Source organism: Schistocerca piceifrons, chromosome 7 (assembly GCF_021461385.2).
Source record: "Schistocerca piceifrons isolate TAMUIC-IGC-003096 chromosome 7, iqSchPice1.1, whole genome shotgun sequence".
NCBI classification, from domain to species: Eukaryota; Metazoa; Arthropoda; class Insecta; order Orthoptera; family Acrididae; genus Schistocerca; species Schistocerca piceifrons.
The window spans coordinates 61,359,908-61,431,996 of record NC_060144.1 but is presented as its reverse complement, the minus strand read 5'-3'; the positions used below and the strand labels follow the sequence as shown (position 1 = coordinate 61,431,996).

Below are 72,089 nucleotides of genomic sequence, written 5' to 3'. Positions count from 1 at the left end.
CTGACCATCTTTTATACAGACGGGTCTGCCTCCCTAGACTCTGCTGATCAATTCCGCATTACATAATGGTATCCGGATACTTGTGATCTGATGATTTATATATTGCATTAGTTAGCGAGTAGTTGGTTGCAAGAGATACGCAATGAAAAAATAAATACGTATTGTTTCTTTATTCCACAAAACTGATTCCGCTATGTGAATTCATGGGAAACAAACGTAGCGCTTAACGTCCACCAAGTTTGGTAGATCTGCTCCTGCTGGATATGATTGTCAGTGCGTGGATGGCTTCAGCTGAATGTGGGATGCCTGAGAGAATTGGAGAGACTCTGGAAGCTGTGTCACACGGTGTTGGCATGACGTCTTCTAGGGTGGCTAACTTTTCTCCAGAATGCTTACGTGTACACTGAGGTGGCGAAAGTTACGGGATACCTCATAACATCGTGGCACACCTCCTTTTGGCCGGTGTGCCGTTTTTCGGCACGATTGTGTTCCGGCCGCGAGTGTTAAGGTCGATATTGCCCTCGCCAGGGATACTGGAGCGCCGAGTTGGCGGCGAAGGGCCCTCTGGCGACGAGGAGTGGAGGGTTAGAGAGTACCGAGCGAGGAAGACAGAGCGGCAGAGTGTTGGGGTCCCGATGGTCCGAATGGTGCATTAATAATTTTGGCACTTGTGGTAATGAACTGTGGTGAAACCGACACGCTTGGGAATTCAGCGCTGCTGCGGAACGATAAGCCGAGGGCTCTGCAGTTGTATGGACGCAAGTTACGGCAAGCTGTGGCCGATGTCGTTTGTGGGTGTTTTGCCACGGCAGGTAAACAAGACAGCGAGGGCCCAACCTGAACACGCTGTGTTGTAGCATGTTCGCCCACAATAATGATGTCATGATATTGGAGAAGAAAGCAGTCGAATACGGTACATGTATTAACCTTCAGTGACTTCTGCGGTCTTAGTTTACTTAACTGTGTGGAGATTGAGCACTAACTGTCACCTTTCTACGGAATTTACGACTGTGTAAAAGTGTGGCCAATGACAGATGGGCGTTATCATAAAGTTATTATGTTTCTTATTTGTGAACATAATTTTCTGTTATCAGGATTACTTATTGGACAGATTTGAAATTGTCAGTTCTGCGCTGTGCTTCAGCGGGTTATGAATACTGGAATTTGACAAATATGCTAACAGTGAGTTTTGGATATGTTTTTATATCTGCGTGTTCAATGAAAGAGAATTTTGAGGTTTGTAAGGTAACTTTCTACCATTACGATTATGTAAGTTTTTATTTGAAAGTGATGTTGTCTGCTACTGTTATTAGTTGAGAATTTATTACCCGATTAATGAAATGAACAGTTCTTTAACCAGCCTTTCTATGAAGTGTTTTAAGACTTGTTTTTCAGTGAACTATTAGTAATAAATCACATAAATCAGTAATGTTGTGTAAGCAGTTATTGAAGGCACCCATCTCCATTAACCAATCAACCATGACCAGCTGGGAACGGGCACTGATGTAACATTAGAGGACTAGAGGCTATTTGTTAAGTTGAGGCAACGCTAATCCTGTTCTTTCTTGTTCTTGTTGAAGCGTCTAGTCGCCCCTAAATTAAATACTGATTCCGCACACCGGCGTAGTGAAGCTACTACTCAGCATAAACTCAACAAGTCATTGGAAGTCCCCTGCAGAAATTCCTATAGTTGTCCATAGTCGTGAAAGGGTTGCCGGTAGAGGATTTTGTGTACGAATTGACCTCGCGATTATGTTCCATAAATGTTCGATGGGATTCATGTCGTGCGATCTCTGTAGCCACATCGTTCACTCGAATTGTGCAAAACGTTCTTCAGACCAATCGCGAACAACTGTGGCCAAGTACCAGGCGGATTGTCATCCATAAAAATTTCATCGTTGTTTAGGAACATGTAGTCCATGAATGGGTGAAAATGGTCTCCAAGTAGCCGAATATAACCATTTACAGCAAGTGATCGATTCAAATGGAGTGGAGGACCCAGTCTATTCCGTGTAAACACAGCCCACGCAGTTATGAAGCTACAACCAGCTTTAACAGTGCCTTATTGAGAACCTGGTTGCATGGTTTCCTGGGGTCTGCGGCATACTCGAACTCTGCCATCGGCTCATACCAACTGAAATCGGGGCTCTTCTGACCAGGCTAAGGGTTTTCAGTCCACCTGCGTGCAACCGATATGGTTACAAGCCCAAGAGAGACGCGGAAGGCGATTTCGTGTTGTTAGCAAACGCACTCACTCGATTGTCTACTGCCATAGCCCACTAAAGCCAAATTTCGCCGCACTGTCCTAACGAATACGTACGTTGTACATCATCATTAATTTCTACGGTTATTTCACGTAGTGTTGACTGTCTGTTAGCACTGACAACTCTGTGCAAACGTTGCTGCTCTTCGTCGTTAAATGAAGGCCGTCCGTCACTGTGTTGTGAGAGAGGTAATGCCTGGAATCTCGACACGCTCTTCACGCTGTGGATCTCGCAATATTGAATTCTCTAAAGATTTCCGAAATGGAATGTCCCATGCCTCTAGCTCCAAGCACCGCGTTCAAAATCAGGTGTTTTCCGTCGTGTGACCTTAACGACGACGGGAGCCTTTTGACATGAATCGCCTGAATACGAATGTCAGCTTCGCCAATGCACTGTCCTTTTATTCCTCGTGGAATTGAAACTGCCGCCTTGCCGGGCGGTCTGGGGCGCTGCAGTCATGGACTGTGCGGCTGGTCCCGGCGGAGGTTCGAGTCCTCCCTCGGGCATGGATGTGTTAGTTTGTCCTTAGGATAATTTAGGTTAAGTAGTGCGTAAGCTTAGGGACTAATGACCTTAGCAGTTAAGTCCCATACGATTTCACACACATTTGAACATTTTTGAAACTGCCACTATATATGTGCATACCCCTCCCCCATACCACTGTGTAGATCATCTGGCCCATTAGCGTTTCTTCTCCGTGGGATACGTTTTGGAAACGTAGGTGAGAAGAATGATCTAACTGTCTCGATTATAATCGATACCTCAATTCCAGTACGTATTAACAGCAAAGTGATTGTGTAGAATGAAAAAGATTAGAAATAGACAACTGCTACAGGGATAGTTAATTAGAATTAGATGCCCCACACAGCTATTCCTGCGATAAATTTTACGGAGTGATTATCACCACGGTGTCTTTCATTACAGCAACATTTCGAAGGAGCATTACTCACCACGTGTTATCAGCTGAGCCAGATGTAATGCGGTCCTCAGAGAACTCCCGTCGGTGAGAAATTCGGATGGTTCACTGTCCATTATCATTTCACGCTGCAGCATCTGTAACATAGATCGTGACACTGCCGTTGCACTGCTTTCTTATTCTTTACGTCTCAGAGAAAAGAGCGTCCGAACCGGGAATGGGCGTTCAACAGCGCCTACGTACCCATAAGAATCATGTTGTGTATACTGATGCTTCTAGTATGTCCCGTGATCTCTAGTCCTGCTAGTTTGAAAAATGTCACATTACCGTCTAGAACTGCTGGTAAAATATTTTATTTACATTACCAGTTTCAGTCGACTGATCATCATGAGGTTCTTAAAAGTATTCACAGCATCATGTTAGGCTAAATATAAAATTGTTATCGTCGGGCGGCAGAACCGTGAATTATGTACTGTTATCATATCGTAATATAAATTGCATCATCGTGCTAGGTAATATACACATTCATGTTAAAACTGTAATCGGTGATAATGCTGCGGACAGGTCCACGCCCAGTTGGCTGTATGTAGTGTGGATCTACTCACAGTGTTAACGCCAATTACAGTTTTAACTACCTACCTAAATCGATGTTCTAATTTATATTACAGTATGATAAGAGTGTATAATTCATGGTTCTACCACCCGACGATAATAATTTTATATTTAGCCTAACATGATGCTGTGAATACTTTCATGAACCTCATGATTAACAGACGACAGAAACTGGTTGTATAAATAAAGTATTTCGCCACAAGTTCCAGTTGGTAATGTGACATTTTTCACACAAGCAGGACTAGAAACTCAGGAAAGAGTGTCCCCTGACGATAATGATTTTATATTTCGCCTGACAGGATGCTATAAATACTTTTATGAACCTGATGACGGTCAGATGACTTAAACAGGTTGTGCAAATAAAGTATTTTACAAGTGGCTCAAGGCAATAATACGGCATTTTTCATATATACACTATGATATCACAAGTATCCGGACACCACCAGAAACAAACGTTTTCATATTAGGTGCATTGTGCTGCCACCTACTGCCAGGTACTCCATATCAGCGACCTCAGTAGTCGTAGGACATCGTGAGAGAGCAGGATGGGGCGCTCCGTGGAACTCACGGACTTGGAAAGTGGTCAGGTGATTGGGTGTCACTTGCGTCATACGTCTGTACGCGAAATTTCCACACTCCTACACATTCATAAGACCACTGTTTCTGATGTGATGGTGAAGTGGAAACGTGAAGGGACACGTACAGCAGAAAAGCGTGCAGGCCGACCTCGTCTGTTGATTGACAGAGACCGCCGACAGTTGAAGAGGGTCGTAATGTGTAATAGGTAGACATCTATCCAGAATCACACAGGAATTTCAAACTGTATGAGGATCCACTACGAGTACTGTAACAGTCTGGCGGGAGGTGAGGAAACTTGGATTTCATGGTCGAGCGGCTACTCATAAGCCACACATCAAGCCGGTAAATGCCAAAAGACGCCTCGTTAGGTGTAAGGAGTTTAAACATTGGACGATTGAACAGTGGGAAAACGTTGTGTGGAGTGAGGAATCACGATACACAATGTGGCGATCAGATGGCAGGGTATGGGTAGGGCAAATGCCCGGTGAACGTCATCTGCCAGCGTGTGTAGTGCCAACAGTAAAATTCGGAGGCGGTGGTGTTATGGTGTGGTTGTGTTTTTCATGGAGGGTGCTTGCACCCCTTGTTGTTTTCCGTGGCACTATCACAGCACAGGCCTACAATGATGTTTCAAGCACTTTCTTGGATCTTACTGTTGAAGAGCAATTCGGCGATAGCGATTGCATCTTTCAACACGATCGAGAAGCTGTTCATAATGCACGGCCTGTGGCGGAGTGCTTACACGACAATAACTTCCCTGTAATGGACTGGCCTTTACAGGGTCCTGACCTAAATCCTATAGAACACCTTTGGAACGCCGACTTCGTGCCAGGCCTCACCGACCGACATCGCTCCCTCTCCTCTGTGCAGCATTCAGTGAAGAATGGTCTGCCATTCCCAAGAAACCTTCCAGCACCTGATAGAACGTATGTCTGTGAGAGTGGAAGCTATCATCAAGGCTAAGGGTGGGCCAACACCATACTGAATTCCAGCATTACCGATGGAGGCCGCCACGAATTTGTAAGTCATTTTCAGCCAGCTGTCCGGATACTTTTGATCACATAGTGTATATAAGAGCTGTAGGGCAGGACCTCCTGAAAATACATCCTGCTAGTTCATTAATTCATTTGAAAAATTTTTCGTTCATCGGGTTACCTCCTATTCAGAAGGCTGTTGCACGAAGCGACTGTTATATTAACTTGTAAATAATAGATTTTATCTATCAGTCATCATTTTTAAACTTTCTTGGCAGATCTAGATTTCAGCTAGAAACTAACTATTCTGAATGAACTATCATTTTTTGATCAATGCATGTAATACCTGTTGGTCGGGCTTCATCCACAGTTCATTGAATTCTCAATGAACTGAGTACTCAATGAACTGAGTACTCAATGAACTGTGGATGAAGCCCGACCAACAGACATTACATGCATTGATCAAAAATGATAGTACATTGAAAATGGCAAGTGTCTAGCTGAAATATAGATCCGCCAGTAAAAAAATTTAAAAAGGGTGACTGATACCTGAAATCTATTATTTACAAATTTTTCCTTGTTTTAGTTTACTGTTTGACGATGTACGAACTAGTTAACATAGGTGACAAGGCTACAATGCTGTCTCACTCCCTTCTCACGTTCTGGCATCCTATCACGTTTTTCCTTTCTCATAGCTGTAAAATCTGCAATTGCCTATGTGGTTTCTGTACTAATAACGACATTTGGTGCCCGGGAACTCCAGAATGTCATACCGTGTATTGCAGTCAATATTGTCAAGTGCTTTTCCTAAACTCGCCGATGCTATGAACGTGGGGCAACGTTTTTTCAATGTGTGTTAAGCCGTAGACTTAGAATTACAGCACCTGTTCGTGCATCTGTCCTTAACCGAACTCCAGATCAGCTCCTGTCAGTCGTTCCATTCTTCAATAGACATATCGTGTTGGTATTGTAGAGGCTGGGGTGAGACGTCTACCGTTGCGAGGTGACGGAGCGTGGGGTGTGGCATTGCAGTCCCATCAGCGCCCAGGGCACTAATGATACAACATTAACAGAACAAGAATTTATCCGTTAAAGTTTACAGCGTTGTATTATTCTCTGTGTCGGCTCCCAGGCCGGCTGCAGTGCAGCACGTGGCCTCTCTGAACTCGTAGATGCTGAGATTCTAGGAGACATTGCCCTCAGCGTCTGGTTGACGCAATCATTGTGTCGGGTGGGTGGGAGGCCTCGAGGGCGAATGGCGGAGCCCGTACGACAGGCGTTGACGGCCAGCACGGAGATTGCGAATTACCAGAGCACTCTCGTTGACACCGAAGGCGGTGTGCTCGGATAATCTCTTAGCAGCTCTGCTTGGTGTGGAGATGGTCTTCAGCGTAGCCCTTGCATCAAGGGAGGCCAGAAATATCGATGACTGCTTACAGGTAACAGTTGGGTGCAGCTGCGATTAGCGCGGCTCCCAAATATTGTGACAAATAGCCACTGCAGTTCAGTAAGCCATTGGTAGAAGTTTCCAAATCTTCTAATGAGTGGTTGTGAGGACGACAGCTCACAGCGACCTAGCGACCGAGTATGGCAGGCCATACAGGTAGTAGTCTCGGAGGCAGAAATAACCTTGATGAATTGTAGCAGCGCATCACAGGTTCAACCTTGCAGCCGGTGTACAGCAACGCAAAGATTCAGACACAGGTTCAGAAGCGGGAATATTTATTACTGCTGGGTAGTGAGGTAGTGACGTTACGTCGGCCCGGCGATGGCCGAATGTGGCATACTTTCCTGATCTGATCAGCGGTCTTCATCACCACTCTGTTTCATAAGAATGGCTTTCACGATTTCAGTTTGTTGCTTTTCGCCATATCAGCAAGCCGATGGACGTTCATATGAAACTTTTAATCTCTCTTCTCATCGCTGAGGTCGCGTTGCTGAGTTTAAGATTCCAGTTTCTCCTGGGAGGTGTGGCAATCTCTTCCAGGTTTGTTCTCCTTTCTGCAATGTCGGCTTTCTGGCTGTGTTCATAACACATTTCTGCCGTGTAAAATTCCTTCGTCTTGAGAAATTCGAAACGAATATTTCTTATTTTGACTCTGAAACAAACTTACAAAATGCATGTTGCATAGGTGAATACGTACTGTACAATTTTCTTTTATTTACTCGTTTGAAAAACTTGTTCAAAATTTTTGTTGGTATGTTCTTAATCCTATATTCTCTTTTGAGTCGTTATTTTTGTGGTGTCACCGCCAGACACCACACTTGCTAGGTGGTAGCCTTTCAATCGGCCGCGGTCCGTTAGTATACGTCGGACCCGCGTGTCGCCACTGTCAGTGATAGCAGATCGAGCGCCACCACACGGCAGGTCTAAAGAGACGTACTAGCACTCGCCCCAGTTGTACAGCCGACATTGCTAGCGATGCTACACTGACGAAATCTCTCTCATTTGCCGAGAAGTTAGTTAGCATAGCCTTCAGCTAAGTCAATTGCTACGACCTAGCAAGGCGCCATCACCAAGTTATATTGAGATGATAATACTATATCAACAAGACCAATGTTCACCAATTGTGGATTAAAGTTAAGTATTCCAGCAGCTACGTACTTTTCTTTATAGCATTCATTACGTATCCTGTTTCAGACCTCACGCCAGCCTGCGTGAGTTTAAGCGCGTGCCTTTCGGCTTCCTCTCATTGTGTCTAGGCTATCTTGTCTAGACACAACAATTTTCTGTTACAACTTTACAATCTTAATCTGTGTTACTCCTTTTTAATCTTTTTGCTACTATTTACTCACTTAACAAGTGTCTGACGGTTTGCCGATTCAGTTGGATGAGTGGTTTTATACCTCAAGCAAAAGTAGAATACATGAACTGTTAGTAGAACCATGGCACAGTTAACGTTTATGGTGGATTTGTTATATTGTTGTTTATTTCTTTAGTTCAGGATGTACTGGAACACTTGTTGTGCCGTAAGTTGGCCGCTTTGTGACGCTATCAGCTCGTTCCGTTCTTCTGTAGACAATCTGTGTTACTATTTCGCATTCATGACACTAAATTTGTGGTTCAATAACACTTCAAACTGCCAGAGCTAACCTTCCTTGGTATTCGGATTATCACAGTCTTCTTAACGTTTGAGGACGTTCCGTCTGTATAACATATCTGCCATACTAGGTGCAATAGTTTTATCGTGGTCGGTTTCCCAAGAATATTAATAATCATGAAGGAATGGTACATGTTCCAAGGGCCTTGTATCGATTTAGAATTACGCTCTGTCAAATTCTTCTGTCACTACCGCATCCTCCATCTCGTCTTCTTTTATTTCCTCTAATTTTTTCATATCCTTGTCTTCAGGTTTCTGTCCTCCATATAATCGTCCTGTATATTCCTTCCACCCGTCGTCTCACACTCTCAGCTCTCAATATTCATAGAACTCAATCTCTCTTTTCTGTTTTTTAATTTACCTATACGGCGTATCTATCTTTCGCATAGCCAAGGGCATTTCCACAACTGTTGGTACCAACTATATACTAGTCGTCTAGACAACCCTATTTTTTATTGTCCACTTTCTGTCTATCGCTAATGCCTCCAGTATTTCATTTCATAAAGCTAACGGTTCGTTTCTATTACAGTTCTTTCGACTGGTTCATGTAGTAGTTACCTGCATCTCTGTTAGGAACTCTGCACGACTTCTAATTGTTTTAGTTTATTCAGGTCCCATAGCCTCAATTACCTACCTGTCTGAAATTCCACAGTTCGTAACCAATACATTGTGGTTAGAGCCTACAGCTACTCCTTAGGATTTTCAGATATTTTTCAAAATATTTACCTTACATTTTTGTAATCAACATTTGAAACGCCAGGTGTCTCCAGATGTCTTCCATGTAAATAACCTTCTTTCATGGTTATTAAATCTAATTTCAGCGATTATTGAATCTTACTGTGTGAATAACGCCATACGGCGGCTTCCATTTCTTTCAGTGCCCCGACTCGTGCCCTTCTAAAATTTTTCCTAGTCCTCTTTTTCCTAATGTTGAATTGCAGGCTATCGTTACAAGTAATTTTGGTCCCTTTTTAACGATATAAAAGATTCTTCTTAAATCATCGAACAGTTCTTTCATTCTCTTACTCTTCTGCTGGGCTAACAGGCATATATACTCATACCAGAATGAAAAATGCTCCTATCAAAGCACAAAAAGGCGAATATATCCTCGACAGAGTTTGAGATGTAAAAGAAGGGAACTAGCTTCTCAACTTACCTGGCAGCTTCAGTGTCTTTTAAATCAGAGCATCTTGACATATTCCCGCTTTTTTACGTGTTAACCGTACTTCTCCAGCTCCGTGAGTTCTCTTAGCTGCAGGGTGTTGGCACACTTGCGCCTTGCAGTTTCTAGGCTGAAGTCCCTGTGCCCAAAATCCATAAGGTTCGCCAGCAGTAGTAAATACGACATGATGGAGTGTGTCATGGTATTTGATATTACATGATGTATCACCGGATACAGGTTCGTGGTTTCGGATTCTTGTAGCTTGCCACTCACGTTTCCACTTTGCGTCCTGGTCGAATCCTGTGGATAGCATTTGGACTCCCATTTCACATGCTGGTGTTCTAGATTTGAGGCGTTTCCTGGGCAGTGACAGCAAATCGTCATGAAGAGGGATCGAGTTGTTTTCAGAAACTTGCTGACAGAGGTTGTAAAGAGCAGAATTCGACGGAGGTCTGGTGGACAGATGTTTGAAAGCACTGGTAGCCAGCAAGTAGGTGTAGAATTAACTACTCTCATAACTGAGTTCAGTTAGAGGTCTACTTTCACTACTTGGACGCTTCGGAGCCATACTACTGCACAGTATTCTGCTACAGAGTATACCAGTGCAAGGGATGCTCCTCGGAGGACTGATCTGGTTGCTCCCCATGTACTGCCTGCCAGCTTTCTCACAAGGTTCACTCTTGTTTGTATCTTCTTGGCCAAGTTGGAAAGGTGTTTTTTGTATGTTAAAGTTCTGTCCAGAGTGACTCCCAGGTATTCTGGGCTTTCGTTGTATCTGACTGTGCCAAGAGGGCTGAACTGTGGACTGATCTTTGCTGATGAAAGGCGATTAGAGAGGTGGAACAGGCTTACCTCGGTTTTAGAAACATTGGTCTCAGTCGTCATGTCTGTTCAAAATGATACTAATTGCTTTGATATTCACTCAGTTAATATCTGCCAGTATTGTTGCGGAGGTCAGAGCAACAGAATTTTAGTAACTGTGGCACTTTGAACATAGTGTAACGTCTCTTTCAACATTAATGTACTGTACAGAGGATTTGCAACGACGGCTCCTGCTAAGCCGCTAGCCACTAATTAAAAGCAGATTGCAGTTACCGTAGGAAGCCTATGCCCGTTTCTCGTGATATTTCAGATAAGAGAGCGTCGTCGCGTTACACGTGGCGACCGTTATTTTTCGAAAGCATATTTTTGAATCCGTGCTGTTACGAGATTACGTTTTGTACGCTTCAGAAGTTTTTTATGTAAATTAATAGTATTGCGTTACAAATAGCAGTAATGAGGTGTCACAACTGAGTGGGTAATTCTTCGATAAGGTATGAAATTTGTTATGATACAGTGGTTTGTACGCTGTAGCGTCCAACTCTCCAGCCACCACCTCCTAAAGGAAGGGAGTGCTGCTCCAGCACACGGTACATGGACAGTAAGTAGCTGTAAGTTTAGTAGTGATAATAAAGAGCGAAGATTTTGTATACTTCGTATGAATGTATCACTCTGTAAAAATGTGTGTTGTTTTCTTATGTTTCATGTTACGAGCATGGATAGTGGCAGTGCCAGAAGACACAACCTTTCTGTCGTCGCTTGCTTACATTGGCGTTGAATCGAATGCCGTTTACCAGAGAAGACATCCTGAAGCAACTTGCTCGTAGATAAAAAAAAAGCTATACTTTGAATCGTAATAATAAACTATGTTTCCGCTCATGGTCAGTTTGGCCCACGTTTAGTTGCTAGCCATCCATTCATTTCATTCATGTTTGAGATGTGGCGATATTATCAGTGTGTGTAAAAGCTGTGTAATAATGATTCAAAAAGTGAGCAAATATATTTTGAAGATTTAATTACAAACTGAAGAACATTTTTATTGATCATTGACTTTACTTGAAAGTTTTTTAAGGTCAAGTGAAGTTGTTTAAGCTGAAGTTCCATTTAAAATACATCTCGCAAGTACTCATACGGAACACAAGTGTTATTGATTTACTGAATTTACGTTACTGTGTTTCAGGTGGGGAGAAATGTTATGTAGGGTTCTTTTCAAAGGCTAAACTGACTGTATTTCAGTTCTGGATTGAAGAAACGTGAATTCAACTGTGAAAGTGCAGTCAAGCGATAGCTCCGAAATAACAATACAGAGATTATCTTTGAAGCGAAGCTTAAACGAGCAACAATATTAAAGCAGCTGGACGCTACAGACTACGACGGATGTGATATTAGTGCTGAGTACCGTCATGCACACGAAAGAACTGTGATAAAATAATATCCTCAAGCTAAAAGCATTTGTTATTTTCGATAGCGCAGGTTTAGTTGGGTTTATATTTCATGAGTTGGTTCTAGACAATTTCAAACTGAATATTGACGGACCAGTGATAGTAAATCGCATCCAGCTCGCACGCAGTGAACACCTGTGAGTTCCTGAAACAACGAATAAACAAGGCGATGATAAGCCAAGCCAAATTTTGAGCATTACGAGTACTATTAATGATCTAAAGCAATTTTAATCGCCAGTAGTGTAGATTGCGCGCCTTTCCCTTTCTGCACACGGTCAGCACACTCACTGATAGTACATGCGCCGTGCATGTGTCTGAGTAGCAATCATTCCTCGCCAGGTGAAGCTGCTAACGCCTGGACGAGTTTATATCGATAGTAGGTCGGGGGTCACAATGTTCTGGCTGATCAGTGTATATTACGTAACGCTACGAGCAACTGGCGCCAGTAAGATACTGCAAGTCTGGAGTTCTGTACTTCTTGTTGGCGCGCTGGCGGTGAGGATCTTCAGCACTACGTGTCGTACCGTACCGGTTGAGGATCAGTGGAGGATTAAAGGCTGCGTTCACACTGCCGGCCGGGCCGGGCCGGGCTGCGCGTACTGGCTCGGCTCGTGCCTAGCCAGCTCAGGCCGACGTGTAGTGCATTCACATTGCGCCCCGCGCCGAGCCGGGACGGCGAAATGGGGGAAAATCCACTTCTCCGATTTTCATGTTTTAAAAATTCTTAGCGGTATATAAGACTTCGTCACTTCGTTTTGTGAACTTATTTTTTCCTTAAAAGCGTTACTTACGTCGTGAAAAAAGAAAAAGTCTACTTTTCGTTTCGCGTGATTTCTTAGTTTCGTAACGCTTCCCAACCGATTTTGAAGAAAGTATGCGGCTAAAGAATCTGATTTTTGTACACGTGGTAGTGCAACATCTTAGCTCCGTATTGAATCATTTATCTTTCCATATTTCTTAACAGTCATTGTGACATGATGCTATTTGTCAACGTTGTGCACTTGATTTACAAATCTTGTAGTGAAAAAGTTATGTAGCGGGTAGCTTACTGTTAGATCCGCTTTAGATCATACATTGTTGGGAATGAAATGTAGCTAAAGGTACCAAAAAGTTTTTCAAATGATAATGATACCACGGAGTTCGCGCGGTTACAGCTTGGTTTAGTGTAGTCATATAATGCAGCACAGAAAAAAACTAATTACTAGTGATCAGCGCAGACCTAGTGCCGGCCCCTCTTATTATTTTAATGGTCTCATTCTCTAGATAAATCCAAATGTATAAGAATTTTTCCCTCGGCTACTGGACAATCATCTGCTATGCTTTTATAATTGGCCACACGTTGCATCACAAAAGACAAACAATTATTTGTCATCAACATCCTACAATTAGTATGATGTACATTTCGTATTTCGAACTAAAAGATAACTGAAGCGCAATTCTGCAGTCTCGTTGTCTACTTTGGCAGAAAAAATAATGGAGAGTTAATGAAACTACGATAGATCGGCACAGATGTGCGTTTCATTGTTCTTCATTGTTTTTTTTTTCTTCCTTGGCGGGCTGCGCTACACTGTCAAGGTAATCCCCACTCTTTGGCTAAATGGCTGGCGGGAGGCCAAATAAATAAATTTAAAAAGATCCCCACCCTTCGACAGCTGAAAAGCAAGTCAGTAGAAAACGCAGCTGCAGTCAACAGTTGCTCGCCTTCAGCTAGTCTGTGCTGTCGTGTAGAACAATGTCTTCACTCTTTTATTGGTATTGTTTTGACTCTGCAGTAACTCGTCGAGTTTTGAAGTAGAGAAGAACTAGGAGGTTATGGATTCATCCTATGAATAGCGACAGACATTTAGGAGAGTTTTTTTCTTTATATGAAGAACTTAAAAACTATCCTGAAAAATTTTATTCAAATTACAGAATGAATCATAATACATTTCAGTATGTGCTGCAGAACATTCAAGACAAAATTTCTAAACAGAACACAAATTTTCGCAAAAGTATAACAGCAGAAGAAAAATTGTGTATAACGATAAGGTAAGATTCGTTAGTACACACTTTTTGGTTTGCAGTAGAACTTTGTACAGCATTCGCTACCTCCAGTTAATTGTAGTCATGCTTTTGTATTTTAAATTTCACAAACGCTAACCTCTGAGGGGAAGAGAGTTTATGGGACTCCTGAGAATCATTAGGAAGTAATTAGCTTCGTCATTTTGAGTAATGTCCTGCTGTGCCTTCAACGAAGAATCGCAGAAATACTCCTTCAGAATTTTCCAACTTTTTTCTTCTTTTTTCTTCATGATGCAGCGCTTGGCAGTGGTGATGGTTCATCATGTGGAGCCACTGATGACCTCACAGAATTCTTTTCATTACCTTGTAAGATAGACAGATTGATAGGCGAAGAGTTTTGAGATAATGCCCTTTGACTCAGTGGTTCTATCTCCACTGATAAGGAACTGCCACAGCATGACTTTACAATGCATTATCATCTGGTAGGGACTCATTTCCGTCCCTCAGTGACACTCATATCTGTCTCCGTTTACAAGTAAATGCGAACTATTCATTGGCGGCAATGCCGCGATCGCTGGCAAGCTATTGTTGTAAATGCATGTTGTTATATTGCTAGAGGCCGAAATGCACGCTATATGCTCACGCAGGATGGCGTGAGGTCTGAAACAGGATACGTAATGAATGCTATAAAGAAAAGTACGTAGCTTCTGGAATACTTAACTTTAATCCATCATTTGTATATCGCTCTTGACGATACAAGTTAGACTCTTTAGATACATGCAATATAATGCTAATGGCGCCTTGCTAGGTCGTAGCCATTGACTTAGCTGAAGGCTATGCTATCTATATTCTCGACAAATGAGAGAGTCTCCGTCCGTGTAATCGCTAGCAAAGTCGTCCGTACAACTGGGGCGAGTGCTAGTAAGTCTCTCTAGACCTGCCGTGTGGCGGCGCTCGGTCTGCAATTACTGACAGTGGCGACACGCGGGTCCGTCGTATACTAATGGCCTGCGGCCGATTTAAAAGCTACCGCCTAGCAAGTGTGGTGTTTGGCGGTGACACCACACATGTAAATACGGTCGATTAAATAAATGAAATAAAAGTAATTTCGCATGTATCATTATAATAAACGTAATTTTTCCTCTGATTGTGCAATGTGAGGTAACATCTTAAAATAAAAGACGTGTGCAGTCACACTTGTGATGAAGGCAGAAGGGAGACGTGTGATGCGTGTACTGCAGAAGCTGTAGTGCTGCTCCACAGGCTCGCGCCTGCGGTCGGCTCGCGCCGGCAATATTAAACACTCGGGATGTCGCCGGCTCGGCTCCGGGATGCTCACGCTGTGTCGGCGCGGCCCGGCCGCCGGTGTGAACACCGCAGTTCAAAACCATGTGTTTGATATCGAAGCGGGCGGCGGCCCGGCCAGGCTCGGCTCGGCCCGGCCGGCAGTGTGAACGCAGCCTTAGGTGGGAGCGGATCGTAAGAGTGGGTGTTGGTACCACACTTTCAAGGTTCAGTACCGTTTCTCGCGAGTTGTCGATTCATTGACTGGTTACACACTGAGGTATTCAGAGAACAGAGTGTAAATGACGAATAGAATTGCTCCTTGGCATTTGATATTCAATTGTGGGTTACAGAAGAATATTGATTCAGTTCCTTTTAGTAGATCTAGAACTATCTTTGTTGTTGTTGAGGACTTCAGACCTAACACTGACTTGTTGCAGCTCTCTATGTTGTTCTATTTTATGCAAGCCTCTTCATTTCTGCATAGCTACTGGGACAAGCTTACATTTTAATTTAGTTACCGTAGTCACAGATGGTTGAGCTGTGCGTGGCTCGTGTTCCCGCCAACATGTATTTTTCACCCTGTTTTTAACGTACTTCCACCTGACTACGTTAATTTGGATTACTACTGTCAATGAGTTGCTGCTTTGCCTGGCCGTGAGCAGCGTTAGCAGCGCGTATCGATGTATCCCCTTTCGTAGTCACTTTGCTCGACTGGTATTACATCCCGGTCGTTGGCTGTTATTAGGGAGTTCGTGTCGGGAGTTCGGGTCGCGAGTTCGGGTTTGCCAGTCAGTTGGAACGCGTCTGGAGCGCAGCCCAGACCTGCCAGTCGGGGAGTTGCTATGCGGCACCAGTGCAGTCGGGTTGGAGCTGCAGTGAGGTCTGCGTCAACATGGCTCGCCCGACCATTGCCACCACGCATCACTTGAGCCGGGCCGCGGTCTTGGTGGATCGTCGGTCGGTCGTCCTACTGGACGACACGTGTTGGCTCGCCGATCGTTCATGAGTCGGCTGTGTGTGTGTGTGCAACGACTCCCGATTTGTCTTCGTGCGTGCTTAGTTACTGTTGTGTATTGTTCAGGCCTTCGTGCAAGTGTTTGTCAGGTTGTGTGTGTAGTTGGCGTTATTTCCAGCGACGACGATTTTAGATGTTGTCGGCGTTCTGAAGTGAGTTGGTCTGTTGTTGCGGACGAGGGAAGTTATCTGCGTGCGGTGCAGTCGGCTGGGTCCGCTGGCAGTCCCAGTGCAGTGTCGGAGCATGTGTGGAGCTGTCCGATCACTGTGAGCTTCATGGTTCAGTGACCCAGGACGTCAAAGTTGAGTAGTGGTTTCAACTACCCAAACCACGTCCATTCGTGTTCTGGTGGTTCGTTTCGGTGGTTCGTTGTTGGGGAGGTTTTCCTGTGAGCAACACCGAGTGTTTGTACTGTTGAAATTTACCCGCCATGCGGTGCAATTAACTACTTCGGTTGACTATAATTTGAGTGCACCAGTGGAATTTTCTGTCGTTAGTGATCCGGTTACCTGCCCTGGCCACTAACGTAATTTCAAGCTTCCTTTCCTCACCTATTGTTGCTGTCCAACATAGTGTGTAATTTTGACAGCTAATACATACTCCATTGTGGATTATCACGTTTGTAACCTTTTCTGTTTGAGTTCTCACGTACTGATTGATGGGAAGCAAGTCGTTGTGTCGGTTGGTCCGTGGCTGTCCCCTGGTTGGGTTCCGACAGATCAAGTGTAGTTGGGCTCACCACCTGTCTCGCCTAAGTGAACAAGGGCAGACCGACCTCCTTGGAGGCTTCTGAGTGCCACCGGTGTTTAATTATATGTTTTCAGCTACTTAAAATTTAAGGCTTATGGTTATTTTCCTTTTTCTTAAAAATTTTGCAAAATTAATTGTTAAATTTATCTTTAGAGCTTAAACATCGCGGCCTTCTGCCTTTAAAAGATTATGGTAATATATTTTAAAATTTTGAAACTTAATTGTGGCCTTCAGCCATTGGTATTGCACCTTGAATATGTTTGTTGTATCTGCTTAGCCTTGAGGCTACCACCTTAGCCGTGATATGTTTTCTTTATTTATTTTATCTGACTCCTTAACTGAATTTTTTATCTTGTTAGCGTTTAAGATTTATTGTTTTTAAACGTTGTGGCCTTGTGTTTTTAAAAGTCTGTCGTAAGATATTCTAAAATTTTGAAACTTAATTGAGGGCTTCAGCCATTTGTATTGCACCTTGCACCTTGGCGGTGATGTTTCTGTTTATTGTTTTTGCTATCTTAATTGGATTTTTATCTTATTGATTTGTTAAGATTTCTTGTTTGGAGGCCTCCAGCCGTGAAAGTGTTGCATTTGGTAAAGGTCCGGCTATGTGCCGCTTTGGTTGTAAAAGTGTTATTAAATTACAACTAGAAGATGAAACTGACCCCAACCTATTTGGCCCTTTCCACAATCCTAATTACCTGTTCTGCCCAGCGGGTTTAGCGGGCGTTTCACTGGTCTGCCTTTACATTTTTTTACCCCCCAGACTTCCCTCCATTACAAAATTGACGATTCCGTGACACCTCAGGACGCCTCTCTTCTCTGGGCTCCTCTTTTGGTAACCTGCCTATAAGGGGCGCAGAATCCACTGAAACTGCTACTGACGTTTTTGAATATAGTCCTTAAAGCATATAATCCTTAAAGTACTTTGTTTCCCTTCTAGCTTATCCTGTACACTTCTGTAAACTCCACCAGATTTCTGTTAGCTAAAAGGTTTTTTCATGCATTGTAAATGAAGTGTTGGCATAAGCGCCAACACCGTGTTGCTTGAGGAGGCGGAAATGCACGCTGTTAAGCTCACGCAAACTGTCGTGAGGTCTGGAACAGTTAAAGGAATTGAGTCTAGTAATTAAAGTACGTAGTTGCTTGAATAGTTAACTTTAATCCACAACTGGTGAACATCTCTCATTACTGTACATGCTTCATTAGATACATAGCAAAGGATAAATGGCGCCTTGCTAGGTCGTAGCAAATGACGTAGCTGAAGGCTATGCTAACTATCGTCTCGGCAAATGAGAGCGTAATTGTCAGTGAACCATTGCTATTAACGTCGGCTGTACAACTGGGGCGAGTCCTAGGAAGTCTCTCTAGACCTGCCGTGTGGCGGCGCTCGGTCTGCACTCTCTGATAGTGGCGACACGCGGTTCCGACGTATACTAGCGGACCGCGGCCGATTTAAAAGGCTACCACCTAGCAAGTGTGGTGTCTAGCGGTGACACCACAGTAAATATAGGCAGTTGTGTGACATCACCTTTAGACACATGTAGCTGATTTTAACAATCAGCGAGAATAGCTTGCGCAGAATGTTCTGATGATAGTGTGTCGTAGTTTGTGAAACGATCATCGTACATGCCATAGTAATATCTTTAGTTGCGCACTCACCCTTTCAAAATCGAAAACTTCGCCCAAGGCCGCCCCTATCTGGAAGTTGAAACTGTCAGTACTCGATCCCTGGGGATCTGGGTATGGAGGGATCTCGCCGTTGGTGAGCCAGTTCAGTGGCTTCTGCGAAAAGAAAAAAAAAAAAGATGGCGTTAAGAAAAGCTGAATTACAGGTGCTTAGTGGACTCCACCGTGTAGGGTGACCAACTTTTCTGAACGAAAATAAGGGAGATTCTTATATCCTTGACAAAAAAATAAGGGAGATTAATAGCACGGCAAAATTTCGCCAAAAATCAAAGCAGTATTTGTAAACGTAGACTATTTTATTTACACAACACAATTACTTATACATATTTTGCAACAGATTTTGCCTCAGTCATTAGTTTTACATCATTTTTAGCAAATTCAAAGAATTCACTACACGAATAAGGAAAATCCATTGCAACTTGTAGTTCAGATTTGATCAAGTTTCTGCTACTTCTGTTCCTTACATGAGTTCACTTATCATTCATGAGAGAAAATACTCTCTCAGTGTGAGCATTACTTCCTGGTATACTCATAACAAAAAAACCAGCTTAACCAAGTTTTCAAAATTAACATTATTTGATTTCAAAGCCTGAGCCTGAAAATACGGGAGCCGGGAGATTATGAAAACATGTCTCTAAATACGGGAGATCCCGGGAAATACGGGAGAGTTGGTCATGGTCACCCTACCACCGTGATGGACACTTGAACAGCACTCTACAAGTGACTACACAGGGTGTCTCTCTTAAGACTCGACAGGCGCATTTTCTCTGGTGTTTCGCAGACATTTGCAATTTCATTTTTGCAACATGTAGCAAAGTACTGCTCGTCATGTCTTTCATGCGGCGTCCAGCGTTTCCTTTTCCTAACGAACAAAATTATTTTTAAAGTGGGACTTTACGTACCCATTCGACAGAGGGGTCCCAAATTAGTCCCAAATTAGTCTAGTGCAATATTCGTTTTATGGACGTGTGTTAACAGGCACACCAAAACACGAAGAATAACCAATACTTCAGTAGCGACCTCATTGCGCTGGCCCACGCTGTCTGCTACCACAATGCAGAAGCGTGTTCAGTCGCTGCTGGGTACTCGTTATTCTTCGTCTCTTACTTTTCCTGTTAAAACATTTCGATAGACCGAACAACGCACTACCCTAATGTAGGATCGCTGTACTGAATGGACACATGAAACTGGGATTTAAAAATCATTTTGTGTGTAATAGGAACCAAACCGATGCTTTTCGTCGACGCTAAGCGTCGTGTGTGGGATGTGATAAGCAGCGTTAGTTTAGGCCGACTCTAGCGACTCATTGCAAAAACGAAATTGCAAATGTCTGCAGAAACATCAGAGAAAATGCGCGTGTCGACCCATAGGAGAGACACCTAGTATATAACCTCAATTCTTGGTATTACTATTATTGTTATTATTTCTTTCTTGTCTCAGACGTTATGTCTGGTTAAAAATGGAAGGTGACGCGGACCTTGATCAAGCGTGACTTCCTTTTAACTGTACGGTATATGTTACATTGCATTTAGGAACTTTCGGGTAATTTAACATGTATCAATAATTACAGATTTCTGTAGTTGTATAAATAAGTTTGGATGTAGCTGTATTGCATTGATGTACTGGTGGATATTGTGTGGTGTGACTCCTGTAGTTGATAGTATAATTGGTATAATGTCAACTTTATCCTGATGCCACAGGTCCTTGACTTCCTCAGCCATTTGGATGTATTTTTCAATTTTTTCTCCTGTTTTCTTTTGTATGTTTGTTGTATTGGGTATGGATATTTCGATTAGTTGCGTTAATTTCTTCTTTTTATTGGTGAGTATGATGTCAGGTTTGTTATGTGGTGGTGTTTTATCTGTTATAATGGTTCTGTTCCAGTCTAATTTGTATTCGTCATTCTCCAGTACATTTTGTGGTGCATACTTGTATGTGGGAACGTGTTGTTTTATAAGTTTATGTTGTAAGGCAAACTGTCGATGTATTATTTATGCTATATTGTCATGTCTTCTGGGGTATTCTGTATTTGCTAGTATTGTACATCCGCTTGTGATCTGATCTACTGTTTCTATTTGTTGTTTGCAAAGTCTGCATTTATCTTTTGTGGTATTGGGATCTTTAATAATATGCTTGCTGTAATATCTGGTGTTTATTGTTTGATCCTGTATTGCAATCATGAATCCTTCCGTCTCACTGTATATATTGCCTTTTCTTAGCCATGTGTTGGACGCGTCTTGATCGATGTGTGGCTGTGTTAGATGATACGGGTGCTTGCCATGTAGTGCCTTCCCCTTCCAATTTACTTTCTTCGTATCTGTTGATGTTATGTGATCTAAAGGGTTGTAGAAGTGGTTATGAAATTGCAGTGGTGTAGCTGATGTATTTATATGAGTGATTGCTTTGTGTAGTACGATCCAAATAAAAAAAATGGTTCAAATGGCTCTGAGCACTATGGGACTTAACATCTTAGGTCATCACTCCCCTAGAACTTCGAACTACTTAAACCTAACTAACCTAAGGACAACACACACACATCCATGCCCGAGGCAGGATTTGAACCTGCGACCGTAGCCGTCGCGTGGTTCCAGACTGCAGCGCCTGGAACCGCACGGCCACCGCGGCCGGCGTCGATCCAAATAAAGTCAATGGTGTTTCATCATGGATTCGTGTAATCCGAAAGCATCATGATCATGCTCATTCAATTCCAAGTTAACGGAAGACATTATTCTGACGTAAAAGTATTTTCCGGTGTACCTCAAGGGGCTGTTACACGACTATTATTCTTCACAATATACATAAATGATCTGGTGGAAACGTCGAAAGTTCCACAAGCTGTTCGTGGATGATGGTGTTGCGAACAGGGAAGTCACAACCTTAAAAAAACTGTAACGAAATGCGGAAAGACATCCAGAGGATCAAAAATCCATGCTAGATGTTTCAATTCTCTATCAGGATAAACTGATGTACCGTACTGGGTATAAACAGACGGAAAGATCCATTATTTCAAAAGTACATGATTACCAAACAGTCACTGAAAGCAGCCACATCCATTTAATAACTGGCAGTATGCTCAGTGAGCGATTTGATATGGATTGGTCATATAAAACCAAGTTTAGAAAGGCAAATACCAGACAGATTTACTTGATTAGTCCTTAGGAAGTGTAGTTTACACATCAAAAAAGTCGCCTACAAAACTTTCGTGTGATGATAATCAAGTATTGGTATCCCATCCGGGACCTTTACTGGTACGGCTGATGCAACATACAATCCAAATAAAGACAATCGTTTTTCATCATGGATTCGTGTAATCTGAATGCATCATGAGCATGCTCATTCTATTCCAATGGCAGAATCTATACAAGAAAGGTGTTCTGCATCGCTATGTGCCTATTAGTGGGACAAAGCTAGCATCACCCCACACTGCATTGTTGCCAAATTTATTCAATCTTACTGGCCATTAAAATTGCTACACCACAAAGATGACGTACTACAGACGCGAAACTCAACTGACAGGAAGAAGATGCTGTGATACACAAATGATTAGTTTTTCAGAGCATTCACATAAGGTTGGCGCCAGTGGCGACACCTACAACGTGCTGACATGAGGAAAGTTTCCAACCGATTTCTCATACGCAAACAGCAGTTAACCGCCGTTACCTGTTGAAACGTTGTTGTGAAGCCTCGTGTAAGGAGGAGAAATGCGTACCATCACGTCTCCGACTTTGATAAAGGTCGGATTCTAGACTATCGCGATTGCGGTTTATCGTATCGCGACATTGCTGCTCGCATTGGTCGAGACCCAATGACTGTTAGCAGAATATGGAATCGGTGGGTTCAGGAGGGCAATACGGAGCGCCGTGCTGGATCCCAACGGCCTCGTATCACTAGCAGTCGAGATGACAGGCATCTTATCCGCATGGCTGAAACGGATCGTGCAGCCACGTCTCGATCCCTGAGTCAACAGTTGCGGACGTTTGCAAGACAACAACCATATGCACGAACAGTTCGACTACGTTTGCAGTAGCATGGACTATCAGCTCGGAGACCATGGCTGCGGTTACCCTTGACGCTGCATCACAGAAGGGAGCGCCTGCGATGGTGTACTCAACGACGAACCTGGGTGCACGAATGGCAAAACGTCATTTTTTTGGATGATTCCAGGTACTGTTTACAGCATCATGATGGTCGCATCCGTGTTTGGCGACATTGTGGTGATCGCACATTGGATGTGTGTATTCGTCATCGCCATACTGGCGTATCACCCTGGGTGATGGTATGGGGTGCCATTGGTTACACGTCTCGGTCACCTCTTGTTCGCACTGACGGCACTTTGAACAGTGGACGTTACATTTCAGATGTGTTACGACCCGTGGCTCTACCCTTCATTCGACCCCTGCGAAACCCTACATTTCAGCAGGATAACGCACAACCGCATGTTGCAGGTCCTGTACGAGCCTTTCTGGTTACAGAAAATGTTCGACTGCTGCCCTGGCCAGAACATTCTCCGGATCTCTCACGAACTGAAAACGTCTGTGCAATGGTGGTCGAGCAACTGGCTCGTCACAATACGCCAGTCACTAAATTGTGGTATCGTGTTGAAGCTGCATGGGCAGCTGTACCTGAACACGCCATCAAAGCTCTGTTTGACTTAATGCCCAGGCGTATCAAGGACATTATTATGGCCAGAGGTGGTTGTTCTGGGTACTGATTTCTCAGGATCTATGCACCCAAATTGCGTGAAAATGTGATCACACTTCAGTTCTAGTATAATATATTTTTCCAATGAATACCCGTTTATCATCTGCAGTTCTTCTTGATGTAGCACTTTTAATGGCCAGTAGTGTAAGATTGCGATCATAGACATGGAAACATTGGAGTGATGTCATAGTGGGAAGTTCAAATTTTGGTGGGAAAGAAACTCAGTTGGGCTACCTGCACTAACCTAACTCCACCCACTGCAACCCTCACTCCTGGACAAGTGGCGGGAAATTCAAATTTATTGGAACGAATATCAAATTTTGTGTACTCACCTTCACATCTGGAGACCAACTGTGCTAGTTCACAACGCCATCACCAGAGAGCGCTGTTGTCCCTCCACCACTTCCCCTCCTATCCACACCTCCTCCTGTGCCGTAATACAAGATGGTGGCCCAGGGAAAATGGTGGGAAATTCACATTTATTGCCGGGAGTATCAAATTTTGAATATTCACTTTCAGGTTAGGAGACCAACTGACCTAGTTCACAACACCTTGACCAGAGGGCGCTGCTGGCCGTCATCCACTCTCCTCTCCCCTCCTCATCTAGAAATCAGTGGGGAAAACGACTCATTTGGAGTTGGGCTGCTGGATATGATGAACGTAACTATTTATTATTTTGTATACAGTGCGGAATATTGTTTATTTAAACAATTTGAGTTGTCATTGATCGATCACTAGACAGTTATTCCATCGAGTTTCGTCAGTAACTGCTAGATATGGAGTGCATATTTTCGGTATTAGTTTAGCACTGGAGAGTTGCAAACAACAAATAGAAACAGTAGATCACATCACAAGCGGATGTACGACACTAGCAAATACAGAATACCCCAGAAGACATGACAATGTAGCATAAATAATACATCAACAGCTTGCGTTACAACATAAACTTATAAAACAACACGTTCCCACATACAAGTATGCACAGTGTATCCAGTAGTCCTATATGGGAAAAAGGTGGTAAAAGGACAGCGAGCTGTCACTGAACTACAGGGCAGTAGCCTCCTGCAAATCTACTAGTGAATACCTGCAGGAAGTGGAGATGATATTTTCGCTATTACCCTAACACTAGAGAGTCGCTCTAGAAAGGATAGCAGTAACTCTATATGGGAAATAATGATACAACAGCAAGCTGTCACTAAAGTACATAGGAATAGTTGCTGCTAGGAGCAACATAAGAATGGGTGATAATAATGTTAGATCAACGACCCACTGCCCTACTGCCCATATACACCGGCCTCCTGTAGCAACATTATTTCAGAATTAAGTCTGTCTGCTTAGCTGCGTGGTAATGTGTTCGTCTCCCATGGAAGCGGGCCCAGGATCGATTGCCGGCCGAGTTGGAGAGTTTCTCCACTCGGGGACTGGGTGTTGTGTTGTCCTCATCATCATTTCATCCTCATCACCCGCGCGCGAGTCGCCTAATGTGGTATCGACTAAGACTTGCACTTGGCGGCCGAACTTCCCCAGATGGGTCTCCCGGCCAACGATGCCATACGCTCATTTAATTTTTTTCATTTCAGAATAAACTCACTTATACCTATTTACGAGTCACAAGATGCATCCTAGGTAGCAGAAATATGGGAAATTTGTCATACGATTTTTTTACAACTGTAGTGTTCATTATCTTACCTGAACACAGTGTCTCAAGATGAAAAAGAAAACTGACCAGCACCTCCAGACACCTCCAGTCTAGTCCAGCCCAACTACCGAATGTATTGTGTATGTGAATGGATGGCCAGTCTGGGAGCTGCCTCCCATCACAGGCCGAGTTACTCCTACGTCAGACCAACACGAGCACTTCCCCCATCAACTGCGGTACACTGCGGCCCGACTCGGGCTAACTACAGCCCCATCCCTGATGTGGACTCCTCAGTTGAAAAACATCCGAAACGGCTATGTTGTTTTGTCAATACACCTCGAATTTCTCTTGTGAAATGTAGCGTATTCCAGTTTATATGAGTTCTTTTCGAACATAGAAGAAATTGGACATACATACGTTTCTCACATCACTTAAGTATCGTTACTTGTGAAAATAGTGTATAACACTATGGCATAGGCTATATTTTCTCTAAGAATTCTCTCATCAGGTAGAAAAGTATCTTTTCTTATCTGTTACATCCTGCATTACAGTACTAGACTGTTAAACTCATTTTTGGCTCCTGACGGTGCGGTAAGAGCCCACAGATATCCTGTGTCGCAAGATACCTCCTAGCTTTGAAACCCTTTCTGAAAGTAACCACATGTCTCGTCACATACAAAATCTCTCAAGGTAACAGCAGAGAGAAATTGAAAATATCAGGTTCATACTACGTATCACTTTATAAATTTGATGGTATAGATGATTTTTTTTACCCGTGATCCTCTCGCCCTGTGTAGGTTCCGTTGAAAGATGTCACCACAGCGAGAAAACGCCTGATTAACTCTCCAACTCTCGAATTCTGTGGTACTCTCGCTCCTGCATCCACCTGCCGGGGACACGTCATTGATATCAAATTGATAGGCTAATTAATTAATTTGATCATGAGAGGCGATTTGCAAGGTGAGTAATTTTTTCCCTGCAACCCGATTACACTCGCCAGGTGTTATAGACGCTTCCGTGATGTGTCTAGAGGCTTCCCACGGGGTAGGTAAACAGTTCCTCTGATTCCAAAACGGTGTGTAAGTGTCGTAAAATAGCTGAAAACATCCAACGCTATTTACATTCTGCCTCTCGGTTGTCTTGTAATGGTAGTGGATGTAGGTCACTTAGAATCCTGGTATAATGCTCCCGAAGTAATCCTGCTCAGACCTGTTGGTCTAAATGGGCAGTACGATGTTTCACTCTCTTCTCCAACCCAGGATTGCATGTGAACAGCTTTCACAGGGGCGCGAAACTCCACCCGCGCCTCAGAGCTGTACTGCTCGCCATGTCCGACAACTGTTAATGATTCCAGACTCGCAAAAGTTGTCCTATCCTTCCCTGAAGTACTTGGCGCTTAAATGTCGCTGGCGTAAATATAAGGATGCTGAACAATATGCTTCCCTTCATAACTCCTGCAAACCGAAATATTCTAAGATGTGTTTTCGGAATGTCCCAGAAACGCTGACATAGTGAGTAGTAATAAAATATCAGTATGCAAACTGCCACATTCCAAACGTGTATGAGGCTGCAGACCTCGGTTCCCCTCAGAATACAGGTCCATAGAAGCGTTCCTATTGTCTCTCACAAAATTAGTGGGCGGATGGTTAGAGAACTCGAATGGGAATCCCTGGAGAGAAGAGGATGTTCTTTTCGAGGAACAGTATTGAAAACTGACACTTGAAGCTGACCGCCAATGTACATGTTGCATAAGAACGAAGATTAGATACACGAAATTTACGCTCATAGGGGTAGCTACAGATAGTCCTTTTCCCTCACTATATTTTTAGTGGAATAGGAAACGGAATGACTAGTTGTGTTATAGGATACCGTCACACACCGTACAATGGCTTGTGAAGTAGGCATATGAATGTAAATTTTGTCTACCTATTCAGATGGCAGTCGATACATTTATAAGCACACCAAACCCACAGGAGAATGTTGACTCTTATTTATTGAGAAAACAAAAGACGGAACTCATGCTGCTGATTGTCTCTTTATAGAAGCCTTCATGTCAGTTCCTAATTATTTCATTGCAGTCACTTTACAGATGTACGTGAGAGGCCGTAATACGTTTGACCACAATACTTAGAAGAAACAGTATAGAGCTCACCTCTCAACTACCTCACTCGTTACAGTATCGCATGCCTGTCGTATTCTCACGAATGTTGCAGTCTTCGATATATAGCATTTGAGTCCACCTGATTTCGATGAGTAAGAGATGTCCCCCCCCCCCCCCCCCCCCCCAGTCAAGTCACAGACTCCCTTCAATTCTCTCGAAATCCTATCACGTTTTTACAGCACTGTTCCACTGGTTGGAAGGTGGACAAGTAGAGAGCTACCACAACGAGAAACACAGCACAGTAACATACAGGTGGAAATTCATAAGCATGCAGAGTACACTTGGACTGCACAAAGAAATTCAGAAGCATAACACCTACAATTCATCGATATCGAATGACTGACAGTAAATATCCCTCCTCTACGTAACCTAATCTCCTTTATCGTATTCCTATGATTACCATGCTACAAATACAACACTGTAATGGTGTTTGAGTCTTCATTGACAGTGTCTCTACTTATTATTTTTCTAAGTGTGGACCCATCTAACTTAGGAGAAGTGTGATCTGCAATGAGTAAATTGAAGAACAACAAGGAGGCAAGAAGAGACGGCATTCCAGCTGAACTTTACAAGGAAGGTCGATATGGATTGAGAAAAAAAATCCTGAAACTGGTCAATCTAATGTGGCAAGAAGAAGAGATACCTGAAACGTGGAAAGAGAGAATTATATGTCCTATATATAAGAAAGGAGACCAGATGGAATGCGGTGACTATAGAGGGGTCACACTGCTTAATCTAGGCTATAAAATCCGCTCCAGCATACTATAAAGCTGACTCCTTCCAATAATACTGAGGGAAACGGGGATGTACCAATGTGAATTTATCCCCAGTAAGTCAACTATCGACCAGATATTTAGAATAAGAGAAATTTAAAAAAAAAAAAAAAACCAGAGGGATATAGGGTCGGAATATATCATCCTTTTATTGATTTTAAAATAGCGTACGATGGTATAGACAGTATCAAGCTGTAGGTGAATTGGGTATTCCAGAAAAACTGATAACGGTAATAAGGATGATGACGAGAGAAACGCAAAGTTTCATAAACGCTGGAGGATGTTTTCCAATTCTTCGGAAATTAAAAATGGAGTACGACAATGTGATGCACTGACATGCCTCTTAGTCAACTCCACCTTAGAAAAAATTATTAGCGAAGCAAATATCTTGAATGGGAAACCGATTTTTTATAAATCTGTGCAGATGCTGGGCTATGCGGTCGACATCGACATAGTAGCAAGGAATCTGACGGCAATGGAAGAGACATTCAATGCACTTGAACAGGACGACAGGAATATAGGACTAAATGTCAATGAGCAGAAAACAAAATACCTGGCTAACATGGGAAAGCGCACAGGGAGAACATACCAGCCAAAATAACGAATTTATACCTTTGAAAAAATCGATCATTTGAAGTACCTAGGCTCGATTGTAACTAGCCTAAATTATCTCGTATGAAATAAAGCAGAGACTAATTGTAGCCAGTAAAGCTTATTTCGCCTTAACAAAGCTTCTGCTTCTTGATTAGAACTGCAAAACTAACGATTTATAAAACACTGATCAGACCGGTGCTTACACATGCCTCTGAAACCTGGGATCTGACAGCAAAGGATGCTGAACAGCTGGATGCATCTCAGACAAGGATACACAGGAGAATCATCAGCCCAGATTGCGAAAGGAGAGAATGGAGGAGGAGTTCCAACCAAGAGCTGTACGCCATCCACAAAGACAAACTTGTTATAAGAATTGTGAAGTCATCTAGGCTGAAGTGGAATAGACAGATGGCGGGGTGAATGATAGAGAAATAAAAAAAAAAAAATTCCAAGGAAAGCCAGATGGACAGAGACGACGTTTTCGATCGAAAATTAGATGGGAGGATAGAATCAAAGAACACCTTAGGGCTTAGGATGATTGCCTATAGGAAGTGGTAAAAGATAGGAAGGTGCCGGGATAAATGGAAGGAGTTGTAGAGCCGCAGAAGAAGAAGATATGCATCCTTATGAGCGCTAATTTCCTGTATCTTATCTTAGTCCTTATGCGAAATGTACGTTGGCGACAGTAGAATCCTTCTGCAGTCAACTCCAAATGCTAGCTCTCAGTAGTGTTCCTCGGAAGACCATCCTCTTCCCTCCATGGATTCCTAACCGAGTTCTCGAATCATCCGCCCACTAATGTGGTGGTAAGCATGGAACGCTTCTATAGGGCTGTACTCTGAGGGAAACCGAGGTCTACACACTCATACACGTTTGGGGGGTGGCAGTCTGTAGTATTTATTTATTACTCACTACGTCAGCGTTTCCGGGATATTTCGAAAACATATCTTAGAATATTTGTTTGCAGGAGGGATCAGGGGAAGCACATTGTTCAACAACCTGATATTTACCCGAGCGAAATTTAAGCACGACGATCGGTACAGCAATGGCACGTGGGCAGAGGTTCGTTCACGTGCAATCCGGGGTTGGAGAAGGAAGTCAAACATCCTCCTGTCCCCATAGACCGTAACGTCTGAGCAGGATTACTTCGGGGCCATTATACCAGAATTCCAAGTGACTTACTTCCATCAGCATGACAAGACAACCGAGAGACAGAACGCAAATAGCGTTGGATGCCTTCAGCTATTTGACGACCGTTGCCCCCAGTTTTGGAATCAAGGGAACTGTTTACTTACCTGTGGGAAGCCTCTAGTCTAGACACATCACGGAAGCGTCTGTAACAGGTACTTGGCGAGTGTAGCCGGGTCGCAGAAAAAAAAAAAAAATACTCACCTTGCAAATGAGCTCTCATGATCCATTAATTAAATAGCCTATCAATTTGATATCAATAACGAGCCGCGGAGCAAGTGGATGCGAGGGTGAGAGTACCAAGGATACGATTCGAGAGTTGGAGCGTCAATCAGGTGTTTTCTCGTTGTGGTGATATCTTTTAACGCAACCTTCACGGGGCCAGAGGATCATCGTAATAAAAATCAGCTATATTATGTAATTTAGAAAGTGATATGTAGTATGAACATGAAATTTACAACTTCTCCCTGTTGTTATCTCGAGAGACTTCATATTTGACGAGATAGTTGGTTACTTTAAGAGAGAGTTCGAAAGTGGAGGCATCCTGTGACACAGGATGTCTGTGTGCTCTTACCGCACCGTCATAATCCAAAAAAGAACTGTATAGTACTGTGATGCAGGATGTAACAGTAAGCGACAGATATTTATCTACCCGATCAGAGAATACTTAGAGGAAATATAGCCTATGCCACAGTGTTGTACACGAGTTTCACAACAAGTAACGATTCTTCAGTGATGTGAGAAACGTGTGTATGGTCCGATTTCTTCTACTCTCGAAAATAACTCGTATAAACGGGAGGAATCTGCATTTCACTTGAGAAATTCGAAGCGTAATGACAAAACAACATCCCCGTTTAGGATTTTTTTAAACTGAGGAGTCCACATCAGGGATGGGGGAAGTGCTCGTGTTGGTCTGACGTAGAGGAGTAATGGGAGGGAGCTCCCAGATTCGCCGACTCTTCACATACATAATACATTCGGTAGCCTGGAGGTGCTGTTCAGTTTTCTTTTTCATCTTAGACAATGTGTTGATGTAATACAGGGTGTTTATAAATGAATATCGGGGTTTTAACGCTTTATAATATTTATTATATTAAACTTACAGTTGTAAATGATACGTCAAATGCAAGCGCAACTCAAACAGCTTTACCAAGAACCTTATAAATGTTCAATGTGAGCACCATTTGTCACACGGCACACATCAAGTCTGTACCTATACGCTGGATAGCTTTGCATGGCCTCCACGTTCGCCCGGCCTAACGCCATGCGATTTTTTCCTATGGGGCTTCATCAAGGATCGTGTGTACGAGCCTCCACTACCAGCAGACCGCCATGAATTAAGAAACCGGATTGAAGCAACTGTTGCTACAATCACTGAAGACACACTTATCAACGTTTGGGAAGAACTCGGCTATAGACTTGATGTGTGCCGTGTGTCAAATGATGCTCACATTGAACATTTATAAGGTTCTTGGTAAAACTGTTTGAGTTGCTCTTTCATTTGTCATATCATTTATAACTGTAAGTTTAATATAATAAATATTATAAAGCGTTAAAACCCTGATATTCATTTATAAACACCCTGTATAATGAACACTGCAATCGTAAAAAGTATCATATGATAAATTTCCCGTGTTTTTGTCGGCTAGGCTGCAACTTGTGACTCTTAAATAGGTATAAGCGTGTTTCACTCTCTAATGATGTTGCTACAAAAGTACATAGGGGAAGTCGGACAGTGGGTCATTGTTCTAATACTTTTATTACCTATCCTTATGTTTTTCCCAGCAGCAGCTATTCCTATGTACTTCAGTGATAGCTTGCTGTCCTATTATTATTTACCATATAGGGCTATCGGCTAGACTGACTGGAGGAACTCTTTAGTGCCAGACTAATGGGGAAAGTATCATCCCCGCCTCCAGCAGGTGTTCACTTGTAGATGTGCAGGAGGCTACTCCCCCATACCTCAGAGATAGATTGCTGTCCTCTTACCACCACAACCCATCCTTCCGATACAGGACTGCTGGATAGCTTGGCTGGAGTACTTCTCCAGTGCTAGACTAATAGCGAAAATATCCACTCCACATATAGCAGTTATTATGGAGCAACTGTCTAGTGATCGATCAATGGCAACTCAAATTGTTTAAATAAACAATGCTGCGCACTGCCCAACACCAAATGAGTCCTTTTACCCACTGATTTCCAGATGGTGAGAGAAGAGGGGAGCGGAGGAGTGGGGGAGGGCCAACTGTGTCTTCTGTTGGTGATGTCGTGAACTAGAGCAGTTGGACTCCGAATCTCAAGGTAAACATGTAAAATTTGATATTTGTAGCAATAAACTTGAATTCCCGCCAATTTTCCTCAGGTAGCTATCTTTGGTTGTATCACAGGTGGTGAGGGAAGGGGAGTGCAGGGGAAGTGTAGGAGGACCAACCTCTGGTGGTGGTGTTGTGAACTAGGTCAGTTGGTCTCCAGCCATTATGTTTGATATTCGTGCCATTTTTCTGGATTTTCCAGCAATTCCACGTGTAGGGGTGGCGGTGGGTGGAGTTGGTTAATGGAGTTAACCCAGCTGAGCTATTTTACCGCCAAAATTTGAACTTCCCGCTATGAAATCAGTGTGACATTGCCACATCTATGGGCACCATCTGGGATCTGCCCTCTTGAATAAATTTGGCAACAATGCAGATGCCCGCTTCGTCCCATTCCTGTGGCTAACTCTTAAAATCTCTAGAGGAGGCATTCATCATCTTGCTTCCTCCTACACGTATTTCGCAAAGAGACCATGACAGTAAAGTAAGAGCATGAAGCGGGTTACCAACAATCGTTCTATCCTGGCACGATTCGGGACTGGTATAAAAACGGGCAGTTGGCAGAAGTATATGAAGTACCATCCCCCACTGCGCCGCCCCGCCCCAAACTACACGCCGTATGATGACTTCCAGAGTGTAAAGTTTGGATGTGGTAGCAACACCCTATAGTCTTCTGACTAAACTGAATGTCGTGAAAGCTGAGCCCCAAAATAAAGCCTCAATGAATCCAGACCTTGACGATATATAGGGAAAGGTATTGAAATAGGTAGGTTAATGTGTACTCGTAGACCAAACAGCAACCACTCTTCTTTGACAAGAATCGTATATATTACAAGTAAACTCAGATGGAGAAGAACCCACACACGGAGCACAACGACTAGCAAGAAACCTCTGATCTCTTGACTAGCAGAGTACAGAGATGTTCCTTCGACAATTTGTAGCCTGAGACAGTATTTCGATTACACATGTTTTGGTGGCATGTGAAGGTAGGTGAAGTGTAGCACAATACATTCTTTCCACAACTCCATTATGTTTGAGATCATTAACTTCAAATAGCGGAATCTCCCGTCTTTGAGTTCAATGTGTATTTTGACGAATTTAATCGTATTCTCTTTAATTTGATATACAGGTGACAGCAATATAAGCTTCGATTTCTTAGTAAATCCTTGTAACACTAATTAAAGTATCATTTTAGTGACGTAGTACAGGCATGATTATGTTGTGTTATCAGAAGTGTAAATGCGAACATGGGACATTTTCGACGACGCAGATAAAGTACATTTCAGGCCACATGAAGATAATCATGAATAATATTTTAATTATGTCCTGTGACTTTGTTTTGTGTAGAACTAGCAACTCTGCCGTTGATTTTCTACTCCGTGCTGACCGGAATTACTGATTAAGAAATTTAACAAAGACATGTATGCTCATATATGGAATTTTATCTTCGGAGTATCATTTCTAATGACCGCGTTGTCGACGCAACGTTAAACTCTGATATTCCTTCCTTCCTTCGTTTTGGACTAAAAGAACAAAATAAAATATTTTCACTAAAGATGGCGCGTTACTAACAAAAATATTGCTAGCTTAAAAAGCGTATGAACTGGGACTATTTCTAGTTACACCGGTATATAGGATTACTTGGCAGACTTGCAATACATTTCTGGCAAATAGAACTTCCGAAACTTGGATTGGTAAAGCTACTACTACTACTATTCGCAAACGGTTGTAATATGGTACACTATCTTATCAGAAGTATCTGGAGACTCGTGTGTAGCTCGGAAATGACCGATAGATGTCATGAGATGCGTTCCCGCCAGTAGAAAAGTGGGCGAGGCGTATTGTGTTGTCGGTGGAGAGCCAGTCGTAGCACAAAGTGTCGGTTCGGAGAGCTCAGTGACTCCTGACTTAAACTAGTAATGAGCGTTAGGCATCACTGGCCGGGAGGGCCCTTGCGGGGCGGGTCCGGCCGCCTTGGTGCAGGTCTTATTACATTCGACGCCACACTGGGCGACCTGCACGCCGGATGGGATGAAATGATGATGAAGACAACACCCAGTCCCTGAGCGGAGAAAATCCTCGACCCAGCCGGGAATCGAACCCGGGCCCGTAGATCGGCAATCCGTCACGCGGACCACTCTTCTATCGGGGCGGACACTTGAACTAGTCATTGGATGCCACCCGAGTAATAAATCCATCAGCGACTTTCTAACCGCTCTGAAGCTGTCCAACTCGACTGTTGGTAATGTGATTGCGAGTGGAACAGCCACAGCAAAACCGGGAGCAGGAAAACCTCGTGTACTGAGGGATGATGATGAAGAAGTCCCATACTTCTTGACAGAGCATAGGGGAACGATGCGGGAGACCTGCACCGCCGTACTAGGCAAGGTCCCAGTGGAGGTGGTTTGCCATTGCCTTCCTCCGACCGTAATGGGGAAGAGTGATGATGAGGAAGACGACACAACAACACCCAGTCATCTCGAGGCAGGTGAAAATCCCTGACCCCACCGGGAATCGAACCCGGGACTCAGTGCTGGGGAAGCGAGAATGCTACCGCGAGACCATGAGCTGAGGCGACCGTTGATCATTGCGCTGGGCGGTAGTAAAAAATCTCGTGAAATAAGAGACAGAAATTACTCGTGATATCGAAAGTGTTACCAACAATGCAGCTGGCACAGTCACAGTGCGTAGGGCGTTAAGAAGAATGTGGTACAGTGATCGAGCAGCTGCACGTATCTGCTGTCAATGCTAAGACATAGTTAAGGTGGTGACGCCGCTGGACAGTGGATGGCTGGAGACGAGCGAATTGGAGGGATGAATGACGCTATACGCTGTAGCAATCTGATGGAAAAGTTTATGACATTGATGTGCTGAGGAAATGGTGTTACGGTATGGGGGTGGTCTTCGTGGTTAGGAACTGGTCCTCCTATTGCGCTTAAAATAACACAACATGCGTAAGGATACGAAGATGTTCTACAGCGTACAGAACAGTTAGGGGACAATGACCTTCTGTATCAGCATTGCAATGCACCGCGTCCTAAGGCTGCATCTGTGAGGCTACTGCCTGAGGTCAGTAACTTCCCTGAAGCGGACTGACCTGCCCAGCATCCCCTCCTAAACGCAGTGGAACACCTCTTGAGATGAGTGAGGACGTCGACTTCATTCCAGCATCACTACATTCTCTGGTTTTGGTCCTCGAGGAAGAATAGTCCGCGCCGGCCGAAGTGGCCGTGCGGTTAAAGGCGCTGCAGTCTGGAACCGCAAGACCGCTACGGTCGCAGGTTCGAATCCTGCCTCGGGCATGGCTGTTTGTGATGTCCTTAGGTTAGTTAGGTTTAACTAGTTCTAAGTTCTCGGGGACTAATGACCTCAGCAGTTGAGTCCCATAGTGCTCAGAGCCATTTGAACCATTTGAACCAAGAATAGTCCGCGATTCTTCCACTGACATTCAGACACTTCGTTAGAAGCCTCTCAAGCAGATTTCAAGTTCGTCAGAATACGAATGGTTGACACACCCCATGTCAACGTCCATTAGCAGGTATCCGGAGATATTTGATCACACTGTGTGTGTTATCACAAGTGGGTTATAAATGTAGGTAACAAGCACTCACCTCGAAGTACGGAGCAGTGTACGCCAGTAACTTTAGTAGGTGACTGGTTGTGTGGCCCATAAAGCAGACAGGTGCGAACGACACCGCCACGTCGACCTTCCTGTTGTACTCTGGTCGCATAGACAGCAGCACGAAGATCAAGGTTCCACCCATGGAGTGTCCCACGTAAGACACCTGGTCCGTCTGGCTGAGTGACAGGATGTAGTCGATTGTCGCTGCAGTGTCGTAAACGGCCATCTCGTGAAAGCTGCGTAAATGAGACGCATTGTCATTTTACAGATCGGCCAAAAGATAACATGAAACTGGATGATTTTCCGACATCGTCTTTACTCACAAACAGAATGCATTAAAGGTAATTCTGCGAACGTCTGTATATACCTAGTTATCGAAACTGTAACTGCGTTAACGTCGAAAACTGTCTGTTGAAGGCCGGCCGGTGTGGCCGTGCGGTTCTATGCGCTTCATTTTGGAACCGCGTGACCGCTACGGTCGCAGGTTCGAATCCTGCCTCGGGCATGGATGTGTGTGATGTCCTTAGGTTAGTTAGGTTTAAGTACTTCTAAGTTCTAGGGGACTGATGACCTCAGAAGTTAAGTCCCATAGTGCTCAGAGCCATTTGAACGATTTGTCTGTTGAACCCAATGAGATCGAAATAGAAATCAGCTGAGAAAGCCAGATACTCGTTCTCCTCTCGATTGAAAAAAAAAAAAAAAAAAAAACTCCGCGGGATTGTTAAAATACTAGGGAACTTAAGGAGGTTAGCACGTCAAACACGACGACTTGGAGCAGGTGAGGCACCACAGGACATTTTAATTTCCGCTGTCTATACTTTTACAAATAAATTCATAAAACTTTGTCAGCATGACCAGGAAGGATTCAAGATTCACGTTCATAGCAGTGGAAGTTCAAAAACACAACAAAATAGACTTTTTGTAGATGTGGAATTTCCTCATTTTTTTCTGTTACTGTTGGCTGAATTTGTTGCTATAGGCACACTTTTCTTCATAAGTAAGAGAGATACTTGATAAATTTTACATAAAAACCACACTTACAGCTGTATGAAACTGCAGAATTTTCCAAATTTATTAAAAACTGTGGTTTTGGGTGGGGTTGTTTGGGGAAGGACACCAGACAGCGTGGTCATCGGTCTCATCGGATTAGGGAAGGACGGGGAAGGAAGTCGGCCGTGCCCTTTGAAAGGAACCATCCCGGAATTTGCCTGGAGCGATTTAGGGAAATCACGGAAAACCTAAATCAGGATGGCTGAACGCGGGATTGAACCGTCGTCCTCCCAAATGCGACTCCAGTGTCTAACCACTGCGCCACCTCGCTCGGTGCAAAAAACTGTGGTAAAAATTAGATAATTAACTATAAAATTTGAGTTTTTTGTATACATGAAGTTTAAAATATAGCAGCTCACTCATTTTTTCATAAATTAAATAAATTCTAGAGTTTCATACTCCTATAAGTATGGATTGTATGCTGTGCAAAATTCATCAAAGAATCTCTCTGACTTATGAATAAAAGTGTACCTACAGCAACAAATGCAACCAATATCAAGTGAAACAATGATGAAACTTCACATGTAAAAGAAAAATTATGTTTTTGAACTTACACTGCTATGAGTGTGAATCCTGAATCCTTCCTGGTAATGCTGACAAAGTTTTATGAATTAGTTTGTAATGTCTTGTGGTGCCTCTCCTGTTCGAAGTCGGCCCGTTTGACGTCGTGCCCCCCCCCCCTCCCCCCTCCCACCTTAAAGAAGTAAGTTACATATATCGTCCTACGTCAACACCATTACACAATATACACTGAGGTCACAAAAGTAGTTATGTAGCGATATGCACATATACAGATGACGGTAGTATCGCGTACACAAGGTATAAATCGGCAGTGCACTTGCGGAGAACTCATTAGTAGTCAGGTGATTCGTGTGAAAAGGTTTCCGACGTGGTTATGGCCGCAGGACGGGAATTAACAGACTTTGAACGCGGAATGGTAGATGGAGCTAGACACACGGGAGAACCAGTTTCGGAAATCCTCAGGGAATTCAATGTTCCGAGACCCACGGTGTCAAGAGTGTGCCATGAATACCAAATTTCACGCATTACCTCTCACCATGGACAATGCAGTGACCAACAGCCTTCACTTAACGGGCGTGAGCAGCGGCGTTTGCTAACAGACAAGCAACATTGCGTGAAATAACCGTTGAAATCTATGTGCGACGTATGACGAACGCATCCATTGGGCAGTGCGGCGAAATATGTAGTTAATGGGCATTGTCAGCAGATGACTGAAGCGAATGCCATTGATAACATCACGACATCTTCAGCAGGGCCTCTCCTGGGCTAATGACCGTATCTATTGGACTCTAGAATCGAAAACGATGGCCTGGTCAGATGAGTCGCGATTTCAGTTGGTAAGATCTGATGCCGGGGTTCGAGTGTGGACCCAAATTGTCAACAAGGCACTGTGCAAGCTGGTGGTGGCTTCATAATGGTGTGGCCTGTGTTTACATAGAATGGACTGTGTGGGTCTTCCTGTCCAACTGAACCGATCATTGACTGGGAATGGTTATGTTCGAGACCGTTTGTAGTCATTCATGGACTTCATTTTCCAAAAACAAGGGTGGGATTTTTATGGATGACACTGCGCCATGTCACCAGGTCACAGTTGTTGGTCATTGGTGTGAAGAACATTCTAGACAGTTCGAGGGAATGATCGGGCTGCCCAGATCGCCCGACATGAGTCCCATCGAACATTTATGGGTCATAATCGAGAGGTCATTTCGTGCACAGAATCCTGCACCGGCTATACTTTCGCAATTATGGGCAGCTATAGGGGCAGCATGGGTGAATAATTCTACAGTGGACTTCCAACGACTTCTTGAATCCATTCAACGTCGCGTTGCTGCACTATGCCGGCAGAAGGAGGTCCGACGCAACACTGAGAGGTCTCCCATGACTTTCGTCACCTCAGTGCAAATAGTGGCAGATTGTCAGAAAAGAGCACATGATCTGCTTTTCCTGCAGTTCTCCTGCGCTACGGATAACAGGTGCATCGCAGTGTGAGAGTGAAATAGCGCGGCAACTGGAACGTATTCCTTAGATGTACGCAGAACACTACGATCCTTGTGGGCAAAACGTCTAAATTTCACACAGTGTAAGGTGTCAGGCAAATCCAACAGCTTCCATGAAAACCCTGACATGATAAGCAAATCCAGTAGTATGTCACATAGCTCCGAATAAATCGTGACATTAAATTAACCAAAGTAATACGAGTAACGAGAGAGCAAATGGAATACCACAGACTAACACAAGAATGCCTAAATGCATGTCATATCTTCCCACCGTGAGACAGACGCAGTTCCAAGGGGAGAAACGAGAACAGAAGCCGAGAGCAGAACCGTGTTAAGCTAGAAGGCCATACGATAAGGCACGGACACCCACGTCGTCAGCTAACCACCAGGACCACCCCCCAGCCCATGTTAAAAGCTAGAGCCCTCCAGAAGAACAGTATAGATCTTACGATAACACTAAAAGGGCCACACCAGCCGCAAGTTTCAGTGTGAGACTTTTTCGCGTCTCTGTTACGTTGCAAACGTTAAAAACATTGCCCCACCACGAAAAGTAACCGCCAGGACCACCCCCTACCCCATGTTAAAAGACAGAGCCCTCCAGAAGAACAGTATAGATCTTACGATAACACTAAAACGGCCACACCAGCTGCAAGTTTTAGCGTGAGACTTTTTCGCGTCTCTGTTACGTTGCAAACTTTAAAAACATTGCCCCACCACGAAAAGTATTACGTTTCTCATTGGATGGACAGAATTTTTGTAGGGGGAACTTAAGGTTAAAATTGAGACCCTGATTGGTCAGATGAAAACACAGCCAAATAGGTTTTTTTTTAAACCAAGTTCGGTAAATTGTAGTAAGGAGAAGTTAGGAGAGAGTTGCTTCCGAGACGGCGAGCTGTATGGAGCTGCGCCGGCTGCTGCCCCCTGACGAACACCGACAAGGTAATGAACGCACGCGATGCCGCATTTTTGAGCGCAAACTGCAGAAGTCTCATCTGTTACATCCCCTTTTTACGTAATACTAGTGTCGATCGTCAATTGAAGCTCATGGTATTCACATTTGCTACGTTAGTTAAAATCTGAAACGCGATGATTTTCTGTTATATAATTATTGAGAAGCCACATCAGCCACTGTAATTTACGACAAGTTAGATAAGTAATTAAAGATAATTGAGGGTCACTGTAGACCATTTTGATAGTTTTCTCTTTTGTGAAACTTAATTTAAACCTAGATTATAATGTGATATGGCATAGGTCATCCTTCGATCCATTGTAGAACTTGGAAACCCACTCAGGGAATATTCGTTCACATTTTTGTTGAACGCAGTTGGTTTTTATCATCCTGTATTAAAATATTTCCTTTTATCAATAGTGCGATTTATAAACAATATTTTGTGAGTAGAGTAAAATTTCCAATGGTAAAATTAACTGCTTTTTCGACGTTATTTTACCAGCTAACTAAAAATAGAGGAGAGCCTTGAACCCCTTCCACTAAATTTAGTTAGTATTAAGATTCTTTTACAGAGAGTGCAGTGGAGCTGACGCTGAAATCATTAAGTACTTGGTTATATCATCGCTAGTCTCACTGAACTCTTCTGAACTCTACATGTCATGTGTGGTCTGGCGTCTCCTTACCAGCAACAGGTCCCAGGTTCAAACTAGTCAATTCCCTAAAAAAACACGCTCAGAGCGTAGTTGCGCGAAAGTGGTAGGGAGACACGACTTAGAACAGACAGACACCACGCAGAATGTTAGAACAGACTAATCTTGAAATTTTTGCGTAATTTGGATCAGTCACTACCAAGCCATATTCTAAGCTGTACATGGTCTCAAAAGTTCACACGCACACCTCATTCATAACTGTAGCCAGTTTATAGTAATCCTTCACCGAAAGTTTTCCAACGGATTGTTTCGTTTAGAATTGCTCGCTCAGATGTACAAATACCTAGTTTAAAACTGGCTACCTTAATGAACAACATGCTGGCGAACAGGTCTTTCAAAGTGAGCATCGGCCACAACACCAGCAGATCGTATAAAACAAAAAATGGCCTTCTTCAAGGATCTGTGTTGGCTCCAACCCTTTTTAATATGTATATTAGCGACTTGCCAAATACAGTCAGCAGGAAATTTTGCTACGCCGATGATTTGGCACTAGTTGTACAAACTAAAACACTTGGGGAAGGAGCGAACGTACTCACAGAAGATCTGGAGTCCTTGAATTACTATTACAAAAAATGGCGACTCTGCCCTAATCCAACCAAGACTGAGGTATGTGCTTTCCACTTGAACAATAAAATGGCCCACCAGGAACTGAATGTGAACTTCTGTGAACAAAGAGTCAAACACTACTTCAACCCCAAATACCTTGGCATAACACTAGACCGCTCCCTGACCTACAAAAGACATCTATAAATCGTAAGCCAAAAGCTAAAGAGTCGTGAGAAAATTGGCTGGCTCGACTTGGGGAGCTCAAGGATCCACCTTACGTGCTGCCTCAATAGCCCTGGTATATCCTGTTGCCGAATATTGCTCTGCTGTCTGGCATTCGAGCACTCATACTAAGAAAATCGATGTCCAGTTGAATGAGTGTATGAGGATAAAAATGGGTACTATTAAATCCACCCCAAATCCCTTGGCTGCATACTCTAAGCAACATCCCACCTCCACAATTGAGAAGGCGAGAAGCAGCAGCAAGAAAGTGCTCAAAAATTCATGACTCAGATTACCCACAGAATCTACCAATCCATGATGTTTTGAACGAAATACCATCGACCCGCTTGAAGTCACGGAAGCCTATATGGGTTAATACACAAGAACATCAACCTGACATCGAGGGGCAATGGCGGCACTTTTGGAATGACTCTGGATTTAATAAACAAGGTATGCAAGATCCTACTCTGAAATTACCGGGCTTTGACCTGAAGAGATGTACCTGGACTAAATTAAACCGTATCAGAACGGGCCATGCAAGATGCAATGTATATAAGTACAAGTGGGGTCTATGCGACTCACCAGCCTGTGACTGTGGAGCACCAGAACAGAACGTCCGCCATATTATTGAGGAATGCCGCTTAAGAAGATACGCCCGACATATCTCTGAGGTTATATATGTGAAACCCTCTGCTTTGGATTGGCTGTGGAATCTAGATATTGAGCTTTAAATATATGAATGAGTTTCTAGTCAGGCTTGCCAAGCTTTTAACATGTAGTTATTTTGTCTTGAGTGTTTGTACTTTATCCTTTTATGCTAATGCTTGTTTTTTACACATGTACTATTTACACATTGTTTTGTTTTATACATTTCGTTTACATATTGTTGTACTTATATAAAATATTGTCGCTGTATTGCCATACGCAAAATAAAAATAAATAAATAAAGATGTTGCAAGTGCCAGTCTCACGGAACAAATTGTTCAAGTTCGCGAGCAAAGAACACGCCACGCTGCAGTTAATCATTTAAACGACACTAAAAGTTCTGAATTTCATACCGTACATTAACTCGAATTTTATTCCACACTTTACGGCACTTCTGAAACATTTTAGTACCGCAATATCACAATATTAATAATTTTCAACGGAGCACATATCAATACGACTGATCCAAGCCCCGACTGAGCTCTCTCTCTCTCTCTCTACACAAAAGAAGTTTCTAGCTGCCAAAATCGCGCGATATGCTAATTTCTGAGTGTCGGAGAAACATCGCAGCCAATCGGAAAACAGCATCAAGCCCGCTCAGTCCAATCAAAACTCGTATTTGAAATAAAAAGTAAATTACCATTATTAAATTTTGAAAACCCACAAATTTAAAATTAATTCCCTCTTAACAAAACTATTTTTCTGAAATCATAATCTTATTTCCTTAGTACCATAAACTGACGAAGTAGTTTACAGTAAATTCCCCGTACAAATGACTTTAAGATACAGGTGATTCTTGAACATTACTCTGGTGACCTGTTCCTCCAATATATACTATAAAAACTTTACATAAAACAGTATTTCTTTCACTGTCATAATAATAGCAATAATTAGTAAAAAATTAGGAAATTAAACGAGTAAAGTCGGAAATAAAATTGACAGTAATTTGACCGCATCTCCAAAAGTGTCCGCCAGCTAGGCACTACGTACAGTCGAGCCATCTGACGCCCTCTGTCCAGCGCGTGGCTCACACTGCACGCCTGTTCGCAGGTCTCCCCTCTCAATAGGGACCACGTACAGGCTCTGCGCCTCACAAGGTCGCCGCCCCTCTGCCCAATTGAGAACCTTTAGAGCATTATGGGCGAGGCCCTTCAGCCACTTTGAGATTTCGACGATGGAGCGCGCCAATTGGTCAGAATGTGGCACGATATCCCTCTGGAGAACATTTAACAACTCTATCTATCAATACCAATCCGAATTACTGCTGCATAAGGGCCAGAGGTGGCCCAATACATAAACGACTTTCTCAGTTTCTGAAGTTCTTTCTCTCGAATAAATCTATCAGTTTTTCTGAAATTGCTATCATTTGCTTGTGTATGTACACTATTGACCATTAAAATTGCTACACCACGAAGATGACGTGCTACAGACGCGAAATTTAGCCGACAGAAAGAAGGCTCTGAGGCTCTGAGCACTATGGGACTTAACATCTATGGTCATCAGTCCCCTAGAACTTAGAACTACTTAAACATAACTACCCTAAGGACATCACACAACACCCAGTCATCACGAGGCAGAGAAAATCCCTGACCCCGCCGGGAATCGAACCCGGGAACCCGGGCGCGGGAAGCGAGAACGCTACCGCACGACCACGAGCTGCGGACGACAGAAAGAAGATGCTGTGATATGCAAGTGATTAGCTTTTCATTCACACAAGGTTGGCGCCGGTGGCGACACCTACAACGTGCTGACATGAGGAAAGTTTCCAACCGATTTCTCATACACAAACAGCAGTTGACCGGCGTTGCCTGGTGAAACGTTGTTGTGATGCCTCGTGTAAGGAGGAGAAATGCGTACCATCACTTTTCCAACTTTGATAAAGATCTGATTGTAGCGTATCGCGATTGCATTTTATCGTATAGTGACATTGCTGCTCGCGTTGGTCGAGATCCAATGACTCTTAGCAGAATATGGAATCGGTGGGTTGAAGAGGGTAATACGGAATGCCGTGCTGGATCCCAACGGCCTCGTATCACTAGCAGTGGAGATGACAGGCATCTTATCCGCATGACTGCAACGGATCGTGCAGCCACGTCTCGATCCCTGAGTCAACAGATGGGAACGTTTGCAAGACAACAACCATCTGCATGAACAGTTCGACGACGTTTGCAGCGGCATGGACTATCAGCTCGGAGACCGCGGCTGCGGTTACCCTTGACGCTGCATCACAGACAGGAGCAGCTGCGATGGTGTACTCAACGACGAACGCCGGCCGGAGTGGACGAGCGGTTCTAGGCGCTACAGTCTGGAACCGCGCGACCGCTGCGGTCGCAGGTTCGAATCCTGCCTCGGGCATGGATGTGTGTGATGTCCTTAGGTTAGTTACGTTTAAGTAGTTCTAAGTTCCAGGGGACTGATGACCTCAGAATTTAAGTCCCATAGTGCTCAGAGCCATTTGAACCATCAACGACGAACCTGGGTGCACGAATGGCAAAACGTCATTTTTTCGGATGAATCCAAGTTCTGTTTCCAGCATCATGGTGATCGCATCCGTGTTTGGCGACATCACGGTGAAGGCACATTGTAAGCGTGTATTCGTCATCGCCATACTGGCGTATCACACGGTGTGATGGTATGGGGTGCCATTGGTTACACACCTCGGTCACCTCTTGTTCGCATTGCCGGCACTTTGAACAATAGACGTTACATTTCAGATGTGTTACGACCCGTGGCTTCAAATGGTTCAAATGGCTCTGAGCACTATGGGACTCAACATCTCAGGTTATAAGTCCTCTAGAACTTAGAACTACTTAAACCTAACTAACCTAAGGACACCACACACCCATGCCCAAGGCAGGATTCGAACCTGCGACCGTAGCAGTCCCGCGGTTCCGGACTGCAGCGCCAGAACCGCACGGCCACCGCGGCCAGCCGACCCGTGGCTCTACCCTTCATTCGATCCCTGGAAAACCCTGCATTTCAGCAGGATAATGCACGACCGCATGTTGCAGGTCCTGTACGGGCCTTTCAGGATACAGAAAATGTTCGACTGCGGCCTTGGACTGCACATTCTCCAGGTCTCTCACCAATTGAAAACGTCTGGTCAATGATGGCCGAGCAACTGGCTCGTCACAATACGCCAGTCATTACTCTTGATGAACTGTGCTATCGTGTTGAAGCTGTATCGGCAGCTGTACCTGTACACGCCATCAAAGCTCTGTTTGACTCAACGCCCAGGCGTATCAAGGCCGTTATTACGGCCAGAGGTTGTTGTTCTTGGTACTGATTTCTCAGGATCTATGCACCCAAATTGCGTGAAAATGTCATCACATGTCAGTTCTAGTATAATATATTTGTCCAATGAATACCCGTTTATCATCTGCATTTCTTCTTGGTTTAGCAATTTTAATGGCCAATAGTGTAGGTATATCAAAAATACTGAGTTCCGTGCTATTCGGACAGTCCCTTTGTAGTGTGCGATTTCTTTTTTCTCTCTTAGTGTATTAGTCGCCCCATTAAAAGCGCACAGTGGTAGCTTCTGAGTGGCATACATGGTGTAAAACAATAACCATATGGTCGGTAATCTTCTACCACTGTCGTAAATGATGGCACTGGGCTGTGAGGATTGTTATTCGAATGTGCAGAATCAACACAGGAAGATGTTTCAACGTGAAGACGTGACAGAACACAAGAAAAGACGCATCGTGTTTAGTGGTGCGGATAAGCTCACTGCAAATTAAATTGTCCGATTTGTTGCGAGGACTGTCCAAAGTGTCTCAGAGGAATGGCGTGCCTCTCGCAGCCACGTAAAGCGGCCTGAGGACAGTGGCCGTAAACTGTTCCTAACCAGCATGGAGGGAGATAATTTGCACGTCCTGTAAATGACATCGGTTTTAAAAGCAGTAGGTATTTCTGCTGTCAGTAAGTGCTGTTCCATTTTAATTAGTTTTCAAGTACTCCGATCCGTGTCCTGCAAGCGACGTAACCGATCACAGAGTAGAAAAGCAACTACAATCGCGTAGTAGTGGAATGCTATCAGGACTAGATGAGATACCTACAGGATTTTACAAAGATTATACAAAACAACTTGCTCCTCTTGTAACGGTAGTTTATCGTAGATCGCTGGGTCAATGAAGGGTTCAAATGGTTCAAATGGCTCTGAGTACTATGGGACTTAACATCTGTGGTCATCAGTCCCCTAGAACTTAGAACTACTTAAACCTAACTAACCTAACGACATCACACACATCCATGCCCGAGGCAGGATTCGAACCTGCGACCGTAGCAGTCCCGCGGTTCCGGACTGAGCGCCTAGAACCGCTAGACCACCGCGGCCGGCAATGAAGGGTTCCTAGTGACCGGAAAAACGCCAAGTTATTCTCCTTTGTAAGCAGGGTCTTAAGACAGAAGTACATAATTATAGGCAGATATCGTTGACGTGAATCTGTTGCACAATTACGGGACACGTTTTACGCTCAAGAATTGTGAGGTTTTTGGAAAACGAAAACTCGTCTATAAAAACCTACATCGGTTCCAGAAGCAGAGATCTTGCGGAACTCAGCTAGCTGTGTTCCTGCGTGAGATCTTTAGCTCTGTAGACGACGGCGGTCGCGTTGATGCCGGAGTCCTTTGACTTCAGGAAGGCATTTATTTGACACCGTCCAGCACTCTCGTTTCCGGAGTACCCCAGGGAAGTGTGACAGGACCGTTATTGTTTACAGTGTACATAAATGATCTAGTAGAAAGTGTCTAAAGCTCTTTGAGACTATGCGTAGCTGACGCGTTTGTCTTTAAGAAAGTAGCAACGCCAAAAGACAGTACTGATTTTCAGAACGACCTGCAGAGGACTAATGAACGGTGCTGGCTCTGGCATTTGACCATGATCGTAAATAGATGTAACACATTGAACATACATAGGAAAAAAATCCACTACTCTATAACTACACTCATCATCATCAGTTATCTGCTATATTAGCAGGTCCTTTGCCGCTCCATTTTCTGCGATCCATTGCTTCCTTCTTAAGGCTGCTGTATGTTGTACCGGCCATCATGTCATCCAGTATCTGGAATCTCTTCCTTCCTCGCTTCCTTTTCCCTTCTACATAACCTTCTAAAACTGTTTTTATCAGTCCGTCATTCTTTCTTAATATATGCCCAATCCAATTTCTTTTTCTTCTTTTTATTACATCTAGTAACTGCCTTTTCTCTCCCACTCTTCTCAGTACCTCTTCATTTTTTACTCTGTCCATTCAACTTATTCTTTCCATCTTCTGCCATGTCCAGATCTCAAATGCCTCCAGCCTTTCTCTGTCTTTTTTCCTCATAGTCCGTGTTTCAGCGCCATATAGAAGAACACTCCATACAAGACATTTTATGAGTCTCTTTCTGAGTTCTCTGTCCATACCGCTGCAGACGATTCTCCTTTTCTTATAAAACGCCTCTTTTGCCATTGCTATCCTTGTTTTAATTTCTGTGGTGCACTTCCAGTCGGTGTCTATCCTGCTTCCAAGATACTTAAAATTTTGCACCCGTTCTAGCGTTTCTCCATTCAGCACAATTTTTATTTCCTTATTTCCTCCTATTGCCAATACTTTTGTTTTATTTGTGTTAATTTTCATTCCATATTTTTTCCGTTAGTTGCAATGGTGTCCACCAAATCCTGTAATTCTTTTTCCCCTGTGGCTAGAAGGACCATGGCATCAGCAAATCTCAAGCACCCTACTCTTCTTCCTCCAATTTCTACTCCTTTGTCATCTAATGAGCATTGGTCAATCATATTTTCCAAGTACAGGTTGAAAAGAGTAGGTGATAAACAGCATCCTTGTCTTACTCCTTTCCCTAGTCTGATCCAGTTTGTACTTTCTCCTCTCACTTTAACTGAAACTTTTTGATTAAGGTACAATGAGTTTATAAGTCTTCTCGTTTTCCAGTCCACTCTCTTTTCCCTCATAATAGTCGCCAGCTTGTCCCAAACCACATTGTCAAATGCCTTTTCTAAATCGATGAAGCACATATATAGGTCTCTTCCTTTTTCAATAAACCTTTCTCCCAAGATTCGTAGGAGCCCTATTGCATCTCTGGTGCCCGTATAACTACACTACTGATGACAAATTGCTGGAAACAGTACCTTCCGTAAAATATCTAGAAGTAAATATCCAGAGCGAACTTAATTTGAATGGCCACTTGAAACAAACAGTTGAAAAATCAGATGCCACACTGGGATTAGTAGGAATGTAATACATCCACGAAAGAAGTGGCTTATAAGGCGCTTGTTCGACCGATTCTTGAATATTGTTCGTCAATACTGGAGCCTTAGCGGGTAGAACTGATAAGAGGAGAAAAAGAAGATCCAACGAAGAGCGGGGCCTTTCATCACGGAATCGTTCAGTCTGCTCGTGAACGTTGCAGAGATGCTCAGCAAATTCCAGTGGCACACGTTACAAAAAAGGCATCGTGCGTTACGCAGAATTTTACTTTTGAAATTTCGAGAGAACAAATTTCTGGGAAGAGTCGGGCAACGAACAGGGTAATTCTAAATGATGGACCCATTTTCAAAAATTCATACGCATTCAAGTACAAATTCAAAACGAACAAGCTTTATACCAATGAAGAGAGGAAGTTTCAGTTTTTGGCCGGCGGCGGATGACGGGCTGTAATGGTTTCAGGAGCAGCCGTTAGAGTTCGCGCTGCAATAGGGCCGTCATTCCGTTTTATTGTCAGTTGTGACTGAGATGACGTCTGTGGGGCAAAAGGTTTTCTGCGTTCTCGAGTTCGCGAAAAGTGAGTCGCAAATTGCAGTGCAGCGGGCATTTCGTACCAAATTCGGTATTCAACCACTAACTCCTACGGGATTAGCCGTTGGTTTAAGCAGTTTAAACAGAAGGAGAATGTGTGCAAAGAAAAAAGCACAGGGCGACCGCGTGTGCCACAGGATGATATCCGACGGATTCAAGAAAGTTTTGTACACAGTCCCAGTAAGTCTACCATTAGAACCAACTGCATGGAAAGTTCTGAGATGGCGTTTGCTGTACAAGCCCTTCCGATTACAACTTGTGCCGGCTCTCAACCCAAATGACAAGGAGAAGCGTCTCGCATTTTCTTCTTAATGCTAGCAAATATGGAGGATGAAGCAATTCTACAGCGATTAATTTTTAGCGATGAAGCGACGTTCCACCTTACTGGAAAAGTCAACAGACACAATGTTCACGTATGGGGTTTGGGAAATCCACATTCACCATTGCAACACGTAAAAGTCTCACCGAAGATCAATATGTTCTGTGTCGTATGTCGTACAAAGGTTTATGGACAATTTTTCTTTCTGGAAAGAACTGTAACAGGAATCATGTACCTGGATACCTGGACATGTTGGAACAGTGGCTGTTCCCTCAAGTTGTGCAAGATTGCCAGGACTTGCTTTTCCAACAGGATGGAGCTCCGCCCCATTGGCACCGTGATGTACGAGGCTTTTTGAATGACTCCCTTGCTCAGTGCTGGATTGGTTGCAGGGCACTTGAGGATCTGACTGTACCCTTCTGACCACCGAGATCTCCTGATCTCACATCCTGCGATTATTTCTTATGAGTTTATATGAAGGAAGCTGCTTATGTCCCGCCTCCACCAACCACTCTGAACGATATGCGGAACTGGATCACTGATGCCATGCACTCAGTAACAGCAGATACGCTTTCACGTTTGTAAGACGACTTTGGCTACCGCATCGATGTTTGCCATGCAGCCAACAGTGGCCACATTGAACATTTATAACATTTATCACATTTCTAATGATTAAAAGCTAATTAATTACAAATTATTAGATTTATTGAACTGATATCAAAAAGCACTCCGTCATCAGGCCACAAGTGGCCCATCGTGACCACCCGACCGCTGTGTCATCCTTAGTTGAGGATGCGGAAGGAGGACCGTGTGGTCAGCACACTGCTCTCCCGGTCGTTATGATGGTTTTCTTTGACCGGAGGCGCTACTACTCGGTCGAGTAGCTCCTCAATTGGCATCACGAGGCTGAGTGCAACCCGAAAAATGGCAACAGCGCATGACACCTGGATAGTCACCCATCGAAGTGCCGGCCACGCCCGACAGCGCTTAACTTCGGTGATCTCACGGGAACCGGTGTATCCACTGCGGCAAGGCCGTTGCCCCTGAACTGCTATCAAACATTATAAAAAAAAAAAACACTTCCTTTTTTTGATTGGTATAAAGCTTGTTCATTTTGGAATTGCACTTGAATAAATACAAAGTTTTGGAAATGGGTCCATCGTTAGAATACCCCTGTATTACTTCCTCCCATGTACATCTCACATAATGACCACGAGGAGAAAATTCGAGAAATTAGAGATAATACAGAGACTCACCAAGAATTATTCTTCCCACATTTCATTCGCGAAAGAAAGAACAAGGTAAAAGTGATCAGTTAATGGTACCAGAATTACTCTCGACCACACACCGATAGGTGGCTTGCGGAGTGTAATACAGATGTAGATGCAGATGCTGGAAGACGCAAGGGGGGAACCACTTAGGTTGGAGAGGGAGCAGGATCCTGGATGCTGGGAACTGGCAGTTGGTAAAATGGCTGCTAGGAGGATGATGCATTCAGACTGTTTCACCTCGTGTATCATTAGAATATTTTACCAACTGTCTGAGGTTAGTGGAAAGACGTCTCTTGTAGCTGCAGCTGTAGGAAATATGCATCGGACCTTAGTAGAAGCCTACGTGAGTTGCAAATTCAAATAAAAAGAAGGTTCTGCTGGTAGTTCTAACGGGTGATGTACGCGTGAACAGTCGCAGGAAGTGTTGAGGAATGACTACCAGACCACCAGCATTGTGAAGACTAATCCAAGTGTGGCTCAGGTGACTGATAACATAGTGCAGTTAGGTAGGAATATTACAGAAGAAAATCGGATAATGATCGAGGGTGGAGCTGGGAATAGTCTTGATAAGGATAGAGAACATGTCACAGGTGGTGACCTGAAAAAGATAGCTTGTCTGACTGTCGACACAAACGTGCACCCCATGTAGCTTTTTCAGTATGATGGTCGGTCTCATCTTAATACAGCTGTTAAGCGTACTAACATGGGGCTTCAGTAGCCACTGGTGACAGAACGTACAGCTCACATTGCAGTGGGGCCAGCTGAGCCTGTCGATAGATCGGTTTCAATAGGCACGACCTGCACCTGAATAGGTATGGCAAGGGGAGGTTGCCAAAGCTTATAGGTGACAGCGTAGTGGGTGGGGGGGGGGGGGGGGGATCACTCATGGAAAAATTTCTGTAGTAGTTGGCGTTAGAGCTGCACTTTTTTTAGACTGAAGTCAGCTGATAGGTGTCGCTGCTTAAGCGAAGTATTTCTGACAAATGAACGAACTTCAAAAAAGATCAGCTATATAAGTAATGACGAAATTAGCATTTATCATCAAAATACAATATAAGAGGTTTTTTGCATCAGTGAACATAAACTACGTTAAAAAATTATTAAATTTGTTGCATATTGTCCATGTTGTATGACGTATAGTTAATCCAGTAACATGATGCAAAGAAGAGAATTCGTGCCCACGCCCCCGCATACGAACCGCTCAGCAGCAGCTCTGCACAGCCAGGCTGTGTCGTGCATTGGGGCAGTGGGTGAGGGTGTGGTGGAGGGGTGGGGATGTGCACATCACTCAGTACGCTTACTGTAACAGCATCACAGGCGAGGGCTGCTTACTTACTCATCATGACAAAACTACTGATGTGCGAGCACACCCGTGCGTAACAGCTAGTGCATAAGAATAAGAAATTGGGCAGTTTTATTGATTACTAATCCTAAAAGTATATGTAATGACATGTACTTCATTGTTATGCTGAACAGAATGCTTTTTCACTTAAAGGAACTTCATAGGCAATCCCGTACAAATTGTCAAGAAGCATTTCGACAGACATCACCTGAACATCCAGAACCGTATGGTTTCCGAGCTGAGAGTCCTGTGGGCCCTGGAGTAGGTGTTGCCTCGTGCGTTGGACAGCCACACGTCGTAACCGTCGGCGGCCAGCAGGCAAGCTGTGCAACACACACACACACACTCTGCTCAGACAGCTGTGAGGCTCATGAGAGGCACCTCCTGTTCTTCCAAGACACATTCAGTACTCAGTGAGGCAGCCACACAAACAAACAATGTAAAAATACATGTAATTAATGTGTATTCACCGCTTGGAAATAATGCAAGCAAAAGCAGTAGCCTTGTTCGCGCAACAGTGAACTTCAGAACACACACAGATGAACTAAATCATTGTGAATGCTGTCCACAGCGTGACTAAGTACCTGTTGGCGTTGCAGGTATGTGACACGCTAAAGAAAATATATAAGTGGAGTACAGACGAGCTCTAACAACAACGTCGTCTGCTAAGGGAGAAGTCCGACGTAAGCTGTGTGCACAAAAGACAGATTACGAGATTTATTTTTCCTACCTCCAATCAGTAGCGAAGTTAAAAATCACAGTGAAAATCCGATTAAGTTCTGTGCAAACATGTTGCGTAGAGTTTCCCGTATGCCCGTGTATCATGTTATTTCGCACTTTTCAGTTCTGGGCGTATAGTGAGCATGTAAAGATGCCTAAAAGAATACTGTTCCCCACCAAGTGTGTAGTGGCTGTTGAGAGGTTTCTCCTGTTTCATGCAGGTCACATAAAACATGCAGAAGATTAGATGGGTAGATCACGTAACTAATGAGAAGGCCCTCAAAACAATTGGGAAGAAGAGGAATTTGTGACACAATTTGACTAGAAGAAGGGATCGGTTGGTAGGATATGTTCTGAATCATAAGGGCATCGCCAATTTAGTGTTGGAGGGAAGCGTGGAGAGTAAAAATCGTAGAGGGAATACACAAAGCAGATTCAGAAGGATGTAGGTTCAGGATAGTGTAGCAGGGAGAGCTGCACCAAACCAGTCTCTACACTGAAGATCACAGTAAGTATGTTTTGTACATTCTGACTAATTACCTCAATAACTAACTAAATTCCGTATTTTATAAGTAACACAACTGATTTTTTCAAAATTCAGTATATTTAATTAACTCAACTGATTTTAGAGCTTTAACTAAATACCTAATTTTACAATAACTCAACTGATTTTAACTAATTATGTCATTATACTCAATAACCAACTGATTTCAAACTTCATTATTTCATTTACATTGTGATTGTAAGTAAATAATTAAAATGAATTAGTTAACAAAGTTTAATTATAAAATTTTACATTCAGAGTGTAAGTAAGTAATTAAAATGTATTAGTTAACAAAAGTAAGTTGTATTAAAAATTTCAAATTGTGAACATAAGTAAATAATTAAAATGTATTAGTTAACAAAGGTAAATTATAAAAATTTTACAACATGATTGTAAGATAGTAAAATGTATTAGTTAACAAAAGTAAATTATTTTAAAAATTTTGCATTGGAATTTAAGTAAATAACTAAAATATATTAGTTAACAAAAGTAACTTATATTAAAAATTTCACATTGTGAATATAAGTAAATAGTTAAAATGTATTAGTTAACAAAAGTAAATTATTTTAAAAATTTTACATTGTGAACTCTATATCATGAAATTCACAATTTCTATCAGTAAGTTTCTTCATTCCTTTATATTTCAATTTCATTTGTCCTTTTTGGATTATTTAAAAATCCCAATTATCAATTAATTTAGAAAATCTGTTTGGTAAAGTAATCTTAAAATCATCATTGAGCTCTAGACAAAGTTTCTCTCCATATCTAGTATTTAAATATTCGCAGTTCGTAATATTATATAAAACATTTATCTCTAGCTCACCTACATTATTAATTTCTTTAGAGACACTTACATTGTTGAGCTTCTTGATTGAAGCAGTTTCCATCTATGAAGAAAATGTTTTATTAATTTTATATATAATTTTTTTATTAATTTCATATAGAAATAATTTTATTAATTTTATACACAAAAAAATTTATTACATTTTTAATAACTTACAATGACCATATGGTAATGAATCTATTTTATTTTCCAAGACAAACCTATTATTGTCAAGTGGACTTAGAGCTTTCATGTTTATTTCAATTTTATAGATTTCATGTTTTTCACTTTAATTAAATTAATTCTTCTGTATTGTTCTATATTGTTAAACAAAAATCTTTGTTATCTTATGAACTTATTTTGTTTTTAACAACACACTTCTTATCCTCCTTTGGAATTTTTTCTATATTGGCACACACTTTATAAGCATACATTTTTGATCTTAAACCACAAAATTCTTCAATTACTTTTCCATTACATTCCTCTTTCATTTTTACAACAACTTTCTTGTTTACTCGTGGTATACCATAAATAATATCTGATGGGTAATCGCTTGTATCAAATTAATCAATCATCAATTTTATATCTTCACAGAAATCTTCAGTTTCAATATTGTAAATATAACTGTCTGTAACTTGATAACGAAGTTCAAATACCTTATATCCTCTACCTACATTAAAAATAGCATTAAATTCTTTTTGAAATTGTATAATTGCATTGGTTATCTTTGCTTCTATTGATGATGACTGAAGCTGTTTGATCATATTTTCAAATTTTTCTAGATTGAATATAGGTGCACTAAGTACTTCAAAGCCAGCTGAAGCAGGCTCAGAACTGTGTTCAGTTTGTTTAGTTAGATGTACCTTATTTCCAAAAGTGTCTATTTATTAAATCTAAAATATCATTAAAGTTTTAGTTCTCATATAACAATTTTTAAACAAATAAACATGAATGACCACGTATTACTTCACCCAAATGTTGTATTCTTCCTGTATTGTAGTATTGTTCATCTTTTCCCAAATCAAAAACAAATTTTTTTCATTATTTTTATAGTAGCGAATCCAATGATTACCAACATTAACAGATGTATCTAAATTAACTAGTCCATATTCATTTTTAATGGTTTATTTGCGCCAGCATCAGCTGATGAAGCCTTAGGACTGCGTCCAGCTGAAACAATCTTAGGACTGCGTCCTGTTAATCCATCAATCATGTATCCACCACGAAAGTGTTTAATTTTTAACTATTTAGTAAGTTTTTCTATATCAAGATTACTTAATGTATTAGGATATCACAATTGCTTGATTATGTCTTTTTTGTGCTTCTAATTCTTTATCATTTTCCTTTTTGTGTAATACTGCATTTGCAATTGCTGCAGATCCTCCAGTTAGTGAACCAATTGTTGCTAAATATGGTAATGCAGCTAATACTAATGGAAGAAATCCACCTTCATGTTGTGTTAGTGCTTTACCATCTCTCTTCTTTGTTAGATATTCAATAATTTGTTTCATAACAGGAATAGCTAATGTAACAGGATGCAGTCTGGAGACTGCTTTAGCTGTCGCTAGTAAATTTCCACCAGATTTCTCTTTCTTGTGTTTTTGTGGTTCAGTCAAGAATGGTTCAATCGCATTTAATTGTTCATTATTTAACTTTAATTTAATTGATTTTGGTTTAGTTTTGCCACTAGGTATCAAAGTATAATCAATTGTAAATTTATTTATTTATATAGTTAAATTTTTATAAAGATTTTTATATAGATTAAAAATTTATAAAGATTTTTTATATAGTTTTAAAATTTATAAAGATTTTCACAATCCCCAACCATTTTCATCAGCATCAACATCAATTCCAGCGTCATCTGAAGCAGGCTTGGCTGTGCCCATATCTAATTATTCCTCTAACAGCTGTAGCTGCAACTTTTTCTCCAAATGAAGCATCACTAGCGTACATTCTTTCTTTTGCAGCTAATTGAAGTTGCTACATCCCTTTTTTCTACATCTTTGTTATCTCTATAAGCAATATCATGTTGTTTACAAGCTACATGGATTAATTCCTTGATCTCCTCTAGCTAATCTTTCTTCTAATTTCGTTCCAGGACCACTAAATCGATAACCTGGAAGATGCATTTCAAATGGTAATTTGTTAATTAAAGTGTTTACTAATCCTTTTTCATGTTTGTTACTTTTACAAAATGTATGAGGAAGATTATTCAAAAATCTAATTAAATATGGAATTTCTTTTGGATTACCATTTATGAAATCACTAAATTTATTTGTTAACATTTGTGCAATACTAATGTTTTCATTATGATTATTTCCAGTTAGTTCTTCATTTTTAATTACTGCTAATCTATGAATTAATTGTCTAACATCATTCATCCAAACCTATTCAACTGCTTTTTCCGTATATTTTTAGCTAAATCTTTTCCCTTTTTCACAGCGACAGCTGAAGCAGTCTCAGATCTGTGATCAGGTGAACTTAGTTCTGAAGAAACTGAATCATGCATAGTTGGTCTTCTGAAGTTTGGAAAATAATCATGAACAATTGGTTTTATCAAATATATATATTTATTACGTCTACTTGATCTTATTTTGCATGGATTGTTATCAGAATACAATGCTCCTGAATTATATGATATATCTGCATAATTTGATAAATCTACACCATTGAACTTTTCATTTATGTCATCTACAGTAATTTGTTTTTCAGTTAAAAGGATCATTAATTCATCTGTTCCTTCATGTGTTTCTTCACCAATTATGAAGTTATCTCCATCTCCAGGTAAATAACCAACATAATTAAACATACCAATAATCTCTAACTATTCTTCAATTTCTAGAATGAAGTCATCAAATACAACAACTGAATTTTCTTTAATTCATCTAATGGAATAATTTCCTCGTTATTTTCAATAAAACTAACAATTTTTTTTATTAATTCTATCTTCAATTTTTTACATCTTTTTATAAATTCTTAATATTTTTGTTGATCTAAACTTTTTGAATAAACATACAAATGATTAATTTTGTTCCAATTCAGCCATTTTGAAGCTAAAATATAATTATCAATCATTAATGTTGTTTTTCCACAACTACTTGGACTAATTATTTCACATCTAATAGAATTTGGTTGAAGTTTACCATGTTTGTTTTTTTACTTATTGTCTGGAATTCCTAATTTTGATTCCCAATCTGTTCTGTTCATTTATTAATAATTTTTTCAGTAGTAAATGAGTCGCCTACTTCAACTTAGTGATAATCATCTGTTTTGAGAAAACGATTAACTGTTCCAATGTGAGATAGTTATACTAATGTCTCACTAGTTGCATTTTTATTTTTCCTAACACCAAATATATTAACAACAAATTATAAACTTTATTGTGATGGAGAAGCAATAGAAGTTCCTGTAGGTCAATATAGTTTAAAAAATTTTAAAAAATTTATACGTTTGAGAAAACACAACATTCACATTAAAACAGATGAAATTGTAAACAGAATTGTTATTGAAAGTGACGTAAAATTGTATATTGATATAGCAGATGGATATTGGAAGTTTACTTGGTTTTAGTAAACAAGTTGTTCAAGCTAAAGGAAAAGCTGTTGCCAAAGATGTTCCTAATAAAATTCCTTTTGAATTAATCAATATAAATTTCAATCTTGCTGATGGAATATATGTAAAGTGTAATGATCATTTTCACAAAGAAACTAATATTATTGCTTCATTCAAACATAATGCAGAGTTTGGTGGACGAATAATTCATGAACAAAATTATCCTGTAAATCTATTTTTGATACAATTCAAGACTGCTATAACAGATGAAAATGATAATTTAATTGACTTTAATATTGCTACTGTAACAGTTGTTTTAGAAATGTTTTAATAATTTTTTTCTTAATAAATCAGCAATAGTTAAAACAATCTTTGTCTTCATCATGAATAAAATTGGAAGTTATCAACTTTGTTCATTCCCTGTTAATGAAAACACTAAAAATAATTTAAATGTTGCTAACAAAGATACAGAAATTGAAATAATTATTGGTGATGGTTGGTTTCAACCAAATCTTGCACAATTGTACATGAATTTTAGTATTACTAGAAATGATGGTACAGATTACCCAACTTATGATGGAAAATCCAATAAACAATTAACAATTAATTGATAATTGTGTAACAAAATTGTTTGATTTTGTAACAATAAGAAAAGGAAATAATATATTATCTAGAATTGAATATCGTTTTATTTCATCAACAGTTTTACTACATCTAACTTCACCTGTTGCTGAAAAAATAAGTTTAGAAGGCCATATGCTTCATACAGGAAAAATAAATAGTAAAAGAAGTGAAGTACTTTATCTATTGTTAATGCTTGGTGGATTCCTTAAAGATTACTAATAAATTATCTTTGAAGGAGATATAACTGTAATTTTTACATGTAGTTCATCTACTGGAGATGCAACTCCACATTGCTCTGAAACAAATGATGCCAGTGTTGAATTAAAGATACACTTCCAAAAGAATCTATGGAAATTCGTGTTCCTGTTGTCAAATTTGAACCAAATTACGAAATTCAACAATGTGAAATTATTCTAAAAAATCTGAATTCTTATTTCTTGTTATGAACTTCAAACAGAAGAAGTTGCTGGATTATCTGGTAAAAACGGTTTTGAACTAGATATTACAAATTACTGAAACTCTACAGAATTTGATATGTCATGTTCTGTTTTTGTTGTATATCAGATAAATCGTAAAAATAATCAATTAGTTGATTCATCATTATTTGATCATGCTAAATTTTAAAATCTATATTTGATAAATGGTAGAAATGAAGTGTTTCCTCAGGAAATGTGGAATATTAATCCACCAAATAACTTTCTAAAAGGGTATGATGCATTTCTCGATTTTAAACGAATTACTTTACGAAATTCAAATATTGATATTAATCCATTTAGTTTCATAACTAATTATCCAATTTATGTAATTATTATGACATTAGAAAGAATGTTGTAGTTACACAGAAAACTACTATGAAACTTTGTGAAACTTTTAATGATAAAATTCCGAATGATAGACTTGCTTTTGTAATTATGTATGGTAAAAAGAATCTTACATATAATGCACAACATAGATTACTTACTGAAAATTTTTAATTACATAAATGATTAAAAAATTAGAAATAGTTATAAATTTGTTAACTTCTTCTTTACATTTGCTTTTGGAGTATTTTCAAAAAGTAAAAAAGTAAAATTTTAAATATAATTTACTTTTGTTAGCTAATACATTATATTATCTCACAATCAGGTTTAAAATTTTTATAATTTACCTTTGTTAACTAATACATTTTAATTATTTACTTACGTTCACAATGTAAAATTTTTAAAATAATTTACTTTTGTTAACTAATACATTTTAATTATTTACTTACATTCACAATGTAAAATTTTTAAAATAATTTACTTCTGTTAACTAATACATTTTATTAGCTTAAATCACATTGTAAAATTTTTATAACTTACCTTTGTTAGCTAATACGAGGGCCGTTCAGAAAGTAACCTCTGGTTGATTTAAAAAAATACACCAAGTTAAATAAAAATATTTTAATATATACATCTTACAACTACATCGTTGCACTATTTTTCTACATAGTCTCCATAGCGATTGAGGCACTTATCGTATCTCTTCACAAGCTTTGAAATTCCTTCTGCATAAAAATCACCCGCTTGTGTCTGGAGCCAGCCTGTGACCGCATCTTTGAGCTCTTCGTCGTCATCAAACCGCTGTGACCCGAGCCATTTCTTCAATTGCATGAAGAGGTGATAATCACTTGGCGCCAGGTCTGGGCTGTAAGGTGGATGGTCGATAACGTCCCACTTGAAGGACTCAGGAAGGGCCGTTGTTCTGCGAGCAGAGTGAGGATGGGTGTTATCGTGCAAAAAAACGATACCGGAAGTCAGCATACCATGGCGTTTGTTCTGTATAGCCCATCGTAACTTTTTTATTGTTTCACAGTACACGTCTTGATTAATGGTCGTACCACGTTCCATGAATTCAACCAACAACACCCCTTTGGCATCCCAAAACACCGTTGCCATCAGTTTTCTGGCAGAAAAATCTTGCGAGGCTTTTCTTGGTTTGGTAGGCGAATTTGAATGTGCCCACATCTTTGATTGTTCTTTTGTCTCAGGGTTCTCGTACTTAATCCAGGTTTCGTCACCGGTCACGATTCTGTTTAACAATGGTTCTCCTTCGTCCTCATAACGTGACAGAAAGTCTAATGCAGAGGCCATTCTTTGAGTTTTGTGGTGGTCGGTAAGAATTTTGGGGACCCATAGTGCACAGAACTTACGGTAACCCAATCTTGCTGTCACTATCTCGTACAAGAGAGTCTTAGAAATCTGTGGAAAACCAGTAGACAACTCCGACATTGAGAAACGTCGATTTTCACGAACTTTTGCATCAACTGTCTGAACGAGTTCGTCAGTCACCAATGATGGTCTACCACTCCTCTCTTCATCATGAACGTTTTCTCGTCCACTTTTAAATAAACGTACCCATTCACGGACAACTCCTTCACTCATAACTCTTGGTCCGTACACGGCACAAAGCTCACGATGAATAGCTGCTGCAGAATATCCTTTGGCTGTAAAAAACCTTATGACAGCACGCACTTCACATTTGGCGGGGTTTTCTATTGCAGCACACATTTCAAACTGCCACAAAAACTAAACTAGCGCAGGTACGACGTTCACTCGACCACAGCTTGATGCCGACTGACCTGTTGAGTGCGTGAACGCACAGATGGCGTCGCTACTCCCCCCACAACCCGCAGTGTGACCAATCGGAGGTTACTTTCTGAACCGCCCTCATACATTTAATTATTTAGTTATGTTCACAATGTGAAAGTTTTATTATAAGTTACTTTTGTTAACTAATATATTTTAATTATTTACTTACACTCTCAATGTAAATTTTTTATAATTTACCTTTGTTAACTAATTCATTTTAATCTTTTACTTTCAATCACATTGTAAATGAAATAATGAAGTTAGAAATCAGTTGGTTATTGAGTGTAATACTGTAATTAGTTAAAATCAGTTGAGTTATTGTGAAATTAAAAGCTCTAAAATCGGTTGAGTTAATTAAATAGCCTGAATTTTAAAAAAAATCATTTGAGTTACTTATAAAATATACAATTTAGTTAGTGATTGAGCTAATGAGTCAGAACATACAAAACATATCTACTGACCACAACAACAATACATAATGTATCTGTCATGTGTATTTATTGGGAAGGGTTTGATCACTCACCATACAGCCCAGACTTCCTACTCTCTGATTTTAATCTCTTCACTCACATGATCCACTGTGTATGAGGGCAGCGTTTGACATAGACAAGCTGCAGACCAGTGTAGAGAATTGGCACAAAGTGCAGATTACTGCCTTCTGTGAAGAGGCTATTGGAAAGCTCGTAAGACACTACGACAGATATTTCAGCGACTGAGTAGAGAAGCAGCTGGGAGGCGCCATATTATACTTTGCTTGGGTCTTCTGCCACATGAGCTAGCCGCGTGGTCTCAGGCGCCTTGCCATGGTTCATGCAGCTCGCCCCATCAGAGGTTTGAGTCCTCTCTCGGACATGAGTGTGTGTGTTGTTCCATAGTGTAACTTAGTTTAAGTTAGATAAAGTAGAGCATAAGCTTAGGGAACCGATGACCACAGTAGTTTGGTTCCATAGGAACTTGCCACAAATTTCGAAAATCTGGGTCTTGTATGGCACCACTGGCTCGTGTTTGCAATCGATTTATTATTTGTTCAGTGAGCGTCTTTGGTCGAAGTCGGCCTAGGAGAAGTTCTGGCTGTGTGGTGTGTCTCTGGCTGGTAAGACAGTTGGTTTGAGACAGCGGAGTTGCACGCTAGAGCAGATTTGTTTGTGACATTGGGTTCCTATGTGAGGGCTGAGTTGGGCTGTTTGAGCCAAGTTGGTCTGCGAAAATTGCATCCGTCTGACATAGGAAATTGGCGTTTCGGTCGGTTGGAGATATCTGCCTCCGTCGGCTAGTGCGGGCCTATGGCTGTGGTAAGGGGCAACTTTGTAGTCGTCCAATCGTTGCTTAATGACAGCGCAATTCATCAGGTTGTACGGACTGCCGCTTCACGTTGCTCGAAGCCTGGTTCCTCTGCTTCACCCTGGAGTGATGTGCTGGATGCGCCACCCAACTGCTTGTTTAAAAATTACCATCGCAAGGCACCTCTTGCATCCATACAGCGCCGACACCTTATACAAGATGAGTATTAAGTGTGGCTTTGTTTGACTTCAGTAGTCTGAAAAGAGTAGCCTTGTAGTCATACTCATCTAAACTCTGGACTTGCAAATTTCACCTGAACTTTTACGTAGCTGGTTGTTATTATTATTTCTAAAAGCATGTTATACTTCTTTTAAAATGTGGACTTAAGACTTAAATTGCATTATTTTACAGACGAATGGAAAAACTGGTAGAAAACGACCTTGGGGAAGATCAGTTTGGATTCCTTAGAAATGTAGGAACACGTGAGGCAATACCGACCCTACGACTTATCTTAGAAAATAGATTAAGGAAAGGCAAACCTACGTTTCTAGCATTTGTAGACATAGAGAAAGTTTTTGACAATGTTGACTGGAATACTCTCTTTCAAATACTGATGGTGGCAGGGGTAATATACAGGGGAGAAAAATAACTGATGATGGTGGAAATAGAGAGGATATAAAATGCAGAGTGGCAATGGTGAGGAAGGCGTTTCTGAAGAAGAGAAATTTATTAACATCGAGTATAGATTTAAGTGTCAGGAAGTCGTCTCTGAAAGTATTTGTATGGAGTGTAGCCTTGTATGGAAGTGAAACGTGGACGATAAATAGTTTGGGCAAGAAGAGAATAGAAGCTTTCGAAATGTGGTGCTACAGAAGAATGCTGAAGATTAGATGGGTAGATCCCATAACTAATGAGGAGGTGTTGAATAGGATTGGGGAGAAGAGAAGTTTGTGGCACAACTTGACTAGAAGAAGGCATCGGTTGGTAGGACATGTTCTGAGGCATCAAGGGATCACCAGTTTAGTATTGGAGGGCAGCGTGGAGGGTAAAAATCGTAGAGGGAGACCAAGAGATGAATACACTAAGCAGATTCAGAAGGATGTAGGTTGCAGTAGGTACTGGGAGATGAAGAAGCTTGCACAGGATAGAGTAGCATGGAGAGCTGCATCAAACCAGTCTCTGCACTGAAGACCACAACAACATTTCTTTGATTTTAAGTTACATTTTAACTTATCAGTAAATTGTTATTTATATAAAATAATAACCAGTTGATTTGTGAGCACAGTCCTTCCCGTTTTGCCCCGATTGTCCAGTTCAGAAGGTGTAGCTAAATGTTGCAAACAAACATTGTTGACTTTCGCTGTAGTTTCCATTTCGTGAACGATCTGAGGTCGATAAAAATATAGCCCTCATATTATGGCCCAACACTTGGAACGAGCATCCTGGAAAAGGGGAGACTGGTGGTCTGTCCACGTCCTACTGCAGTTGGTGTCTGTGGCAAGTGGCTGAAACAAAGTGAAACCACGTGCAGCTGGCAAGCTGTAGCACGTCGACGCTTCGTCACAAATCGTGGAGCCCCGCGGAGTGGCCGCGTGGTTAGAGGCGCCATGTCACGGATTTCGCGGCCCCTGCCGCAGGAGGTTCGAGTCTTCCCTCGGGCTTGGGTGTGTGTGTGTTGTTCTTACCATTAAGTTAGTTTAAGTAGTGTGTAAGTCTAGGGACCGATGACCTCAGCAGTTTGGTCCCTTAGGAATTCACACAATTTGAACATTCTAACAAACCGTGGAGGTCGGAAGATTGCCCGATGTCTAAAGTGAATACGTGGTGATGTGTGACAGATCTTACGACAGAATACAATCATGGAACAGGCACAGGTATGTAGGAGCACACCGTTACACTGTGCAATAGAAGACTCCTACCTGTCCCCATATTGACCAGACGACACCTGCAGTTACGACTTTATGGGAAAGGGAACATCGAGATTGGACCGTGTACCAAAGAAAACGTGTCACCCAATCGGATGAGTCACGTTTCTTGTGCACCCTATCGACGGTGACAGTCAACTGTGATTCAGGTAAGAGGTTGCTCGAAACGTGCAGATCGCCCTCGATGCCTTTCCCGACAGCAATGGCATTTTCCACCAGGGTAACTATCAGCGTGGCAGTGCCACAGTCATGGCACAAATATTTGAGGAGAGCGATTGTGAAGTTACGTAGATACCCTGGCCACCAAATTCCCCCAATCTGAACCCGACTGATTTCATCCGCGACGATATCGGACTCCAGTCATCCGTCCGCAAACTTCGCCCCTTGATTTACAGGAATTTCGTGACATCTGGTACCAAATACCTCCGGAAATCGATCGAGGACTGGTCGAAGTCATTATACACAAAACCACTGCTGTACTGAGATACCAAGATGGTCCAGCTCATCAATCAGGTGGTGATGATGCTTGGGCCCATCTGTAGGTGACTACTATACGGTACACACTGTAATAGTCAATTAGTTATACCTCAAAAATATGAAGCTATAATGTAAATTTTAAAATATAAATCGTTTCCTCGGAATGACGATAAATGTACGAGGGTTGTTGTTGTTGTTGTGGTCTTCAGTCCTCAGACTGGTTTGATGCAACTCTCCATGCTACTCTATCCTGTGCAAGTTTCTTCATCTCCCAGTACCTACTGCAACCTACATCCTTCTGAATCTGCTTGGTGTATTCATCTCATGGTCTCCCTCTGCGATTTTTACCCTCCACGCTGCCCTCCAATACTAAATTGGTGATCCCTTGATGTCTCAGAACATGTCCTACCAACCGATGCCTTCTTCTAGTCAAGTTGTGCCACAAACTTCTCTCCTCCCTAATCCTATTCAACACCTCCTCATTAGTTATGTGATCTACCCATCTAATCTTCAGCACTCTTCTGTAGCACCACATTTCGAAAGCTTCTATTCTCTTCTTGTCCAAACTATTTATCGTCCATGTTTCACTTCCATACATGGCTACACTCCATACAAATACTTTCAGAAACGACTTCCTGACACTTAAATCTATACTCGATGTTAACAAGTTTCTCTTCTTCAGAAACGCTTTCCTTCCCATTGCCAGTCTACATTTTATATCCTCTCTACTTCGACTATCATCAGTTATTTTGCTCCCCAAATAGCAAAACTCCTTTACTACTTTAAGTGTCTCATTTCCTAATCTAATACCCTCAGCATCACCTGACTTAATTCGACTGCATTCCATTATCCTCGTTTTGCTTTTGTTGATGTTCATCTTATATCCTCCTTTCAAGACACTATCCATTCCATTCAACTGCTCTTCCAAGTCTTTTGCTGTCTCTGACAGAATTACAATGTTACAGGGTTACTCCAAAGAAACGCACACTATTTTTTTTAAATCCATCTTTTATTCTACATGTTTGAAAGTTTTACAGTGTGTAGCTACATCCTTTAGGAACGATATTTTCATTTCTCCATATAATTTACATCCCTCTCAACTGCCTTACGCCATCTTGGAACCAGTGCCTCTATACCCGCACGGTAAAATTCTGGACCAACCTGTGGGAGCCACTGTTTGGCAAAGTGCACAAGGGAGTCATTATCTTCCAACCTTGTTCCACGAAGAGAGTCTTTCAGTTTCCCAAAGAGTTGATAGTGACATGGAGCCAGGTCAGGACTGTAAGGCGGGTGTTTCACTGTTGTCCATCCGAGTTTTGTGATCGCTTCCATGGTTTTTTGACTGACATATGGCCGTGCAATGTCGTGCAACAGCAAAACATCCTGGTTTTGCCGATGTGGTCGAACACGATTGAGCTTGAAGTTTCTTCAGTGTCATCACATATGCATCGGAATAAATGGTGGTTCCACTTGGCATGATGTCCACAAGCAAGAGTCCTTCGGAATCGAAAAACACCGTAGCCATAACGTTTCCAGCAGAAGGTGTGGTTTTGAATTTTTTTTTCTTGGGTGAATTTGCATGATGCCACTTCACTGATTGTCTCTTCGTTTCTGGTGAAAAATGATGGAGCCATGTTTCATCACCTGTTACATTTCTTCCAAGAAATTCATCTCCACCATTCTTGTACTGTTTCAAAAGTTCTCTGCATACCGTTTTTCTTGTTTGTTTGTGAGCCACTGTCAACATCCTGGGAACCCACCTGGCGCAAACCTTTTTTTATGCCAACACTTTCAGTATTCTGAAAACACTTTCTTCCCCTATACCAACGCAGCGTGACAATTCGTTCACTGTGATGCGTCTTTCAGCAGCCACCAATTCGTTAACTCTCTGCACATTGTCTGGAGTGAGTGCAGTACGAGCCATGCCGCTGCGAGGACAGTCCTCAATATTGCCGTGCACGCTTTCATCACGTAACCTGCTCGCCCACCGACTAACTGTACTGCGATCGGCAGAAGCATTTCCATACACCTTTTTCAACCTCTTGTGGATGTTTCCCACTGTCTCGTTTTCACAGCACAGGAATTCTATGACAGCACGTTGCTTCTGACGAACGTCTAGTGTAGCAGCCATCTTGAACAGATGCGGTGACGACGCCACTCACGGGAATGGGTTGAACCAAGTTTGAAAACAAGCGGGAAGGATGTATCTACACACTGTAAAACTTTCACAAAAATAGTCCGCATTTCTTTTGCAGTGATTCTCGTACACGTTTGAAGTGAACTTTCGGACAGGCGAAACTAGAAAAAATTTTTGTGTTGAGTTCCTGGGATTACACACTACTTAATCTAACTGAAACAAACTTAAGCTAAGGACAACACACACACCCTTGCCGGAAGGAAGACTCGAACCCCCGAGGGGGAGAGTCGCACGAACCGCGGCAAGGCGCCGTAGATCGCGCGGCTACCCCGCGCAGCTCGCGAAACTAGCAAATATTACCAAAATAGAACTAGCACAGTCGATCCCTTTACACGATAAAATTGTCTGCAGACATTGAAACTACGATCACATATGGACCAGGCTGGTGAGAAGATAGTGTGAGTTAATCTTGTATTCTTAGAACTCTGCAATGACGTCCTCCTAGGATTACCTTCGCAGCGTAGCCTTGACTCTACCTGATGCGAAGGAAAGCCCTGATTTCGCGTTATAGCTTAGGCTGGTAACACGTCAGCGTTGTTGCTGTTACGGCTACATTATACTGTACAGGTCAGAACTGGACATGCGAATTCCATGTTCATGCGAAGAAAATACTGGAATTTTCCGTTAATTAAGTATGAAAGACATTTAATTTGCCCAGACTCACAAATTCGAACATCTGAGCAATTCTCACAGTTACACAGATAGCCGAATCGTAGGTGCAACCAGAACGGAGATTCTCTGGATGGTAGTGACCAGCGTGCGGATCCTGACGAGGAGTAGCAGCTTTGTCAGTAGTTGCAGAGGCTACAGTCTGGATCATTGACTGGTCTTGCCTTTTAAAATTAACCACTATAGCCTTCCTACGTCCCAGATGCGAACAGCTGGAGCAAGGGGAGAACACTGCTGTTATAACTGCTGTTATATGCATAAGGGACACAATGAAAATGAGGGAAATGGGAAAATAGCAAGTAACCAGTTTTTTATTTGACAAGTAATCGCCATAACTGTTAACGTACACTGAAGCGCCAAAGAAACTGGTGTAGGTAAGCAGGCAGAATTCGGCGCTGCATTCGGCAACGCCTATATAAGACAACAAGTATCTGGCGCCGTTGTCAGATCGGTTACTACAGCTACAATGGCAAGTTATCAAGATTTAAGCAAGTTTGAACGTGGTGTTACAGATGGCGCACGAGCGATGGGTCACAGCATCCCCGAGGTAGCGATGGAGTGGGGATTTTCCAGTACGACCATTTCACGGGTGTGCCGTGAATATCAGGGAACCGGTACAACATCAAATCTCCGACGTCGGTGCGGCCGGAGAAAGATCCTGGACCAACAACGACTGATCAACAAGTGGCAGCGTGCGAACCATTCAACGAAGCATCATCGAGATGGGCTTTCGGAGCCGAAGACCAACTCGTGTACCCTTGACGACTGCGAGACACGAAAGCTTTACCCTCGCCTGGGCCCGTCAACACCGATATTCTGCTGTTGATGACTGGAAACATGTTCTCTGGTCGGACGAGTCTCGTTTTAAGTTGTATCGAGTGGATGGAGACAACGTCATGAATCCATGGACAGTGCATGTCAGCAGGGAACTGTTGAAGCTCTGTAATGGTATGGGGCGTGTGCACCTGAAGTGATTGGGATCCTGATACGTCTAGATACGATTCTCATAGGTGACACGTATGTAACTATCCTGCCTGATCACCTTCATCCATTCATGTCCATTGTGCTTTCCGACGGAATTCGGCAATTCCAGCAGGACAATGCGAGGCCCCAAACGCCCAGAATTGCTTCAGAGTGGCTCCAGGAACACTCTCCTGATTTTAAACACTTATGGTGGCCACCAAACTCTCCAAACACGAAAATTATTATGCACATCTGGGATGCCTTGCAACGTGCTGTTAAGAAGAGATTTATGGAGAGCCGTGCAGGATTCATTGTGCCAATTCCTTCCACCACTACATTAGACACTAGTCGAGTCCATGTCACGTCGTGTTGCGGCACGTCTGCGCGCTCGTTTGGCTCCACCCGATATTAGGCTGGTGTAGCAGTTTCTTTGGCTCTTCAGTGTATTTATACCATTGTGAGACAAGACGGTCAATGCCTTCATGGCGGTTGCGTAAGGGACCGTAATTGTACCCAGGCGTACACCCCCTCATCAGACGAATGTCTTTGTTCAAATGGCTCTGAGCACTATGGGACTTAACATCTGTGATCATCAGTACCCTATAACTTAGAACTTTTTTTTTTTTGGTCATCAGTCTACTGACTGGTTTGATGCGGCCCGCCACGAATTCCTTTCCTGTGCTAACCTCTTCATCTCAGAGTAGCACTTGCAACCTACGTCCTCAATTATTTGCTTGACGTATTCCAATCTCTGTCTTCCTCTACAGTTTTTGCCCTCTACAGCTCCCTCTAGTACCATGGAAGTCATTCCCTCATGTCTTAGCAGATGTCCTATCATCCTGTCCCTTCTCCTTATCAGTGTTTTCCACATATTCCTTTCCTCTCCGATTCTGCGTAGAACTTCCTCATTCCTTACCTTATCAGTCCACCTAATTTTCAACATTCGTCTATAGCACCACATCTCAAATGCTTCGATTCTCTTCTGTTCTGGTTTTCCCACAGTCCATGTTTCACTACCATACAATGCTGTACTCCAGACGTACATCCTCAGAAATTTCTTCCTCAAATTAAGGCCGGTATTTGATATTAGTAGACTTCTCTTGGCCAGAAATGCCATTTTTGCCATAGCGAGTCTGCTTTTGATGTCCTCCTTGCTCCGTCCGTCATTGGTTATTTTACTGCCTAGGTGGCAGAATTCCTTAACTTCATTGACTTCGTGACCATCAATCCTGATGTTAAGTTTCTCACTGTTCTCATTTCTACTACTTCTCATTACCTTCGTCTTTCTCCGATTTACTCTCAAACCATACTGTGTACTCATTAGACTGTTCATTCCGTTCAGCAGATCATTTAATTCTTCTTCACTTTCACTCAGGATAGCAATGTCATCAGCGAATCGTATCATTGATATCCTTTCACCTTGTATTTTAATTCCACTCCTGAACCTTTCTTTTATTTCCATCATTGCTTCCTCGATGTACAGATTGAAGAGTAGGGGCGAAAGGCTACAGCCTTGTCTTACACTCTTCTTAATACGAGCACTTCGTTCTTGATCGTCCACTCTTATTATTCCCTCTTGGTTGTTGTACATATTGTATATGACCCGTGTCTCCCTATAGCTTACCCCTACTTTTTTCAGAATCTCGAACAGCTTGCACCATTTTATATTGTCGAACGCTTTTTCCAGGTCGACAAATCCTATGAAAGTGTCTTGATTTTTCATTAGCCTTGCTTCCATTATTAGCCGTAACGTCAGAATTGGCTCTCTCGTCCCTTTACTTTTCGTAAAGCCACACTGATCGTCACCTAGCGCATTCTCAATTTTCTTTTCCATTCTTCTGTATATTATTCTTGTAAGCAGCTTCGATGCATGGGGTGTTAAGCTGATTGTGCGATAATTCTCACACTTGTCAGCTCTTGCCGTCTTCGGAATTGTGTGGATGATGCTTTTCCGAAAGTCAGATAGTATATCGCCAGACTCATATATTCTACACACCAACGTGAATAGGCGTTTTGTTGCCACTTCCCCCAATGATTTTAGAAATTCTGATGGAATGTTATCTATCCCTTCTGCCTTATTTGACAGTAAGTCCTCCAAAGCTCTTTTAAATTCCGATTCTAATACTGGATCCCCTATCTCTTCTAAATCGACTCCTGTTTCTTCTTCTATCACATCAGACAAATCTTCACCCTCATAGATGCTTTCAATGTATTCTTTCCACCTATCTGCTCTCTCCTCTGCATTTAACAGTGGAACTCCCGTTGCACTCTTAATGTTACCACCGTTGCTTTTAATGTCACCATAGGTTGTTTTGACTTTCCTGTATGCTGAGTCTGTCCTTCCGACAATCATATCTTTTCGATGTCTTCACATTTTTCCTGCAGCCGTTTCGTCTTAGCTTCCCTGCGCTTCCTATTTATTTCATACCTCAGCTATTTGTATTTCTGTATTCCTGATTTTCCCGGAACATGTCTGTACTTCCTCCTTTCATCGATCAACTGAAGTATTTCTTCTGTTACCCATGGTTTCTTCGCAGCTACCTTCTTTGTACCTATGTTTTCCTTCCCAACTTCTGTGATGACCCTTTTTAGAGATGTCCATTCCTCTTCAACTTTACTGCCTACTGCGCTATTCCTTATTGCTGTATCTATAGCGTTAGAGAACTTCAAACGTATCTCGTCATTCCTTAGTACTTACGTATCCCACTTCTTTGCGCATTGATTCTTCCTGACTAATGTCTTGAACTTCAGCCTACTCTTCATCACTACTATATTGTGATCTGAGTCTATATCTGCTCCTGGGTACGCCTTACAATCCAGTATCTGATTTCGGAATCTCTGTCTGACCATGATGTAATCTAATTGAAATCTTCCCGTATCTCCCGGCCTTTTCCAAGTATACCTCCTCCTCTTGTGATTCTTGAACAGGGTACTCGCTATTACCAGCTGAAACTTGTTACAGAACTCAATTAGTCTTTCTCCTCTTTCATTCCTAGTCCCAAGCCCATATTTTCCTGTAACCTTTTCTTCTACTCCTTCCCCTACAATTGCATTCCAGTCGCCCATGACTATTAGATTTTCGTACCCCTTTACATACTGCATTACCCTTTCAATAACCTCATACACTTTCTCTATCTGTTCATCTACAGCTTGCGACGTCGGCATGTATACCTGCACTATCGTTGTCGGTGTTGGTCTGCTGTCGATTCTGATTAGAACAACCCGGTCGCTGAACTGTTCCTAGTAACACACCCTCTGCCCTACCTTCCTATTCATAACGAATCCTACACCTGTTATACCATTTTCTGCTGCTGTTGATATTACCCGATACTCATCTGACCAGAAATCCTTGTCTTCCTTCCATTTCACTTCACTGACCCCTACTATATCTAGATTGAGCCTTTGCATTTCCCTTTTCAGATTTTCTAGTTTCCCTACCACGTTCATGCTTTTGACATTCCACGCCCCGACTCGTAGGACGTTATCCTTTCGTTGATTATTCAATCTTTTTCTCATGGTAACCTCCCCCTTGGTAGTCCCCTCCCTTAGAACTACTTAAACCTAACTAACCTAAGGACATCACACACATCTATGCCCGAGGCAGGATTCGAATCTGCGACCGTAGCAGTCGTGCGGTTCCGGACTGAAGCACCTAGAACCGCTCGGCCACCGCGACCGGCGAGTGTCTTCCTTCAGGGACCCAAAATACGGGACTCCCACATGGGGAGCGTTCAGAACGCTATGAAAGATGTGTAAGGACTTCCCAGCGAAACTTTTGCGGCGTACTCGAAACAGCCTTGGTCACATGTTGGTGGCCATTATACGGCAACAGAATTGTGGTGTCCGTTAACATTTTTGGGCGTTTGGGCTTGGCGACGTGGATCAGCATCTGCAAAGTGATTACGTGGACACGGTCGGCATCATTCGGTAGCAGGATAACGCCCACCCACATTCTGCCAATGTTGGTTCAACCGTGCTGCATAAGTTTCGCTGGGAAGCCCATACACATTCTCTATACAGTACCGATCCCCCCCCATGCGATTTCTATATTTCTGGAAACACATTCGTGGTTGTAGGTTTGCTAAGGATGAAGTGGTTTACGCCTGGGTAGAATTATGGCAGCTGCAAACATTTTTCCACGAACAAAATTGGTCCCACAGTCCTTACCACAAATTTCCAAACTG

The 72,089-nt window shown here is 42.1% G+C and overlaps 1 pseudogene; it reads right to left on the bottom strand.

The window, feature by feature from the left end:
* Positions 1-49,833: 49,833 nt before the first annotated feature.
* LOC124709334 lies at positions 49,834-49,950 on the bottom strand (annotated as a pseudogene).
* Positions 49,951-72,089: the final 22,139 nt, after the last annotated feature.